This window comes from Trichoplax adhaerens, genomic scaffold (genome assembly GCF_000150275.1).
Source record: "Trichoplax adhaerens TRIADscaffold_14 genomic scaffold, whole genome shotgun sequence".
Classification (NCBI taxonomy): domain Eukaryota; kingdom Metazoa; phylum Placozoa; class Uniplacotomia; order Trichoplacea; family Trichoplacidae; genus Trichoplax; species Trichoplax adhaerens.
Window position 1 is genome coordinate 1,272,489 of NW_002060956.1, and position 72,089 is coordinate 1,344,577.

General features: G+C 32.9%; 8 protein-coding genes across 8 annotated transcripts; 5 read left to right on the forward strand and 3 right to left on the reverse strand.

Moving 5' to 3' along the window:
• Window positions 1–381: 381 nt before the first annotated feature.
• Window positions 382–4,428, forward strand: TRIADDRAFT_60257 (uncharacterized protein; the record flags this gene model as incomplete). Its single annotated transcript, XM_002116169.1, has 2 exons — window positions 382–2,221; window positions 4,205–4,428. The coding sequence occupies 2 exons, from the start codon at window positions 382–384 to the stop codon at window positions 4,426–4,428; spliced, it is 2,064 nt and encodes a 687-aa protein (XP_002116205.1).
• A 6,430-nt stretch (window positions 4,429–10,858) lies between these two features.
• On the forward strand, window positions 10,859–14,147 carry TRIADDRAFT_60258 (uncharacterized protein; the record flags this gene model as incomplete). Its single annotated transcript, XM_002116170.1, has 3 exons — window positions 10,859–12,554; window positions 13,491–13,745; window positions 13,981–14,147. The coding sequence occupies 3 exons, from the start codon at window positions 10,859–10,861 to the stop codon at window positions 14,145–14,147; spliced, it is 2,118 nt and encodes a 705-aa protein (XP_002116206.1).
• Window positions 14,148–15,239: 1,092 nt separating this feature from the next.
• On the reverse strand, window positions 15,240–22,920 carry TRIADDRAFT_60259 (uncharacterized protein; the record flags this gene model as incomplete). The annotated part of the gene is made up of 10 exons (XM_002116266.1): window positions 15,240–15,348; window positions 15,725–15,856; window positions 15,956–16,055; window positions 16,166–16,314; window positions 16,456–18,700; window positions 18,824–18,888; window positions 19,140–19,726; window positions 19,850–20,221; window positions 21,587–21,694; window positions 22,867–22,920. 10 exons carry the CDS (start codon window positions 22,918–22,920, stop codon window positions 15,240–15,242), a joined length of 3,921 nt encoding a protein of 1,306 aa, XP_002116302.1.
• A 4,425-nt stretch (window positions 22,921–27,345) lies between these two features.
• TRIADDRAFT_60260 (uncharacterized protein) lies at window positions 27,346–30,995 on the forward strand (the record flags this gene model as incomplete). The annotated part of the gene is made up of 7 exons (XM_002116171.1): window positions 27,346–27,546; window positions 28,174–28,644; window positions 29,096–29,215; window positions 29,811–29,915; window positions 30,206–30,412; window positions 30,522–30,767; window positions 30,894–30,995. 7 exons carry the CDS (start codon window positions 27,346–27,348, stop codon window positions 30,993–30,995), a joined length of 1,452 nt encoding a protein of 483 aa, XP_002116207.1.
• A 1,334-nt stretch (window positions 30,996–32,329) lies between these two features.
• Window positions 32,330–37,218, reverse strand: TRIADDRAFT_60261 (uncharacterized protein; the record flags this gene model as incomplete). The annotated part of the gene is made up of 16 exons (XM_002116267.1): window positions 32,330–32,407; window positions 32,494–32,714; window positions 32,834–32,871; window positions 32,985–33,065; window positions 33,239–33,291; window positions 33,375–33,435; window positions 33,556–33,713; window positions 33,859–33,949; window positions 34,016–34,087; window positions 34,201–34,378; window positions 34,495–34,760; window positions 34,913–34,977; window positions 35,201–35,257; window positions 35,339–35,505; window positions 35,664–35,775; window positions 37,129–37,218. 16 exons carry the CDS (start codon window positions 37,216–37,218, stop codon window positions 32,330–32,332), a joined length of 1,788 nt encoding a protein of 595 aa, XP_002116303.1.
• Window positions 37,219–39,051: 1,833 nt separating this feature from the next.
• On the forward strand, window positions 39,052–47,349 carry TRIADDRAFT_64258 (uncharacterized protein; the record flags this gene model as incomplete). Its single annotated transcript, XM_002116172.1, has 7 exons — window positions 39,052–39,169; window positions 42,801–42,985; window positions 44,110–44,264; window positions 44,460–44,588; window positions 46,587–46,716; window positions 46,863–47,016; window positions 47,159–47,349. 7 exons carry the CDS (start codon window positions 39,052–39,054, stop codon window positions 47,347–47,349), a joined length of 1,062 nt encoding a protein of 353 aa, XP_002116208.1.
• Window positions 47,350–50,176: 2,827 nt separating this feature from the next.
• On the reverse strand, window positions 50,177–52,360 carry TRIADDRAFT_60263 (uncharacterized protein; the record flags this gene model as incomplete). The annotated part of the gene is made up of 1 exon (XM_002116268.1): window positions 50,177–52,360. The coding sequence occupies one exon, from the start codon at window positions 52,358–52,360 to the stop codon at window positions 50,177–50,179; it is 2,184 nt and encodes a 727-aa protein (XP_002116304.1).
• Window positions 52,361–64,815: 12,455 nt separating this feature from the next.
• Window positions 64,816–68,569, forward strand: TRIADDRAFT_30624 (uncharacterized protein; the record flags this gene model as incomplete). The annotated part of the gene is made up of 11 exons (XM_002116173.1): window positions 64,816–64,995; window positions 65,284–65,409; window positions 65,551–65,655; window positions 65,817–65,867; window positions 65,990–66,046; window positions 66,236–66,328; window positions 66,853–66,991; window positions 67,238–67,365; window positions 67,679–67,735; window positions 68,037–68,108; window positions 68,189–68,569. Coding segments are annotated over 11 exons (1,389 nt in total), but the record flags the coding sequence as incomplete, so codon positions are not given.
• Between the last annotated feature and the right edge of the window lie 3,520 nt (window positions 68,570–72,089).

The following is a 72,089-nucleotide window of genomic DNA, read 5'->3' on the forward strand; positions in this document are numbered from 1 at the left end:
TTCAATCACAACCAGGTATTAACATCTAATTTTCCTTATCTTAAAGTACGGAGATTTCCTGCTAGTAAAGTCAAGACCATCTCTTGTCGCTAGGATCTCTAATTACATTAGTGATCACTTACAAAAGCTAATCTCGCTCTAAACACAAGGAAGAAAAGTAATTAAAAATTAAATTATTACGGTAATTGACTGGATGTTACTAAAATACAATTATTGTTATTATTGGTAATCAGCAAGGAGAGTTGTTTTTATTTCTACGAAAAAATTAATACAGTAGGATTAAGTCAAAAAGTAAATCAAAACAATTCCATAGAAAGTGATCCCTAGACCTACTGCTTGGCCAATCTTCTTCCCCTTGTATTCTGCATTCAATCGATCGTGATGGAAGAAATTGCTCCTATGTTGGAGAAATTCATCCAGGATGATTACATCAATCAAGCAATCCTGGACGCCAAAGAAGATTGTCTACATCATTGCCAAAGTGAAAATAACGCTCATGCCTATTACCAATTAGGACAATTTTATTATCAGGATTGGAGTGATAACCAACTTAGCGATTTAAGTAAAGCATTAAATTATTTCGAAAAAGCATCACAAGGTAACCATCCTATTGCTATGTATATGCTATATGTATTACTAGGTAACCATGAAGAAGAGGTTCAAAAATTATACGGTCATCTCAGTGAACAAGATTTAATGTTAAAACGTGGTAAATTATGCTTGAAAGCAGCTTCTCAAGGTAGGCGATCATGCAATGCCCATAAAGAAATAACCCATACTATTATTCATTCTATCTCATGGCGCGAGACTTATTTGAAGATATTAGAAGAATATAAGCAAACGATTGAAATAGAAGAGAAAAATCTACAAAGTGAGAACTTAGGCCAACTATATAATATGGTTGCTTATTTATTATGGATGACCAATGAAGAACGAGATTTACAAATTTTTACGCAAGCCATTAACTATTTTAAAAAATCGTCATGGCAATACCAGTATGCTGCTGGTTATTATAACTTAGCCGATTGGGCATTATCTGCTTATGCTAATATTATTGATGACGATTTCGATGAGGATATTACTGAGTGCATGAAATTGGCCGGTGAATTAGGCCATCCATTAGCCTTATATCATTTAGCCAATGAAAGTATTAATCCAGACAGTGATTCCAATCAACGCAACATGCGAATGAGCGATTACTTAACGCGTTCGTCTACAAGTCTTGGCTATGCCGAGACTTTAGTCTGTTTAGGTTGTCTACATTTACATGGTATTAATGATGGCCAATCGGATTTTAAATTAGCTAAACGCTATTTCCGACAAGCTTGCTTAGCACCTAGTTATGAAGAATCGCATTGGATTGGTAGTCATTGGGCCTATCATCAACTAGCTTATATCTTTGAAAAAGGTTTGGATGATACAAAACAATATTCCTTAGCCGGTAGCTTATATGCACAGGCTGGACTATTGAAAAATTATCATTCATTTTGTAAATTAGCCAAGTTAATTGAGAAAAAGAGATTAGAAAATGCCAATATAGCCCTTGCAATTCGATTATATCAGACTGCAGCTACCTATGATGAAGATACTGCAGGATACGCTAATTATCGCTTAGGTAAGATTTACCTCAACGATGCTGAACATGTTGATGCTAATAAATCCAAGCGTTGCTTTCGGCTAGCTTATAAATTTTATAAATCGGAAATTGAATTATGCGCTAATGCTGGCCACTATTATCGCTTGGGTTTAATGCATCATTTTGGCTATGGCATTGGATTAGATCAAACGAAAGCAAGTAAATTATATCAAAAATGTATCTACGAAGCACGCTTATCGCATAATATTTCTATCAGACATTATCGTCAAAAAGCAATCAACAAATTAAATATTCTCTTTGATGATGAAAATTATAGCCAACAATTAGCTCATCAAGCTCCTACGACAATGCAATCCATGATGGAAAAAGTTAGTCGTTTTGATGATCCATCATGGCAGGAAATGTTAGGGTTAGATCAAGCGGCTGTATTGGAAGAAAATCATGCCTTGAAAAAACGCATGTCCCAAATTGAGGAAACACTAGAATTGATGAAAAAGAGGTTAACATTAAATATCAGTGATCAACAACAACTACCCATTCATGAGCAGACTATTACAGAAGAACAATTTTCGTCTCCTCAATCTGACCAAAATGAGAATAATAGCCAACAAGTCGAAGATGACGGTAATTTCTCTATCTATCATTAAAAATAGTCTGTTTTACTTCATGATAAACTAGTGCCTACAACTTTATTCTATTTAACGTAGCTGAAGTGGATTGAGTAAAGGCTGCAATTATGAAAGAGAAAACTAGTTCTATTTCGTGATTTACATAAACATATTCAATTTAAAGCACTATGGTTAGGATAGGCATATAACATAGAAAATAGCCTACTGTACTGTAAGTCTGATCAATTTTTTGCTATGTCTTTAAAAAATGGAATGGATTGAGTGAAAGTGAAAATGTAAGAGAAAATTGAGGTGTGCTACTTTACGGATAGAATCGTTTAAGGCTAAATGGACAAGAATATCAACTAGACCTATTTAGCGACTTACATTAACGTATTCAATTTAACAAACGCATATATAGAGACACATAAACATGGTTAGGATAAGTATATAACATAAAAAATAGTATAGCGTACTGTAAATCTGATTAATGGGATAGATCGAGTGAAATTGAAATTATGAGAGCAATTTAAAATGTGCCTCTTGTTTAAGGCTAAGTAGACATACTTAGGAGTGGAACAGACGAATCGGAATACTTAACCCCATAGTTTCACCAGTTTGAAGAAACAGAGAACATGGATTAGAAATAGTTTACTATTCTTTTTATCCATTTAGTGTAAATAGATCACATCATTCTTACCAAGATGAAGTAATTAAAACTAAAATCATAAAAGAGATTAGTCATAAGTGATATACAATTTCTGGAATTGTTTAACGTTAAAATGTACATGCATCGATATAAAATAGACGCGTTGAAATGGTCTATTATACTTTTCATGAACTTAGTGTCTATTAATATATCATTTTTACCTAAGATTAAAGCGATTAAAAGTGGATTTATTAAAGATTGGCATACTATAGTATATGATTTCTAGAATTTATTAATGCAGAAATAGGCATTATTAGATATGGAATAGATGGGTCGAAAATGATCTAGTATACATTCATAAATTTAGTATCTGTTATTTATAACAACATCATTTTAATCAGAACTGGAACCTTAAAAGAGAAGATTGTGCATTCTATGTAATTTCTGGAATTGTTTAAAGTCGGAAAATGCACATGTATAGACATAGACTAGATGCACAGAAATAGTCTACTGTGCTTTTCGTCAATAAATAGATATGTATACGTGTAGATACCCAGACTGAAAACAGTCTGCTCTACTTTATATCAATTAAGTAATTATGACAATATCATTTAACGTAAGATTTGATTAATTACAACTGGAGGTATCATAAAGAAGATTTAGCAAAGTATGTTAATCTTGGAAATCTTTAAAGCAAAAAAATCACATGCAGAGATGTGTATTAATGGTACAGAAATAGTCTACTATTCATTGATTTATAGATATACTTGTTGTATATGATATAAACTGAAAACAGTCTGCTACATATTTAATCAATTTAGTGCCTACCATCATATCATTCCTAGGAAAAAATGGAGTAGCTTAATTAAAGTTAGATTCATAAAGAGAATATTAAGCCTATTAAATGATTACTAGAATTGCCTAAAGTTAAAATATGCTTTATAAGATATACGGTAGAATAGAGGCATCAACATTATCGACGAAGTTTCATCAGTTTAGTATCTAGGATCATATTTTTCTACAAAAGATTGGACTAATTAAAATGGAAACTATGAAATAGAAAATTAGGCATACTATGTGATTATAGAATTATTTATAGCTAGCATATACATGCAGAAATAAGGAATCAATGCATCGAAATAGTCTACTGTATTTTCATGAGTTTAGTCTCTAGAACTAGCATTAAGATTTGAACTCGTATAACGTACTGTCCAGTGGCAGGCTATTTGTTCCTTCTTTCCGAAAAGTGGGATAGCTTACCTGTTTCAATACTTTTACCCTACCTAATGACGAATTTGATCTTCTATTTTCCTCGATACTAATCCATTTTTGTATTTTTATCTACTATAGTTTACATAGATGGTGTCAAGCTACGAAAAAAGAAAGCCAGTCCTTCAACTCCCGTCAAAACAAATAATATACAACCATCTCGAGGCTCTCCTAATTTAGCCAATGAGAATCAACAGTTAAAGCAAGCTAATAACAGATTAACTCTTGAAGTTTCCGAGCTGAAAGAACAAGTTAAGAGATTATCAGTTATTATTAATAAGGCCTCAAAAGAAACTGACTTATAACGTTCAGAGACAAACTGGCTAGCGAACTCTTCTCAAGATTGTCTTGCATATCTTCGACTATGATCAACTTCAAAGTCCCAAATTATCGTATTCGCCATAAACTAATGAATAGACGATATTAATCTCAAAATAGTCAAGATATTGCTCCTAATGTAAATAAATTAACCATAAAAGTGAAAATCTATGTTTATAGTATCACTTGAGCTTGATACCCTATTTAAAAACAGACTGCACCGTTGCCGTCTAATTCCCTACAGGAATAGTATTTGTTGACGATAAAAAAGTGCTCGATAGCTTGCCAGGATCAATTTTCTCCTACATGATAGTCTTCATCTATCGAAATATCATCTGAATCTCGGTAGAAATGAACTTTACATAAATTACTTCTAAAAATATCAATGCTTTTCTACTTTTAATACGAATCATAAAGATAGCCTATAACAAGTCTTTCAATCAATTGTTGAAAGTTATAACTTAATCATTTTGAGAAGAACTTACCAGAAGCAAGGCAAAAGCAACCAGTTTCCCTTCAGCCATCGTTTTTGAGTAAAATAACTCGTGGTTATATAATATGAACGTCTTAGCGAGACTAAATAACAACGACTTACAGCTACATCGGATTCCAGTAATCAAGAAGCCTTTATTTGAGTTCGAGTGATCAACTACCAATCACCATCGATGGTATTGCAACAATCAAAGGCTAAAACCATATGATTGAAATAAAAGGGTGGACTGCTTAAAATAGATGGTATAAATTACTGAACATTTATAAGGGTTCTAAAAAGAACTCCAATTCATCATCGTTGATAACTTGCAAGACTGAAATTTATGATTGAAATGGACGGCCCATATTAAGAATTTTCTTCTCCAAATGCGTTTACAGTGCTCGTAAAATCAACCATCGAGAGCACTGTTGTAGGGCTTAAATCGAAGAAACTACCCTATCGAATAGAATAAAAAGCATCATTATAATTGATTACTCAAATTTTCTTAAATGTGTAATTCATTCCATATAAGTTAGGTAAAAGAATCTACACTTCCTTACTTTACTTCAAAATTTAAGCTAAAAATATTCAAAGCTGTCGTTCAATCACTTTCATAATTTATTTTATGCAATCTTATATACTAGTAGGCTGTAATTCTACCAATGAATTAAATTTAATAACGTACATTCATTCTTTCTTGGCATTGGTAAAATGTTCATGGAATAGCTTTACTTCATGTGAACTAACGTTAGCATTTCTCATCTGTTCCATGATAATTAATAAGCTATTTCTGTCGCGATGATTTATTCATATTCTATACGACGTAAATTTTACAACTTTTATAAACTCTTTCTTCCTCTACTTTATAATCATAACTTGCTATAATTCATTCTTTTGTTCGTAACTATCGTATAAATGAATGAGCACATTTTTACTTTATTTAACCCATATCACACTGTAAGTAAATTATAGGTATGGAGTTTAAGATTTACTAACTATAAAATTCGATGAATGTAAGATTTCATTCATTCCACAATTTCCAATCTACTGTAAACCTTTCATTTTAGAAACTCAACGGAGACTGTAAGCATTCCATTCAATCTGTTTATAATCTTCAATCAAGTAAAACTGATTAATATAATTACATCTTTTCTTAATCATTTTTAGCTATACCTACTCAATTTATGATATAAAAATATCTAGTAGGAAGTAATTTATCACTCTACAACATCCAATTTAATAATCATTTGCAGGGTGTATATCTTCATCCGTAGGTATCTAGCATGACAAAATATTTTAACTTTTCTTCTTTCATATCATGTTGGACGATTGATTAACATCCATGTTTCAATATCTAATCAAATATTGATTGGAAACTAATAGAATCCCTTCTCGACAAAGCTAAAGTCTTTTGACAATGTCGTTTACTATTTAAAGTTATCATTAAATAACCGCCAACGGAGAAAATGTCTCTTCGTCTCTTCTTTTAATAAAAATGAATCTTATGATGCTTTTACCTTGTTGCCAATTGCTCTAAGACGAAACATCATATAAGAAATATCTCGAGCTACTCGATTCTCTGTACCACTGGCAGTAGCTACAGAGCCAAATAAAAAATCTTTTCCTATTTTTAACTTATCTTTGAATGTAGGAAAATTACTGTCTCGATTTCTTCTTTCTACGTTATCATTAGAAACTAAACATTTTAGGATAGGTAATTAAGCATGTTGCCAATGGCTTTAGGTTGGATACCTTATCAAGAAAAATATTCAATCACTCCCACCTCTAGGCTACGATATAATTAACGATTACTTCAGAACAAAAATGAAATCGTTTGGAATTCTACATTGCTATTTTATGTTATCGATTAACGAGAAAAAGACTTTCTCATTTTCTTAATCTAATCTATTATTGAAAAGTATAACTGATAGTACTTTGCCCCGTTGTAATTGCCTAACATTGGAATACCTTATGAAGAAAATATTAAACTCTTATGAAGAAAAATACCAAGCTATTTAAAATACATTCTAACTCTCTCATTCCACTGACATCATTATAATTTTATAATGTTAATGAAATAATCCTATATTTTATTAATTAATCAATCCGCGTTCCTATCTGTAATCCTTCATATACAGTATTACTACTAAGCCGCCCTAAAAAATTTCTCATATTAAGCGATTTGTTTGATGCATATTTGAGATAGTTTATATAAGAAAGATCGCTATCATATGCAGCTTAGTCTCCATTTACCCCATGAATTGGAGTTCTACCACAATAGTAAAGTACTGTAATCGTAGATTGTAATAATTAATCTGTTAACCTCATAGTTGATAGTTGATAGGGTATGCATATTACTAAATGAATAATATATTAACACTAAAGTAATCGTCGATTTTAATAATTAATTAATCCGTTAACCTTATAGTTGATAAGGTAAATGTATTGCTAAATGAATGATATATAACGCTTTTGATGTGGATTGAAGCTGGCATATAGTATCCGGAAATATCAAAACTGTTTGTTTTTATATGCAGATTAATCCTAATTTAGGTTTATGGCTATATTTTTGGGGTTCTACCAAAATAGTAAAGTATCAACCGATATCAACAATCAACCAGTAAATTTGCTTTTCATTCTACTTTACAGTACAATTCAATTCTAAGTAAATTTCATATTGTGCTTAGAACATGAATAACCTCAACTTTACAGGAAAATATTGATGCAATGTAGCGAGAGCACGCCATGTAGCTATTGGTAATTGTGTCTAAACAAATACTGCATCCTTTCATCTCGTACAATCCACGTAAAAATTGCATGACCCTAATTCTTAGCAGTAAAAGCTCTCCAAGGCAACGTAACCTTTCTAATCAGCGAATCAATGGAACATTCTTTTGCTCATTGTTGGTCTATATATTCCCATGTGGATTGATCAAATAAAATATATATATATATACATTATGTCGCCAACTATTTCAGACTACAACGGAAACAAAAAAAATATATGTCAATAGATGGCGTCTACTAGCAATTATTCTTGTTCTGCCATGGCTTTTAGATTGCCTTGGTGAACTATTTCAAATTACCCATAAGACAAGAGTAATTTCACTTCATATTACCTACTGGGGATAGTAATTGCTTTGCCAGCTGTTAACTCTTATCAAACTGTTTGAACTATCAATTAGGTCAAAAATTATTTCAATTTTATTATATTATCTGGTCGTTCTTATTATTGCCTTTCCATAGCAAGATCAACCAGAAAATATTTTAGACCAAGCCCTCGATCATTATGTTAGACAATGAAATGCAAAAATGATCAGAATGTATCCTATCTATGAATGTTAGCTATTAATTTATTCTTTCATTAAATCGATCGCTAATTACTCTATATTTTAAATCGAAGGTAAAAGATTGAAATACAGAAAACATTTTAAACTAAGCCCTAGAATATTATATTTGACGATAAAATTAAAAATGATCAGAATTCATCCTGTCTATGGATGATAGCCGTTGATTTACTCCTCTAATAAATCTATCATTAATTACTCGACATTTTAAATCTAGGGAAAAAGATTTATACCCACAAAGTATCTTAGACCAAGCCCTCGAATATTATATTAAATAATGAAAGGCAAAAAACGACCGGAATTCATCAGTTCCATGGATGATAGCCATCAATTTATTTCTTCTTTAATTCGATCGCTAATTATTCTACATTTTAAATCTAAAGTAGAATGATTGAAATCAACCTTAATCACTACATATTATTCTTACTTTAGCTCACTGTAGAATAGAAATACTTTATACAACCATTGAATCTGAATATTGCAGTAATTTACTCTTTTCTTAACTCTTTAATTCGTTCTATTCCTTCAAATGTTTTCTTCCTGTACGATATTCATAAAATAATTTACTTTAAAGTGATCATTTTCATATTAGTTCTTAGAATCATTGTTAACTACAGCTATTAGCGATGAATCGATGAAACTCAATCCTGGTTTCTTCCCTTTGACCTATAATTCTCTTCATAGAAATAGATGGAAAGCGTAGATACCAGTGTTATGGATATTGTTCTGCTCTATTATCCATTCAAGGGAATTTAGTATAGCCACTAATTACTGTCATGAATAATTCATTTTTCTATCCATTGAAAAATAAAATAGAAGATTTAATCTGAGGTCATGTAGAGGGAGGGAGAGAAACAAATAAGAATAAAATCATTAAAACAGTACAGTTCTACTTCCATGCACCATTCTTGGACAATCAAGACTTAGACAGCGATCAAACCTAGTCGCTAATTTTTTCTGATTAAGGGATTGACTTTCGTCGTTATTAAACTGGATTAAGGGGAATCCAGTAACACACATTGAATATCAATTTGTTACTATATACCATAGACAGATTAATATCTCCTTAAATCGATAGAGTGATTGATTCATCTTAATCTCGCAGTACAGTCGATTTCAATGGCATAAAGTAGAACAAAACTAAAATAAGAATCCAGTCTTTCAAGCAATACAGCTCTTCTTGAGTTTACAACCATTGAATAATCAAGGCATAGGCTAATATCCGTACTAGCTGGCTAGTTTACAGACGAATCAACTCAATTTAATCCTTATTAAACTGACGGAAGGAAAATAAATTAATCCAATAACACGATTTGAATCCCATCTTGTAAAACTATACCAAATGTATTGTAAAATCATCTTAATACTATGGACAAACTGATCATTTAGGCCTATTAGTAAAGTTAATTGAAGACCATTGAGTAAAATAATAGCAAATAAGAATAAAAAATACAGATCTAATTGCATATATAATCTTTGAATAATGGAGACCTATGCCCATGTTATTCCTAGTCGAAGGTTTGAACTAATTAATAGATTCACTTATGTTATGTAATAAATAGGATGAAGGAAAGCTAATCAGTTCAATAACACTCGTTAAATTCCACATTGCAGCAATTATCGATGATAGACATATTGAAATTACCTTGAATCCATAGTTGGTCTAATTATTTATTCATATAAACCTGCTAGTAAAGTTAATTCATCTCTATTCTAATAAGAGAACAAAATCCACAACGATCAAATCGTGCATAGAGGATAACTCTATCTTGCATCGACTATTTTGAAATAATCAAGAGATCGACTAATTCTAGTCGCAAGTTTTCCCAACTGATCGACCGGAATAAACACTAGTTGAATACCATGTTGTAACAATATACCTTAGCCATATTAAAATTACCTTAAATCCATTAACAAGCTAATCATTTATTCATAGTAACAATCTAGGCAAACTGTCAATAGGCTTTGCATTGTCAATTTATTCATTATATTTACATCATTTTTAGACATCAATCATGCATTAGGTCTAATCAGTCTAGTGCTCGCTAATGAAATGCCTGTTATATTGAATCGATTGCACCTATTGATAATTTAATTTGGTTTGTCAATGCAATAGAATAGAATAAAAGTCACACAGTGCATAAATTATAAGCTAAAGGATGATGAACAAAGACGATATCCTCTAGACATTAACGACACCCACCTGATTTCTTCCATTGGCTGCGTATTACATAAAGGAAAAGAAAAGGGAGAAATAGGATAAGGATTAATTCTCTCCTTAATTTTAATACAAATCCCATGGTTATCAATCCTCCGTTGGCCTAAACAATCTTGTCCATCGCTATTAATCATTCTTACCGTAAATAGGTTGGGTCCATTTTTTTTTAAAGGGGAATTTATTACTTAGTCTAAGAAAATTATTCTCCTTCCTGAACGCTATTAGCTTGAAAGAAATACTAACGAAAGAAGAAGAAGAAGAAGTTATAGAAACTAGAGAAGAAGGAGCCGTAGAAGCTAAAGAAGATAAAAAGAAGAAACGTAAAAACCTTTTCTACATTTGTCTCAAGTTTAACATCTCCACTTAATACAATCATCACTATGGGAAATTCATTAACAGCAAAGCATGTCATCGAGAAATATTCTCTCAATAATATCATGGAGCACTTATATAATAAAACATTCAAATATCATCAGTTACAAGCCAATACAACGGATGATCCAAATTCACACTTTCAACTGGGATACATCTACCATCGTGGCTTAGGATCAATTCCACAAAATCTTGAAAAAGCTTTCTACCATTACCAAATTGCAGCCCATTATAATCATCCTACGGCTCAATATATCTTAGCTGAATTTTGTAAAATTCGTGATGGTGAAGAAGAAGATGAAGAAAGTGAACGAAGTGGAGTCTTAGCTACTGATAGTATCGAACTAATTCGATTAAAAGCTTCTATGTACATTAAATCGGCTGCTCGTGGTGAATTATATTCCAATGCGGCACGCGAATTATGGCAACTGTATAATAATTCAACCATGTGGTATAATATTGTCAACGAAATACGCAATACTTACATGGATATTATATGCGATAGCACTTACCATGTCAAAAGTGATGAAGTACAACGGCGTTCACTGGCTGAAATTTATAACCAATTAGGTTATTTAGCCGCCCATTTTAAATTAGATCGCATGGAAGATGATTATCAACATGCTCTACAATATTATAAGACAGCAGGTCGATTAGGCAGTGCATCCAGTTATTATAACATTGCTTGTATGTATCATGATGGCCATGGTGTAGTGGCGAATAAATCCACTGCTTTACACTATTATAAAAAAGCCAGTAAAAATGGTCATGCACTTTCGCAATTTATTGTCGCTGAATTATTACTCAGTACTATTGAAGCTGGTCAAGAAATGGAATCAGCTAGAGCTTGCTATTATTATTTACAATCGTCAAGGTATAGCTTTGCATCCACATTACTCAATTTAGGCTATATCTTCCTACATGGGATTGCTGGTATGAAACAAAGTTATACAGTTGCTTTGCAATATTTTGAAGAAGCAGCTGTTGCTGTTGATTTCTGCAATCGTAAAAGTAATCATTGGGCATTGCATGAAATTGCTTATATGCACGAGCATGGATTAGGTACTGAGACGAATTATAAACTTGCTGCTGCTTATTACGCTGAAGCAGCTCAATATAAGTACCATGAATCGGTCAATAAATTAGCTAAATTATTGGAGAAGAAAAAATTACCTGATGCAACGTTAGAAATGGCCATCCAGCTCTACCAAGCCACTTCAACGGAAGGTGAACATGCTGCAGCTTATGCTCATTATCGTTTAGGTAAAATTTACTGGAATAACTTGGTTAATGATTCACCGTTGAAAAATCGTGTTACAGCAAATAAATATTTTACTGCTGCTCTGCAATATTATAACGATGCTATTGTTAAAGCCCCTCTACCTGGCCATCTCTATCATTTGGCCATAATGTACGAAAATGGCTTAGGAGTTAAAAAAGATTTACAAATTGCAATACGATATTACAACAGAGCTGTCGATGAATCGGTCAAAACTTTCAATATATTCGACAAGCATTATGGCCATAAAGCTGAAGTAAAGCTACAAAAAGTCGATCAAAGTACACTTGACCAACGCCATCCTCGAATGGGCGATTTAAATACTCAATTACCCATCGTATCTCCAAACAAAGATGAAGGAAATCGATTTAACGGACTATCGCCTTCTTCCTCTCTCCATAGCGAATCGGTTGACAATCAAATCGGTAAAAAAATTAAGATATTCAGTTTCCAAATAACTGCATCACTGTCTATTCGATTCTCTTTCTATACATTTACTGTAATCTTTGAAATCATACACGTATGCTTAGCATAGATCTAACGTTCACCAGATTACTTATTAACCCTGGATTAAAGAATTTATGATAGATCCTTAGATCCACAAGGTTAACTTACAGTATGAGTAATATGCTAAACAGTCGGTTTGATCTCAGATTCTTTTCGTAAACTTTATATTAAATAACGGTAGCTAATGCGTATAAATACTTGATCATTACTTTAATTACCATTTCAACTTTTACTAGTAAAATTCCTGTGTATAGATTTTTTCGCTAAATTATCTATTGGGTATCTATTACAGAGTAGATCCTCATAACGACATGGATAACTAAAAGTACAATTAAAATATTGAACCTTCAATTAGAGCTCTTATTCTTTGATATCAAAGTGCGATACGGTAGTTAACACTTACACGTACATGCACATATAGACTACATGAACTACTGCTTGCAATCTTATAAATATAGTTACCGTATGAGTTTAGTTCGCGAATTACTCATTCGCTCCTATTACAAGAGGTAGATTCTCGATATGGTAAGGATTGATACAATTAGATCGTCGCATTCATCCTACTATACAATTGATCAACTTTCTTTCGGCAATTTTATATCTGAATATAAAGTTAACAGCACATCTCAAAGCTTATTTGCAAAAAAATGTAGTGTTGTGATATTGAGGAATGTTAACTTAGCGAAATAGCATTGATTTTAACTGATCAGATCTGCTCTACGTTTACGTTATTGCCATCTAAACTTCTCTTTTATAAATACCTGCCAATTTAGGATAGATTATTCCTTTATAATTTATTATAGAATAATAAAATTATTCTACTGAGCAATTTCATTTACGCTATATTAATGTAGATATGTTGCAGCACCACAAACAACTGCCGGAATTAAACTATAATTCAGATTCTGATGAAGACCTTTTAGGCGACGTTGATTCTGATAATGAATTAAAAGATATCCTAGAAAGCGAAGAATCGAAACTGGAAAAGCGATTATCACTTGTCCGTAAGACATTCCAGTTAATGAAATTTAAAGATTTGAGTCAAAATCATAATGGTCTTGATGAATTAGCTACAAAAGATGCCGAGATGCCAGCATTAGAAATTTCAAGTATGTTATTTAGACAATCATATTGAAGGCCTGAATCATTTTATTATAAAAGATAGCAAATATCTCCACAAATATTTACCATAGAAAATAATACATATCGCCACACTCATTTACCTTAACACTGCGATATGTCATTTCTTTATTTAAATAATGAACTTACCTTAAATAGATCGTAAATTTTACAACAATTTCTTCGTTATATACCCATTCCTAAAATTTACTTTTAATTTAATAGCTCCACAAGGAAAAGATAAGATTTCCTACAAAGATATCCAAATTCATCACGCGGTGAAGAAAATTATTCAATTAGAAAGTAGACTTGATAAATTAACTCAACAGTTTAACACCATGCAAGAGCTACTAACAGTAAATAAAGATAATAATAGTAATACTACTTTCTAAACTCGGCGGTAGTTTGAAAATGATATCATACTTGGCTTGATAAATTATACATCAACTATAGAGTGTTACTTTACTATACCACTCTATCACTTAGTAATTGTTAGCTTTTTAACCATTCTACAATAATACTCGGATCAAAATTCATGATCCATGTAGCTGGAGTGTTCTTTTGCGATAATGTTTGGTAATAATGCTTATCTCAAGTCAATATTTTAGATCAAGCTCAAATGGTTTATTTAATATATGTACAGTACTTATTTAAACATCAGGTTAAAAAGGAGTGGTATCACAGTATAGAACTATCACCTTTATTTATAATAGTATACTCTTAATTCATGACAATAATAACTGGTTAAAATAATACTCTATGTACGATTCCTTAACGATGGAAATCGGTAATCTGCAAAATAACTACAATTTCACAAAATATCAGATATTTATATTTTATCATCGTAACTGTAAGCAATCAAGGGCTAAATTATTATTACAAAATTATAATATCCTGTTAATACTCAAATAATATAAAATTCTAATATACATGAGCACCATACAGAGTGCTTTTTGTTGCATTTTATACTCATTGGCCTTACGATCGCCATTTATCCTAAAGCAGAATAATATTAACTTAAACTTTTTATGTAATATTGGTATTTTATGAACAGCTATAGAGCAATAAAGTTAATCTTGTTAATGCATACATCAAATAGAACTGATGTGCAAAGATCTTATAAGCTATACGTTATTTTTTTTAAAACTATTTGTTCGCAATTGTAGACGGCATGTCAAGTTATACTAAATTGATACACATTATACTAATCGTAATAATGCATTAAAATAAATTCATTGAGTACTGCAGAAAATTGCACTACAGCTATAGTATTCCGTTGAATTGCAGAATGTACAAATCGAATTGACATCATATTAATTAATTTATAATCTAACTAATGAAGATAAACATCAATATAATCATTTTACGAGCAGTCAGCAAGAAATAGACGTCTCACACTCATGTAAATTAAGTATAAAAAGTATTTGCAATAGAGAGGTTCTGGTGTTACTGTAAGAAGTTTATTAATACATTTATTATGACTCTTAGCCTAAATTAATCTCTACATCTGGTACTGAAACTTGATCCAAAGATACTAATTTCTTTAATTCCTCTAAGCTGGACACAAATTTGATCTTCCTGCCAAATTTAGGGCTAAACAAATAAACAGGAGAACATCAATCCGTCATTTCAATAATATCAAATATAGAATAATGTGCATAAAAATTGTGCGATCACTGGCGATGATTTCTTGAAACTATTAGCTCAGAAAGTAATGCAGATCTACGGATAACATTGTTAAGAAATACTAACCTAATAAAGAGCTTTGTAAGCCTAACGACTGTTTTCAGTTTAAACGATGGGCGAAGTATATATAAGCCTTGTAAATTCTTTCGCAATCTAACATTACAATAGTGGAATATCATGTGTTGTCGCATTTTATAGTCCAGAATCGATGTTGAAGTACAATGACACGATCTATGTCCATAAACAAGTACGATCTAACTGTTAAAAGCATATTTTGACTAACCTTCTGTCTATAGTTTTGTAACACTTTTTAAGCCACTTAAAGCTAGGGAATGAATCTTTAGACATTCCTCCATTGAAAAATATTATTCGATATTGTTGTACAACCAGGGTTTCCACTGTACTCATGACATATCTAAAATTACGAGAAATCCGAAATGCGATGTAAATAAAATCAATAGAAAATTAACTTCAAAGCTAAACGTAAAGTATATACGCGTACGTAACCACATACAAAAATAAATGGTCCAGGATATAGCTGTAATTAGGTTCTGATTTCTTAGGCATGTAACAACCCGAAAATACAATTAGAGCGCTACCGTCGTGCGTATAGCCTGAAATTTGATAAGTAAGCAATTAATAAAACTATCCTCATTTAGGAATTTATAAGACTGCATCACTATGTTATTACCAAATAATATCGTTTTTTCGTGATGCAACTAACCTCCGTGGCTGACCACCTTTCTGTAGGCTTCCACGATTCTAAGATCAAGTTCCTTTGATTCTCCTCCAATATTAACTAAGCGCCATGTACGAGTATCTGATAGTTCTTCCTCTGCTGTATATTCTTCAATAGCATCTGGGTCAATATTGCTACCATACATTTTACACGAAACAATAACACATTAGCCGTCGAAATGTCGTTAGCAAATCTACAATAAAGGTATTTACACACACAAAAAAGAGGTAAAATAAATTATAATCCTGATAAATAAGATACAGTAGCGGATATACCTAATAGATCGTGGCACTTTTAGTTTCCTTGGCTGCGACTTCGATTTAGGCAGAGTATCATCTTCAGTTGCTCCACTTGTGCTTTCCTGTTTGGTATTTTCCGGTATGCTTTCGGTTGAGGGTGGTATACTAGCAGTGCTATCATCGGCAGTTGCTGCTGGCGAAGTTAAAGATGTAGAAAGCGTCGCTGGGACTTTCAATACTGATTTACGTTTACCTTCTCTATTAAATGAAGATGGCCGAGCTACAGGAGATTGATTATTTTGACTGTTGCCAGCAACTGCCTCTGTGTTATCTTGCTCTTTAGTATCGGTTAGTTCACTTTCGATATTTTCACTACCTGTAACTTCAACTTCCCCCGATGATAAATTAGTATCTTTGGAATCAAGCGTGCTTATTTTATTATCCACAGGCTTATAGGCGTATTTATCGTTTTCCGTAGCGGTATTGCTATTACCAGAGTTTATCTGAATTAATCTAGAATCGCTAAGCGCATCAGTTATAGCACAAGCTGTTATTCTGCAAGCAACAGGCTCAGCAGTTGTAGTCATATTGTCAACTTTTTCAGTATCATGGTCCAGGTTGCATTGTTTATCTAATGGAGCATCATCTTTAATTCTATTATCTTGACTATCAGTTAAAATTTCTCTTTGTTTTAAACTATCAGATTCGTGTTCTACTTTACCAGCTATTTCTATGTTACTACTATTATCTAACTCAATAGTATTTACGTCTTCTACTATACTCTGACTAGTGTGATCGCATTCTGGCTCACTCTGATTAGAAACTGATGTCGCATCTATAGTACTATCATTTGTAGACGATTGTGGAATATTTGTAGGACTAGACGCTGCGATAATAATTGTAGAATTAATCTCATTGTCAACATTTTCAGTTACGGATTCCTCATGATTCGATTCAACTTCAATACCATCTTGATTTGCAACTAATGTAGCATCTAATAAGGAATCATTCAAACATGATTCTACAGCGATTTCAGAATTAGATGCTGCAATGATCGTTGCATTTACATCATGATTAACGCTTGGGTTTTCAGGTTCTTCTTGGGGTGTATCAAGCGTTTTTTCGACGATATTATTCATAAAAGCTGTAGATTGATCTTTACTATCTTGAATGCATGTTTCGTAATTGGATACTGATAAATTCGTAGTTTGTAATCCTTCATCTTTATCCATTATGCTACTATCAGCCATAACGACAGTGGATTGGAGCATGCTTTGATTTCCAGTAAAAGAGTTCTGATCGTAAGATTTGCTATTTGATTGCTCATCATTAATATATGAAGTTTCATTATCCGCGACCGAATCTCCAATAGCTGTGCAAAACTGTACATTAGATTCATCCTCCGCGAGACTAGATACAGTTGTTCGATCTGCAATATTTTGGCCTTGATTTGTCTTGTCTAAATTAAACATTCCCTCTCGTCTCGGAGATTCCTCAGGAATAGGTGAAAGTTCAGGTAAATAAATGGCATCAGTCTGCGGTATATCTTCAGGAGCAGATACGTCAATAGCCTTTGGTTTATATATGTTTGCTATGCTATTATCTGCGTTATGTGAGGATGATTCGCAAACGTCGTTAGAAGTTTCAGGAAAGGAAACGGTAGTTGTGACATTGTATGAAGGTGATTCTTCATCAATAGGAGATAAAGGAGTTGACTGACTATTTTCCGACGTGTCCACTACTTTTAACTCATGAGAAGCAACATTCTTCGTGTCAGTTTCCCCTAATGACCTGTAAGATAATATTTTTTTGTTCAATGTATTTTCTTGTTGATAATTTAAGTTTTCCAGTGGTTCATTCACATCATATGATGCAGTCACTTCACTGTCGCTATTATCAGAGATCTCTAAGGTACCCTCGGCTTGATTTTCATCGATAATAGTTGCCGAAGTCGGCGAACTTTCTGATTCCAAGTTTAGTTTAGAAACTTTTAACAATTTTACAGATTCTTCTGTAGTCGTTTCCAATTCGGGCGACGCAAGGTCTACGCATTCGTTGTTCACCTGATTCACAGTGTAGCTACCAGAATTTTGTGATTCATCATCATTATTATTAACAATAATATCTTCGTTATCTACTTCCTCTATGCTATCATGTGGATCAGGTGCAATTTTATCGGTGCTGTCAGCATTACTGGCAACACTAAAAGCATCACTATTAGAATTAGCAGTTGAAACATTTATAGGCTCAGCGTGCGGCGTGATATCAGCAATAAGTGCAGCTAAAGCAGAATTAAAAAGAGTAGTGCTACATTACAAACTATGAGTAACTTATACGCGATAGACAATTGCCCGATATGCGAATGTGCGACCATCCATACTAAAAAAATAAATTAAAAATTTACCATCACTTGTACAGATTTCACTATTCATGTTTTCCGTCTTGGTTTCATTCTCTAGCGATTTCAAGCTATAGTATACATTAGCGAGAGTAATAACATCACGATTAGAGATTGAAAATGATATCTAAGTCATATATATATATATATAGTTATCAAATGTAAAATAAGTGATTCCATGTAACCTTACGGCATTTAACAAACATATAAATTAGCTACCTTTCGCTAACTAACATTACTAAATAAATTACAATCGTCAAAGAATAAAAGTGTATTTTATAATTTGTCATAATTAGACAACAATGATTATTTAAATACTAACCCTGTATTTAAAAATTCCTTCACTAAGGGCATAATGACTTTTCGCGAATCTTTAACGTTAAGCTGTTTGAATATTTGCATACACGGATGAGGACAATCAACTGCTTCAATTTTCAAAGTTGGAGCACGAGATAGGAAAAGGCCAATTTTTGTCCCATTATCATTACATGCTTTCTCATAGACCAGTAATTGACGTTTAGCAATGTCAGATTCGAAGTAGAAGGACATAATGACAAAGCCAGCTAAATTCTTTTCATCGCCGAATGCCGACACATCGTTAACGAACTGATTACGTTCAATAAATTCTTCCATTGGGATAGTAACGGAACTGATACCCACAGATTGGTCCAAGGCAGCTATGGATTTATAATCTTTCCTTAATAAATCATACGTACTAAGATGGCTAACGTTAAATTTAGCTTCCTTCATCTTGTCATATAGTTCCAATCTACTAAAGGGTAATTCATCAAAGTCGACATAGGTTTCTAATTTATTGGCAATTTCTATATCTTTCTCAGTAGTCCGAGCAAAATTCACATCTAGATTTGCGGTATCGACAATTATCGCCGATAATAGGAGTAAACCAACCTAAAAAGTAAAATTTCGTACATGTTTAACTCGAAATGAAGTATTAAACGACGAAGATATTATTTAACATTTTCGTAGCATTTGCGTTAATTTTAATTTCGTAAGTTGTTATACTTCTGTTACCTCATTATCAATTAGAGAACAATCACCATCCATCAGCTGTTCAGCAATAAGCGTTGCGCAAGAACCCACCGGTTCAAGAATAATATCACATTCTGGAAATTGATCTTCATCCAAGTGATGGTCAACTATATCTGTAATACAATCTGCTAATTGTTCATGTTTATTGGATAAGCGATTGTGATCGACAATTGTTAAGCTAAGTTTATTAGCGTCATAAAGGGCTTGGAGATCGATTTCATCAGCAAATGTTAACAGATTCTCTTTCAATTTAATTGACTTGAATAGATATGAGATCTCCGCTCGTAATTGAAAATCTTTCCTAGGGATGTCAATAACTGGTATGACCCGCACGTTACTTTCTGTTAAGCTCCTCTATAATGGTAATATACAAAAATGTAGACATTTTTTTAAATTTGTGACTAACTTTTAATTTGCTGGGATAAAAATTTCTTCTTATGCCATATGCATGTGATACCATGTGGTTGCTAACTGCAACAGCTCAAATATATGACACCATTATACCGTAGTAACGATTACATAATTATGTCAAGAAAAATCTGGATTATGGGAAATTCCGAATTTATGAAAATTAGCATCATCCGTACTAGATTTTTTTTTACATTTTGCAAAATTACCAACCCTATATCTAACTTTAGATCACTTGCTATGCTCATATCTGGTAATATTAATAGCCCATTCAAGTAGTCTACCGACTCAAACCATAATTATTTAAGATTCATGCTGCACTATAGTAACATTCATCGTAACTGATACCAACAAACATTATACATCTATTGATGATAAATGTATACGACATTCAAGGGTTACCGGATATTATACTTTATGAAAATTCTAGCAATGTATCAATTACTACGTTTCTTTATCAAAGTTACCAGTCTCTAATATTCTGATAACCGACCAGTAATATATTAAACTAAATTTTCCCGATAAATTTATACGAATTTAGTGCTCTTAATCCTCTTATACTGTCTAAGTACATACTATAGTACAAATGATTAATTATCAATTCATCCTGCTACTTCAATATCATTACATAAACGATTGTAGTAGTTCATTCTGTAACGAATATATGAAGATACCCATGATTACATCTATTACGGTACATTATACTTCATATTATTTAGTAGAACATATAGTAGCTATTGCATCCTAACTACAATAATTATCGCAAGAATATAATCGTACGCAAATGTAGTATAATGTACGCAAGTTGCTATTACTGTAGTCGATTAAATGTGATAGCTTATCCAGCCACAAGAAACATAATTGGATATCAGTAAGAATCTTCATCTCACATTTATAAATGAAATATCTCTGATATATATGAATAATATATAGAATACGAGAGGATAAAAGTTATCGACGTCTTATACCATCTAATGCACTACTTCTGTTAAGCATAGGGTGTTGCATAATACACATGCAGACTAAATGCGCTTGCATATAATGAGCAACTATAATTCAAAAATTCTTTACTCTGGTTATGTAAAATAAGACTATAACATTACAGATCCGTTCTTAATTAACTAACGTATATGTATTGTAAGGCGATGAAATATTGATTGGCCGAAAGCATTATATTGTTTGTAAAGTGGAAATAAACAGTATTACTTATTGTTCATAGTTGACCATCAACACTATATTATTTGTACCATAAACAGTAGTTTCGCTATACTTTGTCATCAATGATTCAATTTATTTTTTCTAGTATCTTACCTGAGCTAGAAAATAGGCATACGTTATTGAACAAACTATGGAATCTAAATCTGCTGCTTCATTCCCCATAACTATATGAATATTTTCTTTGACTTCAACAAGGGATGACTAGAAAAAAAAGGATTAACATGTAAATTAATTTAAGATAGGCAAATTTCGCCACTTTAAAATTTTAAAATGAAAAATAGTTCTATAGTAATAAGTGAAGTTTCCAAAAGCATAAAATAAAATCTGTACACAGAGTAATTTTTTAGAGAGACTAATCTGTAATAAACTTAAAAAATAGATCACCCGTGTTTACAGTGGCACGACAACAATTAAGAAAAAAATTATAGGATACATCCTCTACAAATGTTCACACGATGAAGTACTAGTCAATTCATTACTCTCTATATTCTGAACGTTAATTTATCTACACTGTTGGCTCGTTTTTCGGCTTCATTGTCAAATAAATTCCTAAGTTTTTATAATATTAATGCAGTGCTTATTTAACAAAGACAACAACTACTTCCTATATGTACAGTACTAGGGTAAATTAATTATTTCCGCCATGAAATCAAACTTGAAGCAAGTTCGATCAAGATAAAACTTGCTATCCAAGTAATAGTGCAATTAACGCCGTTTCTCTATTAACGGTACATTAGATTTCATAGTCGAGATTACCAGTGTGATGGAATACGGTATCAATCCGGTTATCATCATGCAAACATTATAAAATAACTTAAAAATTAAAATTAATCCATGGTACTGTATCGCGGGCTATGATAACATTGTTCGCATTTAATCATCTTTTATCTTAAAATTGTTATTTCTCCCTTTCCCCTCCCCCCCCCTCAAAAATAAAAATAAAAGGAAGATGGATGATACGATCATACTGTGTCTTCTTGCTGGCATAAAATCAAGTAAGAATATCGATTAGAAATTGTAGATAAAAAAGTTGGCGTCATAACGTATGGAAATGCTCGTTTTATGGTAGCTTGTGAAGGGGTTCATTTTATTTCGATCGCTGCTACCTATGTACGAGTATAATTATTCAAACAATTCAACTACTGAGGTAATAATATTCTTATGATGATGAAAATAATATTAGATATCGGTATGGTCAAGTTGAAAAAATTAGTAAGCTTCTTCCGATCGTGTTAATCAATAATTCATTAATCGTCCTATCTTTGGCTATAGAAAGTATCATAGCTACGATAAGATCAATGTGTGTCGTTTATGATTAGTCTAGGAAAAATGAAGCCTACTTGAACATGTCCTATTGGAAGACTATCTTGCACCTTGGCTGTAGTATTAAAATCATCATGTACGGTTAGTACACAAGATCGTTCCATGTTAGCATCAATATTAGCATAACTAAACAATTGAGTATAGTATATCCACGATACGAATGACAGATTATTCCAAGTGACGATAATATGCAAAGACGTCAAGGTATGAATGTGGTTTCTTTAAAAAAGATCGCAGCACTTGATGAGTGAATAATGCAGGTATAAAACCAATGTTACGTGTATACTAGACCTGATAGCATTTTCAAGCATGTGTCGAGGATAACGAAGTCAAATGTATTCCTACATCGCTATTGCTAGCATTTATTTCCTGTCCACTCTTATAGAAGAAGAATCCCGCATGATCGTAAAAATAATAAGGGTAGCAAGCCTATACCTTGAACTACCTTCACATAACCTAAACTGAATCTTGGTCAACCCATAGGCCAATGATCAACATGGTTCTATCGACAGTTGGAAGGCATTTTGTCACTATCCTATCTATCCATGAAGAGTAAGCTATACGCGTACGTGTAGGTATCGATCGATGTTGAACAGCAGCCATTCATTTATGCATGACATGATGGGATGATTACTGGCTGCTTTGGACAGTACAGTCGTTGATTACCGTTGACAGCGAAAATTTGAAAATGATGAGCGTGTATTTACTTTCGAATACTTGTACACGGTATTAAGGGATTAATCTGATCTCCATGTCCAACTAGAATCCACTTTGTAAGTAGAACAATAGCGGTACAAACCGTCAAAATGAATCAAATACATTATTATATCGACGATGTCCACGTTGACTAAAAAAGAAGATTGAAAATTAGCGCGACCTACCATCAAGCTCGCCATGCATGACTATCAAAGTGGACGGTAGACCCATCCTTTGACAATCGATTGGGGATCAATTTTCATTGTAAAATGAAGATTTGCAAGAGGATCAAACCACTAAAGGTAGCATTGTATCTAATCAGCTTAGCGACGAGCATTAAATACACTCATTGATGAAGAAAAAAATAATTGTATCCAAGCATAGCAAACTATGTGGATTAAGCACATTGAATCAACCTATCTATCAATGAGGTCGTTTTCATGCGTCTGCATCCGCCTATCGCAATATTGGTGATAGAATGTAATGTTGAACATGAAGATTATTCAAGACATATCGGATAGAATATAACCTATCCGATAGTAGCTCAGTATCGATCATTGTAAAGCACTATTTTATCGAATTGGACTGAATTTAGAAAGCCTATCAGCTAGAATAGAAGCAATTTCAACATACGCCATGTCCACTGATTGAAGAGTAGACTAGCAATAGTACTATGATGTCGCATGCACTCTCATTGGCTTGTAGTACTATCGTCTCAGCGAGTATGGTGCCCTTAGGCTAACAGGACACACAACGTCTATTCTCAACCTTGTCTAAAAGAACGATAGATCCACCTTCAGATTTAGCTTGATAAAGATGTGTTAGCAACTTACATGGGTGTATTTTTTACTTGTTCTGAGATATCTTTCCATGATTTGATGTCAATTTGAAGCAAGGAGGGCAAAAAGGTGCAAGGTGTTGCAGGCAAATCAGCCTTTTGAAAATGTTCCACATCGAGATGGAAGCTACATACGCTGCCCTCGACACTCTACCATGGACGCTACAACATAACCCTTGCTGCTATACTGTACGCAGTAGTACTGCCGAAAAGCCGAGTACAGTATGGACGAATTGGTAGGCTGGTGCCATGGTATGTCATTTCCAGTGCTTGATGCTACAGTACTGTCGTACAAAGTATTGTAGAATGCAGACTGTACACGGTACAGTAGTGGTGGTCTGGTTCCGGAACGATACGGTAACGTAACGTAATGTTGCTTGCATTTTCTACGCAATACTGTTCCTACCCTACTGTATCATGCTCGACTTATGATATTCTACTGTAAGTGTACAACAGTGATCGATGGTGATGGTATGCTGGGTAGCAGCCTTGCAAAAGCGAGCCTACACTGCTGTTGCCAGACGTGCCACGATCGTACGTGATGTTGACAAAAAACGTGGTGACAATTTTTACTGGTCAATTTACTGTACCGGTAGACTGGAACGGGTACGCTTACTGATGGTGACTTCAACTGACCTGATTGGGCGGTACGATCGACCAGACGCGTCACCCTAGTCGATGGAGTTCGCTCCGTTACCGCACCACAGTACAGTGTACTGTACGCGAACAGAGGCACAGTACTGTACACTGTACTGTCAAATCAGTTCAAATAGCGGGTTGACGTTGTTTTCACGTCAAGCGTTTGCACGTCAACCTCAAGTCAATCGACGTGCAGTACTCGATGGAGTTCGCTCTGTTACCGTACCACAGTACAGTGTACTGTACGCGAACAGAGGCACAGTACTGTACACTGTATAGTTCAAATGACCAGCCAAATAGCGGGTTGACGTTGGTTTCACGTCAAGCGTTTGCACGTCAACCTCAAGTCAATCGACGTGCAGTACTCGATGGAGTTCGCTCTGTTACCGTACCACAGTACAGTGTACTGTACGCGAACAGAGGCACAGTACTGTACACTGTATAGTTCAAATGACCAGCCAAATAGCGGGTTGACGTTGGTTTCACGTCAACCGTTTGCACGTCAACCTCAAGTCAATCGACGTGCAGTGCCTTCATTCTTTTGCCTGTCACGCCACCATAATGGCTCCACTCTACTCTACGGTAGACGGCAGGATGGATCAGAGACTGCTGACCAAAATGAAACTTTTCAGCAAAGAAGATGAACATTACTGAACTACTCAAACAATTTTTAATTTCTACCACCATTGTATGAGTGGAGAATGGACACTGTGCTGTACTTGACAAAGTAGCAGTAAGGGATTGTCAACGTTCAAAAAAAACAACGTTTCTCTTGCCTCTTTTGATACAACAGCAACTCCTTGACCTGAAGTGAATATGATGGTGTCGTGCTGGAAAAGTAGTGAAATAAATGCAATGCTTCAAAATCATCTCCAAAAGATGGATGATACAGTGATATACTGTAGGACAGAATCTGCAAATGAATGAATTGATTACTAAGTTGTATTTCAGTTGTGCTACGCTAACAAAACACGGAGTGCAGCAGCACTCTATTCTTTGTACTAGTCCTGTATTGCAGGGCTTATGTTAATGCTCACACGACATAAAATCGTCTCCATAGCTCCAAAATGCCTTTTGCCAAGTATTCTACAACTAGGATCATAACTTATCATAGCTGAACCTCTATATCATGCCATATCAAACATCCCGGGCTGATGGACTCTGATCATGATGATAAAAGACACTACTTATATATTCATGCAACTGCAGTTAGAGGGTAAAGGTGTTCAAGCGCTCGAGCATGTAATTAGCAACTGTGTTGCTTGGCAATTTGGACTGGTAAAGATAATCTAATCAAGTGGTGTAACCACATTCTGAAATAACTATAGTCCTACCCTAGCATAATACAATAATATTCAGAGTCTGGTGCATAATGGATACATGTTTACCTCCATGGCTCCATCTACTGCAGTACTGTATGTTCGTCCCTTTCCCTTACCACAATGGATTAGGGTGGGACCCATCGAAAAAGGAAATTTTTTTCTCTCCTTTTTCAGATATTTCTGGCTGTAAGTCGTGCTGTGCTGTTGCCAAACATGCATTGCAATAACTTTAAGCTACGATATTGAACCCTACTATCTAGGTAAAGATGAAATTGCCCTTAATATCTATGAAAAGCTTTCTAATACATCAATCTAACCTTTTTCTCTACCCCTTCCACCCAAGTACAAGTTTCTGTAGCAGAGCAGACAGACATTGTACCCTTACTAATTACCTCTACAACGATTACTAAGTTGATCCATGGCCAATTAGTTACGTTCAAATTATAGCAATGATAACACAGCATACCGTGGATACTAATAGTATTATTACATAGCTCAATTACACCAGTTATCATAACTTTGATATTACTTAGCTAAAACAATCATACCCAAAGGCTCTTTATTGGCAACCATCGATTGAAATTGCAATAACAATTTGCAATTGTTTTCCACAAAATGCCCCCTCATAAATTAAACAAAACAGCGTTCATTCCATAGAGCAATGGAAATAATATAATCATGTCCTATTCAGACTTGATATTGTTTTAATTAATAAGCACGGCATCTCATTAAAGATGTTGTGCATAACGTGGATGAACAGTACTGTATACGAAGAATGTTATGGATATCAAATCTCTGCTTACCTTATTGTATTCTCCATCATATTCAGCTCATTTAAGCTAGGATATACTGTACGCTATGGACATAAGTGAAAAAGCTATATATAGTCAATTTTTATCCTTGATTGAGTAAGATACCTTACGACGTGCTAATTATTACTCGCGATAGCACTCAACTCACTGAACGGAAATACAATATTAAAAAAAAATAATAGTTAAACCACAATCAATCAGTTCTTTCCTTATAAAGTTCATATGTTGGGCCAGTTTTCAATCAGACATAGTAAATTTCGCCACGTCTATGGCCAACCTTATAGAAGAGACTTGTGCTATGATAGTATCCATGTCGCTAAGAATGCCTTCGACTCCTCATATTGTGCGGTAAACGGTAAATTTATTGCTGTAATATTAAGTAGTGGTGGAGGAGGCTCTTTTCTCGTCCTACAAAAGGAGAAGGTATGTTTACGAAGCATGATTTACCATTTCAGAATAGGCAATAATCAACTAATTTCTCTTGACTAAAGTAGCTCATACTTAAATCCTGTACATTAGAGATTTTCACTAGCACAGAATACAGTGCACTGAAATGCAATATTAAACTAAACGCATAATGTATAGGGTGAAAATAAAACAGTATCAAAATTTCCTCAGCGTGTATACGTCCATCAATCTATTATTGATGGATTGAATTATTGTAATATATGAAATCAAAAATCCCATTGCATTAGTGCGATATACATATATAGATCCACTAAAGAATAAAACGTATGATAACAACATACTCTATCTCACCATGATTCCAAAATAAGTTATTTCTCCAAGGTATAGGTCACGTTATAACAGCTACTCAAGAAATGTCCATTCTAACGTACAAATACGTTCAACACTAATTTCTATTTGCACTGTTTCGATTTTTAAATGACTTAATTGATTAACTCATTACAAAGTCCATCTACTGTACTTATCTATCATCAATCTTTTTACTTTACTGACCCTGTAAACTAAATAACTTTCCTTAATCTACCGTATTCTAATCACACCCTTATTTTAATCTTTCATATCGAAAATTTATTTATAACACAGACAGGTCGGGTGGGTATTAAATGCCCTCGAGTTGTTGGCCACAGAGGACCTGTTTTAGATATTGCATGGAATCCATTCAACGAAAACATTATAGCATCATGTAGCGAAGATCATAGCATCAGAATATGGTTTATACCGGACGATGGCATACCATTAAAGATTAAAAAGCAGGATGATGAAGAAGAAAGAGTAGAGGAATTAGACGAGTCAGTCATAATACTAAATGGTCATTCACGCCGTGTCAACATGGTAGTCTGGCATCCAACCGCTAATAATGTACTTGCAAGTAGTAGCTATGATTTAAGCGTAGTAATTTGGAATGTTGCCCAAGGTTCTATCTTAAATCGAATCGACTGCCATAAACTACCTATTTTTTGTATTGCATTCAACAACGATGGCAGCTTGCTAGCATCCACAAGTAAGGATAAAAAACTAAGAGTGATTGATCCAAAGACATCGGAAGTTAAAAACGTGAGTTTACTGTTTATTTTAGTGTCTTATCCAAATTTTCATTATAATTATGGAATAAGTTGTGTAGCTTGTTCAAAGCCAATTCACTGCTTATCAGAAAGTATAAAAAATTAAATAAAACTAATGAAAAGTACCCTTACTTTCTATTTCGACAATCTTTTTTATTTCCGCTAACATTTTAAATAACTGTTATTACTTTAACCCATATTTAATCGAAAGTTGCTTGAATTCACTCTACTCTATCATTTAGATCAGATATTGACTATTTTACCTTTCTTCCTAATAAATATCTTGGCCCATCAAATAAATAGTTACAACTGCTGTTTGATCTAATAATTCTATAGTGTTCAAAATTGTATTACTATTGATATAAATAATGCCATTATTCTGAGGATTAGCTAACTTAATTAACATCATATTACGTTTTTACTTGTTGGTATTATATTGCTAGGAAGGCATATGTCACTTCGGTTTAAAAGGTGCTCGCGTCATCTTTGCTGGAAAATTTAATAAAATCATAACTACTGGCTTTTCTAAACACAGTGAACGTCAATTTGCTGTCTGGGATCCGGTAATCATTAAACTTTTTTTACTTTATTTATGATAAACAAAATCGAATGCTGACCGTTTGCTCAAGGGTTGTAGCTGATCATCTTGATTTAGCTGTTTTTTCACTATGGTCTTGCATATTACTTACATGTATACGGTGCCACATCTAATTGCATATATATATATATATTTAGTAGAAGTTTCTCGTAAATGGAATTTAGCTCCATCTGTGACGTCAAGCTGTTACATGTATTGATGTTGATTATAATCCTAAATCATAGCACCGTTATTGAAGTAGAGAAATTTTAAAATTAATATGCACATGTACCAGTAATTACATCGCAAACAATATTTAACATAGTAATGACAGACTCACTAATTACATTTTTCTTGAAAAATTTGATTTTTAGCAGTTTCGCATCAATGTTGCTACGTAAATTAGTCAATTACTGCTCTATAAAATTCCTATGTGATCACAGTCTAGAATATATTTCTTTTAAGTATTACTCCTAATCTACTCTTTCCATACATCGAAATTTTCAATACTTATAAACTTAATTTGAAATAATTGATGTATCATATTTATCAATCTATAAAATTATCTAAATATGCCATAGGACAATCTGAAAGACCCAATTAAATTAGAAGGCATTGATAGTGGCACCGGAATATTATTTCCATTCTATGATCAGGATAGAAATATTTTATACCTAGCTGGAAAAGTAAGTGTAATATAACTTTACTATTTCATCGAATAATACATAATTAAATAAATATATAAGTAAAACTATTCAACTCAACATTAACAAGCAAATAGTGAAATAATTACTGTATGTGGCATCGGTATATTCTGCCTATAAAGGTTGTACTAATTAATAAAGCTAGGCTTATTATTCGTTTAGACCAACCTAAATCGTATCTAAATGTAATAGAAATCATTCCAAAATATAACAGTTATTTATCACTATTAAGTCATAACCAAATTTTCACCAATGATTTACGTTCGGTTTAGGGTGATGGAAATATCCGCTTTTATGAACTGTTTGATCAAAAGCCATACTGCTATTTCTTAAACCAATTTAAATCGCCATCGCCTCACCAGGGCTTAACTTGCTTACCAAATCGATACCTTGATGTACCCAAATGTGAAATTTTTCGATTTTATAAATTACATTCCCAAGGTTATCTCGAACCAGTGAGCATGATTGCTCCAAGAAAGGTAGCGCTTTAATATGCACTTTATCAAATCATAATATTTTAGCGTCTAAAGTATCTAAATTTAAGTTAACTTTATTTCTCCTCGGTAATATTATACTTTTCGACTCTAGTATGATAGCATCCAAACTGATCTCTATCCATTGACTAATGCTGGTATACCATCAATGGAAGCTATGGAATGGTTCGAAGGCGCTAGTAAGCCTCCAGTGTTGAAGTCAATAACCGAAGACGCTATAGCCGAGTACCGTAGTAGAGCAAAATCAATAACTAAAATGGCGTCGGCAGTAAATAAAAATAATGCCTTACTGGAAGAAGAAGCCAAAAAACGTGGCCTTGAAAATATGACAAAAGAACAAGTTGGTTTTATATCAAATACGGCAACATTCTGTTTAAATCTGCTATATGTAATGTATGATCGTTACTAACGTAACAGTATACCCGTGTGCACTAAAATTTTCTATATTTTATAACTTCACTTATAGCTAATCATAGCCTATAAGCTGCTGCAGCAAGAACTTGAAAATGTTAAGAAAGAATTAGCACTCAAAAATCAAGAAATTAAAAAACTAAAAGAGAAATCTTAGCGTCATCAAATTCAGGACACCTTCGATATCATATACCATCTATTAGCTACTACTGATAAGCCTAAGCTAGTTTTAACTTGTACTAGGAATATAAAGAAACATTATACGTAATTATAGAGCCAATGTAATAATCGCATTGTTACATAAAATTTAATTGCTCCATTTATTAGCTAGATTATTGGCTATGCAAATTGAAAGCTTATGTACATATGATCATGTACCTTTTATCGCATCAACAGTGTTTATCATCACAATAGCTTATCATACTCTATTGAATTAAGCCCAATTCGACAAAGTATACAACCACAATGAACCGCTTTTATTATAGCAATTTTGCTTTACGTATTTATCGATTACATAGATAGTAATGTGTTATTCTGGCATAACTATGCTAATAAAATTCTTTTTATATCTATCAAAACTGGGATATAAATCTACAATTATCAATAAAGTAACCATACCAGTAAGAAGTATATGATAAGTGCAATTTAGCTTCATTCTGATTTTGCAACTAAACCAGGAAGGATTCAATACCCTACCGTATATGCATATAATCTCATATGCAGTTCGGCACTAAAAATGTACTACATGCAATTTTAATCAACTCATATAGCCATCAGAACATTTATTGTTACATAATGCACCATTCACAAGTGCAACAAAAATACCAATAACGATGTCACCTTTATAAAGTAAAACTATCATAAGTTTTTTAAAAGCAACTAAAAATTCATGTATATATATAACACTAAATTAAAACCGTATCAAGCTACAGTATTTTACTTAATAATTTTCATTTAACGAATCATTAACTAATCACCTTTTAGAATCCGAATAATTCTAAGTCAATCACTTGACTGTCGTCCTATAAATAACTCAGTTACCAAGATATTCTGTATGGTTCGTGCAGAATTTGGCAAGAACATGAGTCTTCAAGTTATAGTAAACTACACATTTAACAGTACAGTTTCATACCTTAGTATCAGATACTACAATGATTTAATTAGATCTAAATCAGCATTAGACTAAATTGCTCTTGTATACTGTATATAAAAATGTGTACAGTACGAAATTAATTCATTAAAAATTAAGACAAAAATAGTAGAGCAACATCTGCATATATGAAGCTAAAATACTTCAATATAAGAAATGACCTCAATAATATATATAATTAAAGGTTGATGTAGCTACTCTAAGCTATATAATACAATGTATCCTATTTAGAAAGACATCATCAATTATCGCAGAACAAGCGCGACAAAATAGATTCTAAAGAAACGAACTCGTACAATATTTTAATACATACAGTTGTTATTTATGACAACAATAAGAAACTAATGCAGTTGCTCCGCAAGTTTAGATATTTCATAAGGTAGAAAATGTGCCATTTCACGTGATACAACCAATTCGTCCTTTCCATTGATGAAAGATAAAATAAAATGCTTAGTTTTCTATATACACTTAGACGCTCATCTAGATTCTAGTTTTAGTATTGTACCTCGAATACTTTTGGCATATCGGAATGTGCATCAGCGTACTGAACTATATACTCCAAACACTGCAAACTTTTTGATAAGAATTCCATCTGTGATTTTGTATCTTTAGCGATATATTTCTTCCACAGGCGAGCTAAATAGAATTTTGCTAATAAAATAGGTCTTAAATAATCATCATGAATAGTTTCTGGTAATTTTCCTGTCCGACGATCAACGAATGAACCTTATTTTTAAATAATAGATATTAACATTTACAAATATATTTTAGGAAATTTACATTTTAATAATATATATATACATAAATATAGGAAATTATATTAGCATGGCAACTTATATCCTCACCGATAAACTTATTAAAATGTTCGACGCTATTTTGAATCCTACACGTGTGACAACATTAGTAAAATCACGAAACCAAAAATTCAAAGTATTAGAATAAGAATATTCACAAACCAATTATTATAAATATATATGTCTTTGAAAATGAACTTACAAGCTATTAATTTTTTTAACAGTATGAACAGATGGAACATCCTCTCTATTTCCTATAGCAATTTTTAATGTTACCATTTCGCTAAAATATAATTTCGAAACATCAGTTAAACATAGTATTCAATAACATACATTCTGACGGAGTAGCATACCCTGATCGTAAGTAAAGCATTACAAAAATTAAAGCATTTGAGTAGACAACGAGAAATTCGTCATTAACTGCGATAACAACACTATTTTATTTTTCCAACATACTTAGTTGTTTCGCCAATTTCGAAGCATAACTGCTGGCAAACCGTTAAAAAGAACTAAACAACGAAATGTTCAAGATTAGTATACTGAACTAAATTTAAAATAAGTATGATATATCTAGCAATCATAGTTCGATAACCTGTGGATTTAACTCTTTTTCGATTGAGGTCAGGAGGTCTACACGGCGTTTATGCATTTTACTAAAATTCAATGCAAATGTTAAATAGATTCTAAATGTTCTGTGCGTGATGGTATTTTAACACAATATCTCTAGAACAGAAGTAGGTAGACTAGCTTTGATTGTAGATTAATTTATATACCATTGTCTTTCTAAGTCTTTTTCAAAGAAAGCCAAAATAAAGTAAAGTCTACTCTGTAGTTGTACAAGTTCAACATGATCGCTTGTATGTCCATCCAAAATAAAAAAGTCCTTAGCCTTTTCTGACCACCTTAATCCAGTCAAAAAAACCTTTCGAGCCTATTAGAAATATTATATACATTATTACCTAAAAAATTTTTTATTTATGTAATCTTCGTATCAAATCAAGTTCAGCATGCTACAAATATAATTGCTGATTATGATTATTTATCCATTTTTGTTAGTATGGAAGTATAAAATTTACTTCATCAAAGTCAGCAATTAAATGATCAGGAATGGATTCGTCATACGATGTTGTTTCCAAACCATCAAAATAAAGAATATTCTTTCGGTCACTGTAAATAATCCGAATATTTCATTACATTAAGATCGAAATTAAGAAATATACTAAATTTGATTACCGCGATGCTTCAGGATTGTCCGAGATATGTAATTCACGGACACTCTCAGCACCATGATTTTCCACTGCATTTCTGGTGACGATAAAGCCGGTTATAATATTATCAAGAAAGTAACGAATTTTTAATGCAGCTATTTAGCGGTAATTTATAACTTCTTATTGGCCATGGCTATGACTCATACTTACCGTGATTCCGTAAATAATTCTAAGGCATATTTAGCCCAAAGTCTTGCTACTTCAGCACGTTTTTTATAAACTTTTTCTCTTTCATCCAGTTCCGCTTGACTTTCCTCTCTGAGTTCCTCTTCAGTCATCCCTGAGTCAGGGACTCTACAGTCTTCACCGATTACCGCTGAAGCACATGCTACGATACAAGAATTGTGTATCGGTGTCTTAATGAAATATTTTGCTATATCACTGACTAAAATTTCGTAATACGTGTTTACTACACATTAGCAATGTTAGTTTTTATGCGTTTACCTAGGCAATGTCTAGCCAAATTCCAGTTACGCTTAGAGGTATAATAGTCAGATAACGTGGCGCAATTAATGGCCCAATCCAGAGAGTCAAAATCTTTGCTTTCGAGTTGGCGGCTCAGCGTTTTATGACAATATTCAGCTGCAAGGTTATCATTCTCTTGTTTAGTGTAAACTTGAGCCAAATAATAAAGTGCATGAGTATAACTGCTTTCAAATTTTTTGTGTCTGCTGACGTCATCAGCCCTTAATTCTGGCGGTAACAATAAACTATAAAATACCAACGCAGAAGATTGATTGAGTAATAGTTACACTGCATTGTTATTACTTGTAGGACAAAATTTTAAGCCACTGCATGGGCAATAGAATAGAATTATATTATTTCATACTGCACATAACATATTAAGATAAAGCTCTCTTACTCTTTCTCGTCGTAGGGACTATTACCGACGTCAGCAGTATAGTCTGAGTATAATTTATCGCATTCCTAGAATTAACAACAGCAGAGATAACCTTTGTAATGTTGCTGACAAAGTAAGTATAGAAACTTTATTATAAATAACCACATTCATCGACATAACCTTTTCTACTAGAAGCTACTTTAATTGCATTACTAATTTTTATCTTTATTACTATTGCACCAGATGTACCATAAGGATCCAAATATTGTCATAATAAAGAAATTCATGAAAATTCTTTCAATATCTTACCTCTAAGTACTGCTGAGATTTAGCAAAATCTGACCGACCACACCATAAAATACCCATCTGTAAGATTACAATTATAAATCTTTTGGCTAAGTACTTGCTTTATCGATTTTAAAACTTGATTGAATTGTAAACTATTACCTCAGAATTGGCTTTCATTACAACGAGACAAAAATCTGGTTCTAATCGATATGGTCGCAATGCTTCTAAACAAGCTTTAATATGCCTCTGTCCTGTGCTTCTATCTTCAGTAATCAAGTGAATAACTCCTATATGATAATCCAACACAGCAGCAATTTGCTTTGCATCTGTTATATCCAAAAAAATTAATTGCAAATCACTGTTAGACACTGCTATAACACTTTTAACGATAAGTCAGTCTTAGAAGTGATCATAAATTTAGATATTGGAAAATTTGCACAAAAGTTAAATTGGGTAAATAACAGTTCATCTACTGATTAAATACCAGGATAAGCTTCTTGATTGTCATCATAAAAGTCCTCGACTTCTTTACGTAATCGATACAATAACTCTAGAGCTTCGTACTTTGATTTAAATGGCTCTTCGGGAGCATCTACCTATAAAATGCAATGGTAAATTACGCTATTAATTTAGAAATAGTGATGAAATCCATTGTGAGAGCTGAGAATGATCAATGTATCTACTCTGAAGGTATCGTAAGATATACAGGTATAAGCGTAGCTAGTAAATTACGATTTATAGCAATTGATGTTTAGTCATTGATTGAATTTCACTATTTGTTATCAGTCACGCAGTAAGTGCTGTACTTCATCATAATTAACGGGAACTTTTCTCGTACAAAATAATTCGACGTTATGATTGCAAATGTATTGAGTAATATAGGATTAAATCAATCCATTCAATCAATGGATTCAGTAATATAGGAAAGCATTATAAACATATTTAGAATATCTGTAATTCAGAATCAATCCTGTAATATTCAGTGGTTATGTTGCTTACATACCTACTGCTACAGTAGCATCCTGCAAATATGCAGGAGATCATACTCCGGGGTTGCACGTAAGTTTTACGTGAAGTTTATAAATGCAGAATTCGAACTTGTCATGATGACACGTTTCATTGGAGTATTGATTGATTTTATGTACTACCATGTTTGATTTTTCACTTTTAAGTAGCTGGACGACACACTAATGCTATATGTTTTACAACAGCAGAATTTAGAAGTTTAAATTATAGAAGAATTTCAGAGTTGTCAGTTGTCAGCACCGGTTCCATGATAATCTAGTAATTTTGTATCTATTCTATCATGACAAATACCCAACACTCTGTTTAGGCCTTGGAGCATGCGAAACATAATTATACGTGTAGGTTTAACTTGTACGACTTGACTACTACTAATAAGTCCAGTCAATAACTAATTTCGAAGTACCTCATAAGTAATACTGTCTACTTGACGTATAATACTTACAATATATACTGCATTACGGCAAATGTGCGAAATAACATCAACCTTCAGAATATGTGGCGGCATGGTATATATATATATATACATACATATATATATACATGTACATACTGCAGTTATCAATGTATAGACTTGCAACATCCTTTGCAACTTGTAACTGATCCAATATACAAATCCAAAGCTAACCTATGTTGCCATACTGCATTGCCTTTGCTGATATATCAGGCTATACGAAGTATTGCCATACTGTGAAAAAACTGTATTAAATAGACATTGCATGATTGTGCAAGTGCAGCACCGCAACGCCTACTGAACTCTTGTTCTTAGTTATACTTTTCAAGCTTTCAACCATTGATTCGAATTAATGATATCATGGAAGCTTTGCTACAAAATTATTTATTACAGTATTACTCTTACAAACCAACAACAACGAGCATGTATACTGTACACATAGTACAGTAGGCCTAGTACATGAGCTTATTACCTTTTCATTTAGGTCTAAAATTTCTTTAAATGTTTCAAAACATGCAAACTGCCTCCAAGACTGCAAGCTATGGTACCTACTTTCGGCCATATCCGACATCGCTGGTGTTTTCCGGGTCCTTAAGTAATAATTGAATATATTACGTACGAGCATTACAGTATTTGTATCGAATTTATCAGGCTCATCGTCAGGCTTTATTACGGGTACCGTACCAAATCGTGTACTGCACGCATGATGTAGATGGACCGTACCGTACAGTACTGTACCTAAAATGACGGCAGTTGCGTAGAATACAGTACTGTACCGTAACGGCATCTGTATTCAGCTTTAGTCGAGTAACTTTAATCACTGTCATCCAGTGGTTAGCTAGGCTAGCTGGCTCGAACTAATTCAAATTGATCTTACTATCAAGTATTCAGATCGAATTGGACTTGGATTCCACTGTAGTAAGTAGAAGGAGTTGTCCAATCAACAGTAAACTAAACTACAATCGTCTTACAGGATGTACAGTATGAGAGTTTTATGAAGCATTTATCAACGTTTTTGCAGGTTCGAAATTGGACTGTATTCCGTTAGCGTGATACCACCCGTCTGTCCGTCACCAACTAAAGTACAGTACAATAGCACAGTATGTAGTACTGTACTTTAGTGTACTTTACACTGTAAGTACACTACAGTGTACAGTACTGTACACTATAACGTACAGTAGTAGGTACGGTAAAATAATGTACTGTACTGTAACGCAGTACCAGTATGGTACCAGTACTGCACTGTACTCTCCATTTGAAATTTGATGTTTTCTCCATGGGTATCGTAATGAACAGAGAACATGCGTACCAGTAACTAAGGGTTAAGGCGTCTACGGCTTCTGAAACTGTACAGTACTGTACCATACTGTACTATAAGTAATGTACCGTGAACAGGACATTTCACGTTACTCTATGATGCGTACAGTATTGTACGGCCATGATATGAAAATTGTTATTATTTGGCCAAGCAACCCAGCCTACTGTAAATTCTATGAGGTACTGGTTACTGCGCATATTTTGACTTTGATAAATGTGTGCGCTAAAAAACTGACTACGCCCTTCATTTGTTAGTAGGACAGACAACGAACAAGTTCTTTATTCTCAGAACTGACCCGTACCGAAGCTGAAGCAAGTTAGTACGATCGGATTGGGAGCTTTTTTTACGGCGTCGATAACTCTAAAACCGATCGTTCCTGTAGCGCTAAAGCAAACTGTTACATGTGGCAATCACAAAATCGATTGTTGATTCCTTTCCAACGATCTTGCCATAAGGAAAAGATTTAGTCCATCTTGTATTTTCGCCGTAATTTTGTTGGTTGTTCCACTTGACTGTACGCCCGCTTGACCAACATCGCTTGTTACCGTGCGCCTTTGTGACTCTATCGTACTGTACTGGTGAACTGGTTGTCGTCATTCACTAATCGCATAAACTGATACAAGATTTGTTGCCAGGCTATCCTGATTCGGCAAATAGTGGACTGGTGCGTTACAATTCATTTACGGTTTGTAAGAAGGCAATTAAGTAGTCTCGATCATACCTTCGTCTATCATCCGACTAATTTGTGGGAACGTTATTAATTGGATATAGATCTGAAACTATCTTCACAAAAATAAAGGGAAGAGAGTACGTAATCGTGAAAAAACTAACTTGGCTTATTCACGGTATTGTACGGTTGTTTCTGTTGGACAGCTTTCAGCGCGTCAATCGAATTTTTTCTACATTTCAACTTCATTTCCTTCTTACTGGCGAAAACCGTGGCTGATTCTTTTTACTCTAGCCACTTGAACGAATCGTAGAGTGACATAGTAGTTTTCTTTGAATCTTTAATCCGTTAGTACTTTTCCTTTCGTTGACGATTCTATAGTACAGTACATTATCTGCTAAAATTTAATAATGGCCTGTTGCTTGAGTGATGAGGCCAGAGAACAGAGACGAATTAATAGAGAGATAGAGAAGGAATTGAAAAAGCACAAGCGAGATGCTAAACGCGAATTAAAACTGTTACTTTTAGGTAAGTTCAAGCCTTCACCATTATGTCTAAATAACAATTTCCTTTCTACAATTTTGCACGTTCGTGTTTTCCCTTGTTTGCTCTTTCACTATTTTGCTATACTCGTAGAATAGTAATAATAATCAGTAATTACTGTAATGTCCGAAACTGAATTACCGTTCGAATTAATGCTATGAAATAAGTAAAGTTATGCTTATGCCTAGATGTTATAGACGGTACTTGCACTTGAACCTTTAATGATGCTTTTCAGTACTATTTAGCACTGCCACTGTTATCGCTATGGCGTACATTGACTGATCAGAAGACATCAATGTATTTCATAGTTCATGCCGTGTGTACTTACCAAAGTTGCTCCAGAGCGAATGTATTCGAACTATAGTCCCAAAAAGGGAGTCAAATTGGATACTGTACAATAGTCGTTTTGACGTAGTTCACGACACTATACAGTACAGTACTATGAGATCTGCTGGAGGACCTTACTGTACTCTACATAGTGTCTAAGGCCGGGTAAAAAAAAAGGTGTACAATGTACACAGCTTAAAAAATATCTCAGTGTTAAACACCACGGTAAACCGTATGGGGTATGGGCAATACGCGCAGCAAGCGTTCTTTGACTAAAATTTTGGACAAGAGTCTCTTCTCCGCTCACGGCAACGGGCACAAGACCACGCATTTATCGATTAAAAGTTCAGGGCACGTTCTGTTTGATTTAATGAGACATTAGACATTCTACTGTACAGCATATCGCCCGCATTCGTCTTTGATTACGCATTGTAAATAGTTGAATAGTACAGTAAATTCCCTGGATCATATGTAAAATTTCCTTTTTTTACTCGTGTCTGTAATTGGTATTTTACATTAATGGACAGTACTATAGCGTAGTCCAAAGTCTGTATCCTACCATAATGTAGTTTTAAATAAACTATAAAGACTACTGGACTACCTTCGTTTTTGGTGTACTGTATGTTAGCTTCAGTAATTTTTATTTTTATTAATTAACCCTGTGATGTTCGGACGTGCTTACTGCCGTATTACCCATTGATGATATTCTGTAATGTATCATTAGTACACCCGATGAATCCATATATCACACATCGTATAGTATGTAGAATAATGTCTTTGCATTATGGAAAGTAGGAATTTTTTTCAAAAGTTCATTCCCCGTAATAAAACGAAGAACTTCGAAACGTAGAGGAAAGACTTGACAACCAAAAACGGTTGAGGATGACATACGTACTGTACTCTGTACACATACACTGGCATTGTAATATCTGACGTTATGCGCGTTGATGTTCTTTGCTGATAGAATCATATTTCTTATCTTATTGATACCAGTATAGTATTAGACTAGTGAGCACATGTGAATTTTGCCCTTGATCCCATTATTGCACTCCCGTTATGAACTTTTATAACCCTTTTCTGAATATCACAAGCGTAAAAATTTGTTTTTTTACATTTACGCTTTTAGCATCGAGTGTTGGGTTGACTCGGTGCCGTGAATCTTTCTTGTACTGAATCGTATCGGTTAATGGGCTTCTACAGTACAGTCCAGTACGGAGCCATCTATTGTACTGAACCATGATTGAATGTACAGTATAAGTTTATGGTATCGATCTACGTACTTAGATAGTAGGCAGACCCAAGTTGACCGCACGCTGCACTTTGCACAATAGAATAGACAGTAAAATTGTGTAGACAACACTACAGAGTACAGACGCAACACGTACAGAATATTTTAATTTTAATTTTTTTACCTTTTTATCGTGTGAATTCAGTGGTGCAAATACTGCATACAGTACAGTAGAAAAAAATATCAAGGACTGTAAAAGAACGCTACTGTGTACAGTACGGTACGCTCACGTACAGTACTGTACTTGACAGTAAATGGCGCGGTTACTGTAATAAAAATCCACTTTGTCTTACTGTTAGGTATTGTATTACTGTACAGTACTTTTGGACGGCATTGTACAGTAGTAAGTAGATACAGTACTGTACTGTATGTACTGTACAGTACTGTACTGTATTTCTGTACCGTACCATTGATCTGATACTGTACTCTACAGTGTACAGTACTGTATGTAACATTATTTTTTAATGTTACGGAGAACGGTTATTGGTTGGTTCGAGGCAGTTACTGCACAGTACAGCAGTATTTTTTAACACTGTTCAAATTCAACTACCGTTCGCTTACAGTAGCCTAATCATATTTTGGGGCTAAACGTTTATATACGTTCCCTACCTGTACTGTAAACTTATGGCTTTATTGTTTCTATTAGTTCAATGTCATCGGATTCAACTAATAGTATAAAGTTTTGTTGATTTTTAATGACTATACTCTTCATTAAAACGAGTACGGTAGGGTCTCAAAAAGTAGGAAAGATGTTCCAATCATCTAAACTAAAGTGTTCTTACGAACTCCGCCGTTCACTCTGGCAATAACAACAACTCTATTTTTTTTATTTTTAATCCTTAAAACCGGAGTCTTCTTGGATTAAATACTCTAGATCAATAGAATATATTTACAGTTAACAAATGAAAAGCACTACATTTCTTACTCATTCATAAATCATGAGCTATCGCTTTATCGGTTACAATTTTTACGGTACTTTAGCATAGTACAGCTCTGCGTGTTGAGACCTTGCTGCTAGTCAATCACGCCTTATTACTGTACACTATACTGTATGACGCTATCGTTTCAATTTTTTCAATGACTGTTACGTATGATAAAGGAGCTGTAAACGTCAATCTAGATATACAAAATTTTGAAATAGTTTTGGTTGTTATCAAGAACGTTGCATTCAGTTACAATCAGCAATTAGATTCTTATTTATTAGTAACATAGTACAGTATAATTTGCTAATTTCTGCTTGTGTAGAGCGTTTTGTTACATATACTGTATTTGCAGTGAAGTATTCCTTGCATTAGGTTATCCAGAAAACAGGGACTACTAAAGAGAAAGAGAGGGACAAAAAACGGTCATTCACTATACTAATGATGTGGAGGCTGATTATTTTACTAGTTATTTCAACCGTATCACATGTCTACAGCGGTACACTATATTATCCACTATTCGCATCCAAATTAGCTACAAACTGCTGCTGCTAACTTGGTTTCGTACAGTATGGCTGGCTATACGTTTTCATTGATACCGTATAGTAGAGTGACCCTCAAAATGATCAGCCTCGACATTATTTCGTATCAAAGTGGCTTCCCGTCCCTCTCTTTCTCTTTTAGTTGTCCCTGTCCATAATATTCTATCGCTGCTTACTCGAAAATCCAACTGGTACAAGATTGTTACATTGTTTTCGTACCTGATCGAATATTTTAAGCATTTCACTCCCGTCGAATTAATGCGGTCCATATTGCAAAATCTTATGATGTAGTATAATAAAAGGATCTTAGCGTAGCACACTACAGCATTAAAAACTTCATCGTTTAAGCATAAGTAATACTGTATCTGTCTGACATATAAAGTGTCTCCGGAACAGATCCATCAAATATGTGAATAGGAATCTATAATCTAGCGTGAAAAACATATCGGATAGATACGAACTGCAAAAGTATTTTAAAGTAACAAGTAATACTGGTCTTTTATTAAAAATTTTATTAACTTATAACGTAATACTTTCAGGTACTGGTGAATCTGGCAAGAGTACTTTTATCAAACAAATGCGAATTATCCATGGTAAAGGTTATACAGATAATGATAGAGCCGAATTTACTCAACTCGTATTCCAGAATATTTTCACTGCGATTCAAGCACTAATAAAGGCGATGGAAACGCTTAATATCACATATGAGCATCAATCGAACAGGGTTAGTAGTAATAAATATACGCTAACATAATCAATACTTCTACATCCGCAATCGTCTAGGCCGGATTTAGTTTAGCTTTACTTCTTTTAACCTTATAACTGTCACTATATACTTTATGCATTGTGTAATAAGCAATAGTACAGGATATTTAGAGATTATTTAGGAAAGTTGAGCCTTCCTAAGCACTAAAGCACTAGTCACACATAACGGCAATTTTTCTTCTAGGTTGCACCCTTACTTACGAGATGAATAAAAAATTCATTTCATTTAGAACTTTATAAATGCCCTTACACATACTGTACATTTCTTAAATCTCTGCTATTGCTTATAGAATATCGTAGGGGTTTTACCCCGTTCGTAGTTGTTCGATTCTAGTGTTCACCTTCATGTAAATCTCAAAGGTAATTCGTAGTATGTAATGATAGTGCAATTTTATTCGTGCATCTTCTTGTGAGCTCTCTTATTAAATTCATTTACAAAAGTAATGCTTCAAAAGTGAACACATCTTAGTAAATTAATATAGCATCTTACAACACTTACGATTCTACTCATCAAATTGCGCCTTTCCGATGTATGCAGATCATGGAAAGCTTGCTTTGACAAGAATTTAATAACTCATTCTTTGTATATATTTTTATACTCTACTAAATAGGTTTACGAAAGCTAATATCGCACTGGTAAACTTAATACGTGTATAGTGTTTGATTCGAAGTTAGATTTTGCAGCTTTGATCTGCAACAAATGTAGCAATTCCATTTATCTTTAGTTAACGGAAATTTCCTTATCCATAGATATTTCAGACACTGTATCAGCGATAGATAGATCGTTTACTAGCGTCTTAAGTATTCTAAAAGGAGCCGAAAATATTAAATTACTCGAATAGACGCATTATTGTTATCCAGACCTTGACGTATTTAGATAGCTAGGAGTAGCTTTGATAATTGTAAAAGGTCTTAATACATTACGTTGCGGTTGTGGTTTTATTATTTATCCACAGCATACTAGTATTCTACAAATTTACCATGCTGTTTATACTACCCGATTTCGGTCTACCTTTCACCGTTAAGTGTATTATTTGTACACCTTTTACAAACTTAACTTTTCTTCATATATTATGCATATAGCAACGAGTAGATGTAGTGCGAACCGTCGATCCCGAAACTGTTGGTAGCCTTAGTAAAGAACATGTTGAAGCAATAGACAGCATTTGGAATGACAGCGGCGTGCAGGAATGCTATGATCGTCGCCGTGAATATCAGTTATCAGACTCTGCGAAATAGTAAGCAATCTTTTGTTACGCTTTTATTAGCTTGGTTCGAAAATAGTATGATTTTACGCCATGATTACTGTAGTACATCAATTAGGTACCGGATAGATAACATCAATGTTTGAATTTTGAAGACTTTTTATTAAAGTGTATTGGTTTAAGTACAATTGCCGATACCCGGAATTAAATTGATTATATTCCTTGCAGCTATCTTACAGATTTGCATAGATTAGCAGAACCAAATTATTTACCGACTCAACAAGATATTTTACGTGTTCGAGCGCCTACAACAGGAATTATTGAATATGATTTCAATTTGGATACCGTCATGTTTAGGTATGTGAATCTGTCGAATTTTGACCTATTTCTAGTTTTTTCAGAGTCAATTTAGTAATTAGTTTTGTGAAAACACTCTACAAGAATTCTTAGATGTATTTTTTGTTTTAAGTCTAAAAGAAAGTTGTACCTATCGCTCTTTTTACCCTCACATCCAGTAAAATTATGCAAATCTAGCCATGGTTTTAAGACTAAAACAAGGAGTTACATTCTGTTTAACTACTGTACTCTACCTATTGCATATAATATCAGCTTCATTAACAAATAAAGATTTTTATAGCTTAAGTCACATCCACCGGCTTATCATCATCATACCCTAAAATAAGGGCTTTTGCAGTGGATGATACTGTACCGTATTAAATTTATTTGACATCTTCAACTTCTTGTAATATTACACAACTACGAACTACTTAAGATACTGTAGGAATATGAAATTCGCATAGAAACTTATATCACATTATTAAGGTGATTCTACTGAATACTGTATTATTTCTATCTAATACCTTTATAATTTTTCCTTGTAATTTGGCTAATTCCGTATATCGATTTTATCCGAGTCATCTCTTGATACATAAATATATTGCCCGAAGTGTTGCGTGTCCTGTAATTTGCATCTATAAAGGGGGAGTACTTTGATATTGATATACTGTAATTACTGGTAATTACAGTATTTTGTTGGTTGCTATTGAGCATTTTGTTAAAGCAAAATTCCCATTTATTAACTATGACTCTATTCTATTCTTTATATATAACTAAACAATGTCAGAGCGACGTTGCCATTGTCTGCAACCCTATTACTCAGTTTTTCTTGACTACATCCACCTCACTAATCATATAAAAAAACGCTAGCTTGCAATATCATGTTGTACCAGATTCGCTAACGCCTATCGATAGTACGGTAGTTACTATTTACAGTACAGTAGTTATCGCTAGCCTGCTATTAATAACCCAATTTGGATCATATTTCGTCCATAAATTGCGGCTTAGATTCTGCCCCGGTATTTATTATTTTAGGGTGCAAATAATTAGCAAAAATGATGCTATGTTTCGAATTTAAAAATATTTGAATATCGAAATTCCAGTTAGTGTTTTATTGATATAATTAACTCTAGCTGACTGTATAGATGTAAATTTAAGTTTTCATCCTTATTAGTTTGATATAAGCGTGAATGTTATACTTAGGCGTATCGCAAAGACATCCATCTGATTATTTCTGACTGATATCATTTAGTGATGAAAGTATTTTGAATACGTTGATATTAGTAATACAGTTGAATGAGGAGACATATATCATGTAAGAATATGCGTATACGTGATTATTCTCACAAAATATAATCTAAATTATTAAAGCACTCTGAAGTTTCACCTATACACCAGCTACGGGTAGGTACACAAATCATCTACATATATGTATGTTTACATCTTTACAGCTAATTAATAAGGATGAATTTAGCGATATATAGTCGGTGTGAGTGTAGTTTCGATGGTATTCTGCATATCAGCAGTTGTAATAGCCTACAAATGCAATTTGTACCCTATTGAGCTTGTTATTTGAGGCTTATTAGCGAATACTTGTTATGGACAATTTAAGCAGTATGTGCTTTACACGCTAAAATTGACATAATCGGTAAAGAGAATGAATCTGATAAATTTGCCTTAAATAGGAACTAATCTAGTAACCTATAGTAGTTGATTTATCTTGTAAACTAGGAATGAGTAGTTAGTATCACATTAAGAAGAAATGTGTTTTTCTACATATTTATGTAACTGTCTGTATGTTTGAAATTCTTTATAGCTATATGGTAACATACTTTCGTCTGGCTTTCACAATTAATATTCTCTTTAATTTTATAACATTTTGATTCTGAATAAGTATTACAGCTACATTATGTGATTTACTGCTTGTATTAGTAACGGACTTTACCGTTACATAGTTAACGACGTAAAGGTTCACTGATGATGTCATTTAAAAGCTAATAATAAGATTACTTTATTTAGAATGGTGGATGTAGGTGGTCAGCGTTCAGAACGTCGTAAGTGGATCCATTGCTTCGAGAATGTCACCTCTATCATGTTTCTAGTTGCTCTTAGTGAATACGATCAAATTCTTGCGGAAGCTGATTCCCAGGTAGTTGTACTCACTCCGGTGACATCAATAACTACATTATGGATTATAATTTAAAATATTTGTAACAAAAGTTTTGAATAGGAGGGAAGTCTTATAATTTAGTTTTAGCAGCTATAACAGCTATCTTATTCATCTTTTACCTTAAGAACCGTATGGAAGAAAGTAAAGCCTTATTCAAGACAATCATTACCTATCCTTGGTTTCAAAACTCGTCTATTATATTATTCTTAAATAAGAAAGATATTCTGGAAGAGAAAGTACAAAAGTCAAACATTGCTGACTACTTTCCTGAATATGACGGTAGCTAAAATTAATAATTAGAATTGTCTATATTGTCATTTATGAATTCACAAAACATTTTATTAATGTCAATCCTATTCTAACTTAGTTAGAATAATTGTTAATTGATTGTAATTATATGGCTGTTCTTTTCGTGAATTAGGTCCACCAAGAGATGCACAGGCTGGTCGAGAATTTATACTTAAAATGTTTGTTGACCTGAACCCAGATAGCGAGAAGATCATCTATTCGCACTTTACCTGTGCTACGGACACCGAAAATATTCGCTTTGTATTTGCCGCTGTGAAAGACACTATACTTCAATTTAACTTAAGGGAATACAATCTTGTCTAGTTTCTACTTCCATTAGTCCACCCGCTTGCACCCGGCATATAACACTTGTATCGTGATAGTACTATTTGATACGAAAAACGACGCTTTAAGGCTAAATCAATCCTTTCTATAACTACTCGGATGGATTTCCCTGCTGTACAGTGTCCAAAATGTTGCTACTCAAAGTCTGTTTATACATACAGTAGAACCTTTTAGAAAAACGAACAAGTCATTATGCTGGCTTGTGCATATGTTGTGAGAAAAGTTTGAACTTCACTTAGTAAACGTTATATTAGAAAGCGGACGCTGTTGTTACGTAATGCTTTTAGATAAACTGTTACTGTCAGGTAAAGCTTGCTAGTAATAGCATTACTAATTCAAATTTTTTTCCATTGATGTAAAACACAATTGCCGGAACTTGCACACGTTTCCACTGTTGACAATTGGGACTTCTTTTTTGCAACCAGAAAATTTTCATTTGTTACTGACTTACAGATTCGTCTTGGTTGTATAGATTGGCGTTATTAATTGTATACTGTACAGCAGTAGCTGCATTGTACACACTTTTTAAGTATGTTCGTAATCGATAGAGTTTTTACGAATGCTTTTAATAGTAGTTTAAGTTAAAGGTGTTTGTTTCTGTAATAGATGAAGCGGTTTCGTCTTTTCGCTTTCTTTAATGAGTATATATAAGCCGTAAATTTTGTGTGCAATACCGTTAACTGCTTATCTTGATTGTACGCAATCTGCATGCAAGCGAACCTGGAAGGATGTTTGAGTTAGGCCTGTCACAATTTGTGTGTTGGCTTATCTTATTAGTCGTGTGTAGTAATACTGAGAGAGTAACACTGTAACCAGATTCAAAAATTTCTAGGTACCGTGTCTGATCACAAATAAAAATATTTATTGGGAAGTTTTGACGTTAAATATATAACGATGTATGTTGCTGGTTACGCTTGTAAGATACTGGTGAAATATTCAGTGATTATAACGGAATAGGTGCTCAGTATAAAATTATGATGGTATTCCTAATTGCATGAAGCTGTTAAAGTGGACGTTTGTATGACTGAATGCACAAACAATTAGCGGATACTAAGATATAGGATACTTCTGGGATGCTATTGTGTATTTTGCTTTGCAGTTATACATATTACTGATTGCCTTTTCAGTCTTTAAACGACACTTAACTCGTCCACTGCATATGTTATCATAATGGATGAACTCCTATAAACAGCAAAGTAATTGCTTAACTGGATATCAATTATCATAAATAGCTACGCTAAGTAACAATATGTGACGAATTTATCTATTCGTCTTATACCATCATAACTAACAGCAATATTTATAGCCAGAGTGCGTCAATATCGCCAGATCATTTGGCGAGCACTTGTTGAGTGTAGTAAACTGCGATATAAATCCAAAACGGCATACTTTTAGTGTCAAATACAAGATAGTACAGTATGTAATGGATTCGAATAGTACGATACGTCATTTTGATTGTTTACAACACGCGCTTGATCTCATAAATATTGGTAGTGTAAAAAGAAATGAATTACTAAAATATGCAATATGCCACGATATACGTAAAATACTAATTAACATGCAGTCAATATTCTGTACCAGATTCGTACATAATATAGGTAATATGCTCATTTAATACGGACAACCGAATAAATCCGGTCAATCAATTTGGAACTATAGCATAAAAATCTACAGGAAAGACGAATGCAGGCAGTATTCATATACCATAGCTATTACTTTACTCCAACATATCAAATACTTGGTTATACAGCATGTAATATGCATGGGATATGGATTGTGGCGATATTTGGGATATTATAGAATGTCATCATAACGAGTATATTTTAAATTTATTTAAAAAATTTGCTATTCTTAGCAACAAATATTCAAATATCTCCGAAAAAAGGCTGTAGGATAGTTTCCGGTATGAAATCACTCTATAAAAAAATCTATTTTTTAAATCGTTCGAATTTTTGCCATTCTTTTGTTCAAAGATGCGGAAAACGGCTACAAGATATCCTCAGATACATTTTAATTGAACTGTAGTAAAGTATTTACTTAATATGTCAGAAATGTTTATTCGGATGATAAGGGTTTTCTTACCGTAGCTATTCAAAAATGAATTAACATCGGGCCTGCTACTAATACACCTCCACTGAATATAGCAATGCCGTAAAATAAGATGGACAAGGTTAACAGAAATGATCCCTGTCTCTAGTCTTCTGTGTCATACTATACTGAAAGTATAAATTATGCGCCTCTTCTGAGTCATTGAGTTTACGAAAACTAAAATTTGAATAACTTTAAAATCAAGCAGAGATCTTGCACCTAAACGATTTATAAACCAACAATCTTATAAGCCAAAGAGGGAATAAAAAATATAATTTTTATCGTCTCTACTAAATTAATTAAATCTTTTTATTCGAATGAAATACCATAATTTATAATCGACAGACCGGTAATGAAGAAAATTCATAGTTTTGAATTTTAACAAGTAAAGTCTTGTGATAACTTAAATAATATATTAAGTTTTATAACAGGATAATAAATTATTAACCCTAAGCAGCTTCATATTAATATAACCATTGCTCTTATCTGTTATCTTAGTACGTGGATAGACTGTATTATTCATTTAAAAATCAGCTGTAATCCGAGTAGATAATTCAGAATCTTATCGACTAAATGAGATCGCATTTAAATAAATGTATTCAATTATACTGAATAACAGGAAAGTTAAGCGGCTGACCTCTATCGCATAAATGATATTTACAAACGTAGTTTGCGAACATTATCCTAATGTACTGTATATATGAAAATCTCTTATCTGTCAATTGGGATGAATATTTAATTGTTCATATCGCTTCTTCGCTTTTTTACTATAGTAAAGATCAAATATATTTTTTGATTGTTGTGATTGATTAATAGCATTTTTATAGTAATTACTAGCAGTTACTTTATCGATATCAGTACCATAACCATACTGATGCATGATGCCTAAATGATAGAGTTGTGCCGGTCTTGCAGTCTCTAGAATTTGCTGATAGAAATTACAAGCTTGCTTAAAATAGATTTTAGCTAATTCTTGATCATAAAAATCAATATTTTGATTATTTCTGTATAATTTACCCAGGCGATAATTTGCGTAGCCCTGCACACAACTAGTGGAAGCTGCTGCAAATTTATATAATTGTACAGCATTAGTTAAACGATCATTAATATCAGCTTTCCCCTTTTCGATTAGTTTAGCTAAACAACAACATGACTGTAAATTGCCTAGACGTGCAGCTTGAGCATAGCATTGAAGCGATGTTTGATAGTTGACTTCAACGCCTAGGCCATGTTCATACATATAACCAAGCATATCGTATGCTTCAGAACGATTATCCTTGCCAGTAATAGCAAAATCATAATCATTTGCGGTAGCACTTAGTAAACAATATAAATAAGCCCGATGGAAATCTTGTTTAACTCCGCCCCAACCGTGAAAGTAGTAAAATGTTATATAAGATAATGTAGCCGCATAACCGTACTGCAAGGAACGGATAAAATAGTACGAACTTTTAATTAAATTTTCTTGATAATGAGTATAGTACAACCCCATTAAAAATTGTGACAAGTGATGGCCATGTTCAGCTGCTGAGCAGCGATAGTTGATAATAATCATTTCACACTCTTCTTGATCAAGACTGATTCCGGTAGTATAGCCTTGGGAATACATTTCAGCGATATTATAGTAGCCGCTTGGATTACCCAATGCTGCCGCTTTATTAAAATATAATAGTGCTTTCTTGTTATCTACTTCTATGTTGGTAATATTAAGAAAAAGAGTTAAAAATCCCAGTTGATTATATGTGTCTGCTAATTGATGTTGAGTTAATTGATTGGATCGATTTCCATGATTAATAGTTTCAAGCAATTGTGAATGCAATCGGTGGATAGCTTCACGCCATAATGGCCAAATATCATAGCCTATACTAAGCTGATGATAAGCATCAGTGTAACCTTTACCGGTAGCAGCAGCTTTCACATACATCTTGACCTTTAATTCAATCAATTGTATATTATCAATCACCTTAACATAGCGATGCGATAAATTGCTATTATCGGTCAAAGTTAGTAAGGACGATGTTGTAGCTGCTATATTAGAATGCCCACCAAGGCAAGAAAAATTATACAAATTATTTGCACAATCATCGCTTGATTGTGGCATACTGTGATCACCAATTGTTTCAACGCTTGCAGTTTCAGTCATAGTTGCAGCTGATTGCAGTATTTCTGGCGACGGACATTTTGTTACCACTTGCGTGGGGCGTTTAGTGCAATAATCATTACGGCTTGATAAACGATGGCATCGCTTTTGACTAGAATATAACTGATATAGCATAAATTGAGCTCCAGGATGATTTTTATTGACTGCGCTTCGATAACATTTAAACGCTTTATTGGCATCCATACCAATTGAACTAAGGCCATAGTGATAAATATAACCTAATTGATAGTATGCATGTGGATTATCGTTTTCTTTAACCTGTTGTTTATAGATATCGATAGCTTTATCGTAGATCCATTTAACAAAATCATTAGAGACAAATTGATCGATAATCCTACCGATGTCTTGATTAACTTGAAGTTGATGATAATGACTATCTTGACTATGATTTAAATGAAGAAATTGCAATGTTGGATCATTATCATTTTGAACTGATTGTAAACTATGTGGAAAACAGCTATCAATATGAGGATTACTTAAGAAAAGTTCGATTAGCTGTTCCAAAGGTAAATTATTTCCATTGGCTAATTGGAATAGTTTACTTAGAGCTTCATGAATTGAGCTATCAATTTGACCATGGCGAACCTCTCTCAACCATCTTAATTGAAAAGCTAACGGATGGCTGCCTTGATTAGGTTGTCCGATATAAATATCTACGAATAACTCTTGTTGAGATGATATTCTTGGCGATAATACTGGAATATCATTAAATTGATTATAACGGCAGCGGATTAGTCTCATCTCGAATATGCCATTAATTAATATCGATCCATCAGATTAGAAAGTATACAAGATGGGTATCATAAACGCAATTAATGCGACATAGAAAAGAAGTAGTTGTTAAATTACTTATGATTATTTGCCGCATAAAAAACTTGAATAGTAGTCGGTGAATTCTGTCGAATGATAATTACCTCCCTTATCTTCTCCAACTTAGGTATAACAACAGCTTTGACTAATTATTTAATATTATTTCCAATATTTTTAAGTGAAATCCTCTTTCTTTTAATCAACAGTGAATCCACTTCTTTCGTTCTTGGTAGAGAATAAAATCTCTCCTTCTAACCAGAATAAATAATAATTTAGTTGCCCAAAGATGTAGTTATTCTTTACTTTGATTCTATTTCCTTTTATGTTGTTAGTAAGTAACTTCTTTCTTCTCTTTTGCTGATATCAAACTTCATGTAGCGAGATACGGTAGTCCATTACAAATTGACTTTATCTATTTGCTTGGGATTGAGCATTAAGCGTTAATGTAATCTAAAACGGTATCCATTACCATGTTAACAAAGATCGATCATTGCATCAATGATTGGAGTTAAATGTTTAAAATTGGTGCACGATAATGATTCATTAATACTGAAGAAAGATATCAGAGTCAAAATTGTCCTAAGGCTTAGTTACGATGGCGATTATTATTTTATAATGCCACTTGCATCGATCCAAATACTGTTGTAAACTACAGATTGAAAGAGCAGCAAAAAATAACTCGAGTTTATTGTAAAGATACAGTATCAAGCCTTCAATATATTTTACAATTTAATATATAGGCCAGTATGCAGTACAGTAGTCGTAGTTCAAACAAATAGTAAGTTAGAATATGGAAAGATAGGGCAGAGAATGGGTGGGGAAGAATTTATTATACAGTGGTATAAAAATTAAATTACTTAAATAAAGACTCATCAAAAGACGATCATTCAAGAAATTAAAGATGTAGAGGAATAATAAAGATAGCACCGCTGCGATGACGAAAAAGATCTATTTATTATATATTATTAATAATGATCAAAGTTGACAAAGATTGATTTTCTTTTCATATTTAAATGAGGCTAAAGAAAGAATAAAATCTTCTTTAGTAAAATCTAACCAGACCGAAGTCAAGAAGGGGGTTTATTCTTTTTTGACGTAGTACATATTTGTTATTGTAATAGGGTAGGCAAAGATAGAACAAAAAGAAAAAATAAATTTAATGACATTCCAAAAAACAGGGAACGATCATATCTTTAAATTGATTTTTCTATCAATAAATATTACACGTAGAATTACAGTAATATCCATTTCCGTCATATTTAATCTTAATGTAATGGACTATCGTTACTAAAGCGATGATTACTGACTAAGCCGTAGCCAATGGTTTAACATAGAATAGTCTACGGCCCCGCCGACTAACTTATCATAAAAGATACCGCAGTGATAGGAGATCGGACGAAGATGATAGTACAGTATATCAAATACGGTAGATAGCCATTTCCTGGCATAACAAGACAACTAGGACTTATTTAACCTGTGCTGGTAGTATTTCATTGACAATTTCTTCTATTGTGGATATTATTTCCTTGGTCGACTAAGACAATAATGAAAATGCTAATTTCTAGATTATGTAGTGAAGAGTGTAGCCATAGCCGGTGATGTCTTACGTCTATGCATTCTTTCTATTCAGTCGTTATATTATTAAATATCAAAGCTTCCAGACAGAAAACATGCCAAAGGAATTTATCTATTGTATTATTTTTTAAAAGACCAAAGCGATCAATACTATGCCATATATTAACCCTAATCCTTATTAACGTGCAAGATATCCTGTCAAAATTGAACATTTTAAATCGCATATCTTTATTTTATAAAGACCACTTCACAGTAATTATTTATAATAACTGCCGATATTATGCCTCTAGCCATGCTATTGACATGATCATAAATTTTTATCTTTGCTTTAGGATCAAAATACTGTAGTAGAAGATCATTTACTATCTACAAGTTATAATACACGGGCATCATAATATTTGTGTATTGATTGCATTAGATAGCATTTGAGAACTTGCAAATCTTTCGTAGCTTTGTGCACCATCATGTACTACTCTGATATAGGTCAGCTAACTTAAGGGCAAGTCTAGAGTTCACAGATATCTTGGCCATGACGCCGTTCGCCGGTCTAATGTCTGTCCAGTATTTACTGTCATATAGAGAATACAGTAATTGTCTACCCACCGCTATCCTTACCGATCAGCATAGTAAATTTCATACAGTTCTATCGGTTGTCGATACTGTAGTAAGTAATAGAAGGAAGAATTTTTGAAATAAGGTAGACGCAAAAGCTCTATATGCAGAATATCTTCCGTGTGCCATATGCTGAATAAAATCGGTTATCAAGTAAAGTGATATTCGCTAACTTAGCACTATCATTCGACCTTCGCATAGCGAATTATTGAAACGTTATTTATTATTAATATAGTAGTAGATTACAGAAAGGAAAGTGCCAAAAACAGATAAAATGCAAGCGCAGAATAATATACCATATAATTTTCCTGCATCGTCTGTCTAAGAAGTATCATTATCATATTGATGGTCGCTAACTTGGCATTAGAATTTTATTATAATCAGTCCAGCGAACTATTTCAAATTTATTAATTGTTAATATTACAGTAGATTACTGAATGAAGAGTATTTGAAGCTGATGGATTCCAAGAGCTGAACAATATATAATTTACAATACTCCATATTTCTCATATCGTCTGTCTAATAAAATTCGCCATTATGCAAATAGATTTTTATTAATTTAGCATTGTCGTTTGTCTGTCATCATAGTGAATTGTTGTAATTTTACTAATTGTCAGTATTGAAGTCGATTGTGAAATAGAGAGCATCTACGTAAAAAAAGGTAAAAGGCAAGAACTCAACAATGCATGATATACAGTATATTCTTCGAATCATCTGTCTTAGACTGCTTGTTGCCAAGTTAGCATTATCATTGCTTGACAGCATATTACATTATAGTATTTGTAACCTTATTAATCGGCGACATTGAAGCAGATTAAAAAATAAGTGAGTAAGAATAGTAAGAAAAAAGATACCAAAAATACGCCATATACACTTTATATTGCCGCTTTGTCCGTCTAAGATTCGTCTAAGATTCGTTATAAGAAGAATTGATGATTATTAACTAAGTACTGTTATTGCTAACCGAATAGTAAGCTATTGTAATTTTATTAGTTGTCGATATTAAAGTACATTAGAAAATGATTATCTGAAACTAGAAAATGCAATAGCTGAATAAAAAGAAGATATATGTATAACGCATATTATGATACATACACGAAATTGTAAACTCAGCAGTAGGTAATAAGATTTAGCTTACTTAGTTTATAATAAAAGAAGATGAATATCCGCGTTATAAAAAATAACACGGCATATCAAAGAAACATGAACTAAAAATCTACAAATATATATATTGTTATATATAAACATACCATGGTTTGTTCCTTTCAGTCTAACAGTGTGTATGAGAATTTAGCTCAATTAGAAATCAATAACAAAAGTAAGCGTTATCTCGCGTGAAAAAGCATAATGTAAAGAAGTAAAACTAAATAATATGTGCTTGTATAGTAATACTAAAGCAAATATAAGAAAAGAAAATTATGTATAAACATGGCAGACTAAAGAATCTTCTGTATATAACAAAAACAAGAACTAATAGATGTATAAAATACATACAAAGTATAGACTGATATATACTCCCTTAAATATAATAATTAGAATTTAGATTAGCTGATTTAGTAATCTTCACAACCATTTTGTCTGCAGTTAAATGATATACCGTAGAATATACAATCTAAGATTCCTAGTTCAGTTAGTAAAAATAAATATAAGGAACCTGCATATATGCATATCAGTAATATGTCAGATCATCGATTCGTAAATTATCTGATCGACTTTAAATAGACCGGATATATTACTTATATATAACATATACTGTGTTATTTTAGTCCTTAGACTGATAATGCATACTGTATTTTGCATATACATTTACTGTTGCATATAGGCGTATAGATACTGTGCAAACAAAAGCAATACTAATAATCACTAGTATAGCATTATACATCCTAGGATATTTTGCCTATAAGTATACAGTTTATAATAGTGCTATAACTTTTATCACCACGATAGCAGACTATATAGGCGTTATGTAAAGAGAATTCAAATCTCAATTTCTATTCACTGATGAAGACAATACGTGTATGGATAGAAAACTTTACAAAAATAATCTTTCTTTTATTTAGATTAAAAAAGTATTTTACTCAATATTGTACAAATGATGAAATTAATTAACATCCATAAGAGATATGATATAATACAAAAAATATAAATTGCCAGAAGCGATACTATACTAATTATCCGCTTTAACTAAGAGCAGGATATACTGATCATTCGTCGAGTATTACTTGCCTTGAAATTGAGACTATATCCATAATAGGAATTTTTAAGTAAATAAAATAGGATATTATAAATGATAAGGAGGGGTAAATAATGAAGAGGGAAATAAAAGTAATAATGTAGCTTGTGTAGGTGTGAGCAAGTGAAGGCAAGAAAAGGATTCTTAACAACAACTAATTATAGCTGTAGAATTAAATGATTACCTCTATATCACTATAGTAATAGTGATAAATAGGTAGCCAAAAATCTATTACTCTATAGCCGGCAGCAAACCATTATCGCTTTATAGAGATATCCACCTATTTATACGTGTACGCAGATTAACATGTACCCTAGACATCCTTATATAGAAATATACAGTATAATAAGCAAAGTAACTAATTCCGATGATACAATAAATAGGCAATTTTATCTACAAATATAGATAGATACGGTCATTTAGATTCATAAAGATTAACGATTAGCTACTAGTGCTTAATATTTACACTACAAATCAGTCTGTAAAGTAAACGAAAACTGAATAATGATAGTGCTACACTTTACTTTACTGAGCAGATTTAAGTTACTAAATAACTATCCTGGAATATAATTTCCTCTCGGTGTGGCAACAAAGCTATCTATAATTAATTTATTCTATTCGTTTTAAAGTTTACAATACTAACAAGCAGTTTTACGCCATCGAACCGATTTTTGTAACTTTACAAAAGTAAAAATAAAATATAATTAGATATTCTCTTGGCACTGACTGGTTTAGTAAATACTTGAATTCTACTATAAACTGGTTAAATTCATTTTTCAATATGAATAATTAATTACCGTAACGATGAAGTAGAATATGTTGCATAGCACTATTAAGCTAAGTATTGTAAGACGGCATAATATTTTTTTGTTTTTTTATTATCTGTTTTAGTCCGAATTATCCCGTAGCAGACGTGATTTCTTATTTATTATTAAAATACAGACAATACGCAAAATTTTGAAAGATCATGAACATACTCTTTCTGAAATGCGTCCTCATAATGCTGCGTTAATAAATTTATTGTTAAATTCATGATATATTTTACCTATGCTTGTACAGGAAATTGATTCTCTTTATAGACGCAATTTGGTCAATCAATTAAATTATTGAAATTTATAAGAATATATGCGTCGCCAAAACTCTGTATATGCGTATAATCTATTTTCGTTGCTAATCATGTCAATTTAATAATAGGTTACTTCGTTCACCTACGAAATAAAAAAAGTGGAATATTTAATAAATTTTAAATTATTGTTCATGAGAAATAAACTGAAAATTATCTGCCACCAACCGTTCTCTAGAATCGAAAAATCAATTTGGCCACTTCAGTTACGAAATATTTTAAATCATTAAAATTTTAACCGAATATCTTTCGCAGCAGACTATCCTATATTATTTATTACCCATCGTCACTTACTTCATAAAAAAATCAATACTCAATAGACATAATATCAAGATATTTTTGCTTATTTAAGAATTTTACCACGGACAACCGTATCATACTGCCGAATAGAAGTCTTTGTTGCGATTGCTTTTATTCGATCAAACAATATCAAATTAAATCAATTATATTACAGTATATGAGTTGTAGATATTTCTCTTGTAATAAAGGTCAGACATTGTTCAATAACCTCTGTCATAAGAGATTATCATTTGAGTTATTTTGGAAACGATATGATTATCCATCATGGAGACATGAAAGCTGCCAAAGACTTCATCTTTTTTTATAATCTTTAGCTAGAAAAATTAAAGAGTTAGGCATGAATTACAAAAAATCATTGCCATATCTAAAAAACTTCTAAGAGCGTTTTAACTAAATAAAGCTAGTTTTCGCTTCTTATATTGCCCAACTAAAAAGCTATTGATTATTTGATCATTATTGTATGCATCACTGCTGTGAATTATCAGACATAGACATTCTAGTTAATAAGATTATTAATGTAACTCGCATCATATTGACATAATAAACACAAATAATAATTTAATCTTTATAATAATGCAATTCATAGGTTATGTGGAATCGTAGACAACATACTTAATAGTTTCCGTCCTGAAGTTTTTGTTATTTAACAAAAGTAGTTAATTTTTTGTGTTTGGAGCAAAAAGAATATGCAGTACGAAACTAGAAACTCAAGAGTAGTAGAACTTAAATTAGGATGTTGCCAGGTTTTAGCTAAAGGAAATTAAGACGTGCTTTTTTGCAATGAAATAAATTTAATATTTAAAGAAATCAATTGATTCTGAGTAAACTTATTTTTAAACAATAATTCAAAACTATATGTTTAGTTCCCTTTATTTATTATCTCATACTACACTCAAACTTTTAAAGTTATATTGGTAGTAACAACAGAATTTTTAATATAATTTCCAATTTTTAGTCTTTTTCGCGGTTTGTAAAGTAGTAGTAACGGATTTATATCGAAATTTAAATCATAGAATAACTAAGATTGATCAAAACTACAGATTAAGTAATTAGTTAATAACTTCTTGCATACATATAACACTCGTAATTGCCTTATATTCTCTAGGATTAGTAGTTTACAGTGTCGTACAAAAATATAACTTTGAAATCGCTTCCATTTCATTAAGAATCATATCATTATATTCATAAGAGTCACTTAAATACCAAAAATAGATCTAAATTCCGAACAATAATGCCAAAATAAAATCTTTATATGCATAAACCATGGTTGTATTTGATCGAATCTAATGCAAAAAATAAATTCTACCGATGCGTATTTTCTATTACTACGGTCGAAATATTTACATATTGTACTTCAATGCATTGCCTGTACATCATATCAATAATCATAGCTTCTAATTTTAATCTTTATTCATTCTAATTCTCAATCACCTTTAAAAATATCTGGAAGGCCTTTATAAATATCGGTCCTCGGCATTAGCTACAATTCCTACCCATCATTTCTGAACATGTGAAATAAAAGTATCTCACAATTATTCTATGCAATCTAGTCCAACTCTCACAAAATAGTTGTCTCAGGCAGACTTTTATTGCATAGTTAAGAATCGTAGAGTAATAGTTAACAAGAACGAGAATCTAATCTAAAGTATCCTGAGCTTCAAAAAAAGTGAAGTCTAGCCTCCAAGCTTATCTATGTAGTTCTTAAATACATTTCGTTTAATCTATTTTCGGTAATAAATTTTTTTACGATGAGACTTGATTCATTAAACAGAAAACTTTTCCTCAAATAGATCATCAATATGTTTTACATTACGAACCAATCCGCTAGGAAAATCATTACTCTTCGATCAATGTCCGTATTTCATAATTATAGGATATCAAGTCTCATAAACCAATATAGCATAGCTAGCTGGCTGCCTAATATTACTAATCAACAATTTCTAATATAATGTGGTAATTAGCAATCATCTAATATCAGGATCACGATAATATCTATTCTTAGGGACCTAATTATATCAAGTATAGCTATCAAAACACTATCAAATATGGGGTGCATCACAACAACATGGTATAGGGCCTATATTATAATAGTATAGGCAGCGTAACAAATTACAGGATTATCAAGACTAATTATTAATGGCATATCAGATTATCTTGACGAATGAGCTATTTTTGGTCTAAGTTATGCATGACATCGAATAGCAATTTTATTACTTTTAAATCTGCTCGTAATCCTTACATTAATATGATTCATTGTAAAGTTAAGTTCTGCAATAATATTAAATCATCGCCTTATATTATCGGGTCTATCGCACAAGAAAAAGCAATATGAATGGGTATAAAATTAATATTTTAAATAGATATCGTCATTATTTTAACTATTTCCCTTTCATGTAGACAGTTTGAAAGAAATATGGACTGGAAACGTAAGAGCAACGGCATCTTAAATGCTAACAACCTATTATAATTGCTTAAAATTTATACCTGATTTTACTCTTACAAAGAGTAATATTAGCTTGTAATAAGTAAAGTCGTATAAATCGCAATTTTTAATATTCTAGCTGAGTATATTTGAAATGGACGATTATAATCTGAATACCGAATAATTACCGAAGATGCCCTATCAAAGATTCTTAATCGGTATAAAATATCTAAATTTAATCATATGAGGATGAACTGAACTAAGGTAGCATAGATAATTGACAAGTATATTCCTTCATGAATCTTAACATACTGTTCTTACTTTTAGTAACAAATGACATAGAACATATCTAGAACCCGCGAAATAATGACAAATAAGAACAGCAAGTCGTCTCTAGTAAGTATAGACTAGCCTTTACGGTAATATATGGTATATAAAATATCCAATTAGCAATCGCAACGTATACTCTTCGTTCTTAACGACGAAATTAAGGAGCTTACAAATTAGCTTGATAGATCAGATGTATACGTATATAACAATTATTTTGCATGTATATTATATCGATTTATAAGCGATAGATTGTAGTAACTGTTAATCTATAATGGTAAAAAAATTTTAACGGAATTTAAGCTGGGCTTAGATTTTTCGTGTAATCATTTAACTAATCATAGTCCGTAGTATTATGACCGAAAAACTAAAAAATGATAATCGTAGCCAATATCTTATACTATAAACAGGAAACCATTGCCGGCACCTTAAGTTAGCAATATTCTCCAGTTAAATTTAAATATTATCAAAGTAACATGCGATAATGTAATTGCTATTAGATTACAAACTCCAATATCTGATCGTTAAGAATTATTTATTACGCGAATCAATGAAGAATCAAATTAAATAATTCCTATTTCAAGGGAATGATATTAACGGGACTTCATAGTTAATGGTTATGGCGTATTTTCTTTGATAATAATGAACATAAATTCTACTAAACTATCATTCAGCACTGTAGTCGTATCATTATGATGTCTCTATTGGGTTCCCTATGACTTCCAGAGGACAATTTTCAGACACTCCATTTCTTTCGCTCTAGCTATCGATAATACAGTTCCGTATTAAAGGTCGCCTTATTGCAGAATAATTTCTAGATTGTACCTTGTACAGTTGCATAAACTATTTGTTTCCAATTTTTCTATTTATCTATATTATCAAGTGCAATATTTACGTCATATAAAGATCGATTTCTACTTAAATATCATTGATTCTAGATTATCCGCTCTTCTAATATGTAGTAGAAAGTTAAAATTATTGATGTTATGATTCTAGTCATGTGGAAAAGAAAATAAATCGTTTAGTGAGTTTTAGTCAGAAAAGTCAACAGTGGGTATAAATTAACCGTACTGTAATCATTGGCAGCATTATTTTCTTACGCAAAATCCATTCCAAAGTTCAAGATGATAAAAATAAATTAATAAATATTACGAATTATGATAATATCACATTTATGGAATGTGAATGGAAATTGCAATTCAACTTTAGCCTTACTAAATATTGATTTAATTTTACTTATTCTCACTTCAATCGCAAATCAAATAAATCGATTTAGCTAAAAGATTTACCCCTGCTTTTAAGTCTGAAGGTATGGATAACTCAATATCTCTAAATTGATGATTATCTTAGTCTTTCAATATAGACAGTTAAAAAAAACTCTAATCTTGCAAATATTCTTAGAAAGGTTTCAAATAAATTTTTTAGCAACTGATCGAAGCATTATGGTGCTACATTTTGTACAAAAAGCATACATCATTTTCTACATTAAGTAGCAACTATCGCTACTCTATTTTTTTTATATTTTCTTTTAATGGGTCTTACCTACAGTATTACTGTAGTTTAAATAACTTAATGGATAATGGTTTATTTACAACTGATACTTTTATGCAAAGTATATTCGTTAAAGCTACTGCTACGTCCATAAATGGACGTAAGAAACAGATTATATAGAGTAAATTTATAGTAAACCAAAAATTTATTTGCATCGATACTTTGGAATTGATCATATCGTGTCCTAAATCATTTAATATAGTTGATTAGCTTTGATGAAATGGATATTTGAGAGAGTAAGCTTGCAATCAATGTCAAGCATTCGCTTACAAATAAACATTTGTGTAAAACAGCTATTACCGCCAACATATTTCATGGCTGCAAAATAGTCAGCTATGTTTAATGCTCTACCCTACTACTGTCAGCTATGTTTACATAAATAACTATTGATGAGTGCTACATTTACAATATCATTTTAGCAATGGCTATATTTGAATTCAGATACGTTTAATTCCGCATTGTTGGCTAAATACGGTAGCAATGAAGAAGATAGGTACTGCAAATAGATAATAACGTATGCTGAGCATTAGCGAGCATAGCATCAATTAGACAGAAATCTCATTCGAACGGCAAGCTATGCGAGTTAGGCAAGTTATAACTATTACCCTCATAGCATAAGCAGCTAAAGGAAATTTCTTCTAGACAATTTAGTACAGTAAGATAGTTTTAAAATCAACACGTAACGGAAGAGAGATCGTGAGCTCTATGGCTGTAGCTGAAAACGTGGACCAAGCTATACATATAGTAATTTATCGTTAGTTTATTGACATCAAAATTTACCGATAGTCTGTAAGACTAGAGATGTTTCAATACGCTGTGTACAGGTAAAACAGAATTTGATGCTTCGCTAAACCGAGCAGCAATTTAGATTAAGCTTAGGTGTGCTAGATAAATCTAGCAAGATTCAACAATTTAGTGCTACCTCCTGAACAATAGACTATCGACAACTGGCATATTAAGCTTCTTTAGAGAATTAAATAGAAAGAAAGATTGTTTGTACAGAATTAATCAGAGCAATGTACCTTACTAATTTTAACTGCAACATCAATAGCAATCATCGATTTAATGCAGTTTGCATAATTATTAATTTACCATTTAGCTATTGGTGCTACAAGTTACTTACTTGACTAGGGTTATGGTTTGTTGAAATAGTGAGAGCTATAACGGAGATAATTTTATGGTTTGGAAAAAAGTAAATTTACAGCTACCAACCCAAAACGAATTGCTTTTACATCATCGATATAATAATGTTGAAGTAATCTCAAGTTTTATTGATTTTCCATCTAAAGTTTAATCACCTATATAATTACTTTTAAAGGATAATAAGCCTACCAGCAAACGTCTAAATCCTAAGATGCCGAGAAATACTAGCTCTAGACATAGATCAAAACCAAGCAAAGGTAAAGACCTGTAATGAGGCTATCATCTCACAGTATAAGTCAATTATGTGATAATAAATGATTTTAAGTGTAATATTTATAATCAATTGGAAATGTTTCAAGTACTTTCCGATTTCATGACATCAAAATTGAGCTGTATTAGGGATTGAAAATGCTAGCACCTAAATTTTCAAGATTAATTATTTTGAGCACGTACAACTCCAGTTTAATGATATGCACATCAAGACAGGGAGATTAATTCTAGACCTACATTAAATGATATGCATCGATTCTGCATACTACAAAGATAAATCTTATCAGAGGATACAGAAGTATTTTACTTACCTCCATAGGTGCTAAGTATCTAAAGTTTCAAAACAATTTTTACTCAATTATAGAGCTAAATATGGAACTGAATCGAGATATGTAGCAAATGTTGTGCTATATAATTACTGTAAAAGTAGTTCAGTAACCCATGTACAATGAAAGAAATATCGTCTTCGTATCGCTTGACATTGATAAGTTATCTATAAATTAATATATTCAAGATTAAAAAATATATAATTAAGGTAATCTTCTCTGTCAGTTACTCTAAAATGCTCTCTATCATTAACTGCATACTTTGTTGTGGATACTGTTGCGTAAAAATTTAAAACTAGAGTGACATAACTAATGATTTAGTCAGAATGCATCAATATCATTTAAATCTCCAATAACATCAGTTTATTATTTATTTTAAATTCTTCTGATAAAATTTACTTACTATTTAAGTGTTAAATAGGCTTAATGAATTGATATAACGAACCTTAATTCATCTGCGATGCTTGATTGGGATATTATGCAAATAAAAACTTAGGTGAAGCCGTTCAAATTGTATCATCCACTGGCAAGCATACGTTCTCCCTAAATCATCGTGCTTTGATGAAGATTCTATTGACCAAGGAATTAAAAAACGTTCATGTTGTTTTGATATCTGTAGCTGGTGCATTTCGTGGAGGCAAATCTTTTCTTCTAAATTTCATTTTACATTATCTAATTACTAATGTAAGTTGATAAGAGTAAATTTGTGCTAAGCTGGAAGTAATTTAATCATACGATTGTAATTGCTGTTGCAATTGTTACCCAATATCAGTACTAGAAAATTAGATTAACTTGATTTTAACCGCACTAGATCAATTACAGTATTTTTCTGAAATGTTGGTGATGTGATCTCCTATATTAGCTAATCTTTTTCGTAGCAAACGTATAAAATATAAAATACAATATTGTTATAATAACGTACGAGCTTTATTAAATCGTCATCAGCAGTTGTTAACGATATTTATTTTACAGGAAATTGCTACTTCTTGTTCTGATACATCCGACGGATTTGCTTGGTCGGTTGGTTCCAATCGTCATACTACCGGCATTTGGCTTTGGAATAAACCAATTATGTATAAATTATCCAATGGGCAACAGGTTAGTTAGCTATACCATTAATCTTCATCTAAAATTAAAAACTCGTTATTGTGATAAAAATAAAATACAGTATTCTAATCATAAATTTATTTTAATTCTCTATTAACATTGACTAATTTTCATACTTTAATTGCCTTACAGATAGCAATATTGCTAATGGATACTCAAGGTGTCTTTGATTCTAAAAGTATAATCAAAGAATGTGCTACTATTTTTGCTTTAAGCACTTTATTAAGTTCCGTACAGGTAGGAAAATTGTATGACATTAATAAACAGCTTACGAATATCGTTAATGAAATGAGCACAAATAAAAATCTATTTTAATCTTTCCTGGATATAACGCAAGTATTCATTCAAGTGCCTCTATCATATTGTTTTTCTTGCATTTGTTACGAAATTGTGTTTAGATCTATAACTTACCTGGCAATATTCAAGATGACGATTTACAATTTTTGCAGGTCGGTCATAAGGAAGTATATTTGTTGCTTTCCTCTATACAGTAAAATAGATATCTTTATGATATTGTGAAATGAAAGTATTGGATAACATTAATTAAGTGAACCAGAATGTATTGCTACAGGTGTTTACGGAATATGGACGATTAGCGTTAAAAGAAACCAATCAAACACCTTTTCAAGTATGCCACTTATGAATAGGTTTCATTTCTATACGTACACGTATATCATGATCGGTCTTTAAGAGATTTTTAAACGATATCATGGCAATATTAACTGTAATCGTGATCATTATTTGAAGTAGTTTGATAATGTAATTTTGCTGCCTACATATATCGCGAAACATTATTAGCGAAATTTATTATTATTAGACCTTGCATATCTTGGTGAGAGATTGGTCATATCCATATGAATACGCTTATGGCAAGGATGGAGGCCAGAAATTGCTCGAAGACTGCATGAAGGTATAGTTACGATTTCAACGATGATTTGAACGTCACTACTTTTTTGCTACTTATTTAGGAAACATTTATGATTGAGATCATTGCCACAATTACTTATTTATGTATCAGCAAGGGGACACGTTGAATTCTTTTCTGACATCAAACTAGATTGCTATCAGCTACCGTATTTTTGCAAGCAGGTTTCTAAATTTAAAAAATAACTGATGATCTGCTCTTACACTGCAATAATCCACTTATAATTACTATGAGTATATAAGTATTGCACATTGAGTTATCAGTTGTAGAAAGAAAATTTTATAAACTTAACGTATCTGAGATCTGCTTAGTTTAGCTACACAGACAAAGGAAGCTTTCAATATGAAAAAAGTTATTTCATAGTTTAAAGTTGGATGATAATAAACCTGTAAGACATACTACGAGTTATGATAGATACGTCTATGCTAAGAATTATGTAGAGGCACTTGATTAGATGAAATAAGTTGTAAACGATGATAAAGGTAAAGATGGTTTTTAATTATCGGTAGGTGAATAGAAATTTAGCTGAGGAAAAAAAGCAATTAAGAATTCATCTTCAGTCTTGCTACGAGAAAATTACATGCTTTCTATTGCCTCATCCTGGTTTTAAGGTCGCCACTGATCCCAAATTTAGAGGAGAGTTATCAGGTTTACAGATACAGTAGATTTAATTCTTCTTATAAATAAATAAACTAGTCCAGATATCTGAGAATATTTTATCTATGCATTAATGTCTAGATAATGTTCGTAACTACATTATAAAATGTGCAAAATAGATAAAATTTTCACTGGTTTTCGCTTCTACTTAAATATTTATGCTATGATTGATTTTTATGACATGTCAAACGTTCTAATTAAATGAGAAAAGTTATACATTATTGTTTACTATTGCAGATATCGAGCCAGAGTTTGTTAATTATGTGCAAGAGCTACTTAAATATTTGATCGATGAAGAGAATTTAACGCCTAAGAAAGTTAACGGCCGCCTCATTACATGTAGAGATCTTTTTCATTACTTTAAGGTCAGTAATACTAAGTTAAGTATTGATAATATGGTTTACATCTATTTAGGAGTTACTATATGTCGACTGATTGAATAAATAAATGAATTCATTTAATACGACATCCACCATACACAATAAACATCATCATCTTAAAAAAAAAATTGAATTATAATGCTTTACTTACTATTGAATTAAGTCAGTTATGATTGATAATAATGAATTGAATAAATTAGAAAATATAACAATATCATAGTTTCGATGATGGATACTCGTATAACACCTAGGATATGCCTGTTTGTCTTTCTAATAATGGTATAATTGTTTGGTTTAGGTATTTATGGACATCTATGCTGACGATCAGATACCATCACCGAAAACGATTTTTCTGGTTGGTATCTTCAATTGCGATGCTACTTATTAACGAATCTCATAAGAGAATATTAGTTACTTCTATGAACGTTGCTCAATGAGTCAATTTATACATAATATTAATTGAATTAAATATACTACCATTACTACACAACGATACCTATTACAATGCTGCTAATTTTAAAGTTGTTTCAATAATTTAATCTATTCGCATTAGAATTAATAGCAACATGGATTCTCTATATTGTATAAAACCATTCCATTTGTTTGTATAGGCTTATTTGGGAAGTGACTGTTAAAATGTTTTTCTTTGACTCTAGGCTACCGCTGAAGCTAATCATATTTCTGCAGTGATGACTGCCAGAGATTATTACAATAAGGAAATAGAAAAGGTAAAGGATATTTTAGACGCGATTAATATTAGCATGACGCTATCGAGTAATCCATAATTTAAATTGATAATATCATCAAGATTTGTGGGCCGACGAGATCTTACGTTTCTCCGGATGCTTTATTGAAAGAGCATCGGCGTATAGTTGAAAGTGCAATTCAATGTTATAAAAAAATACCCAAGATTGGAGAACAGGAGCTTGGTCACTCTTATCTTAACAACTTGAAAGATCAGTTGCAAAAAGAACTGAAAATGATCATGAAAAGGAATGAAGTCAAAGGAAGGAGGCTGTTGACTTCCTTTCAACCCATGACTATCTTATTCATTATTATTTTTGTAATCATAGCCGTCCAAGCTACCGGAATTATTCGGCTGTTACTTCATCATATCTTTTCCTCGGAAAGCCTGTTGATCATTATCTTTGTTCTCGTACTTGTGTTTGTTTTAAAATCCTCAGGTTAAATAAATTTTTATCTACTGTTGGCGTGATGTATCTTCTTTATTACAGCCAGGTATTGTAGGCAGACTATTTCCTAGAAAGGGCAAACAATTCGCTTGATTAAAATACCCTTACCTATCTTACTGTGGCCATCGGTAGCTAGTGGTTGCAGTAAGCAGGAAGTAGACCAGAAAAAGATTGGTACTTCACCTTCGTCTCAACCTGGCTCTCCATCAAAAATTTGTAATTCTTCCCTTCCCGGCTTTAACCTAGCTCTATCCCCAGGAAAACAAATTCGTACTTCTCCCCGGCTTAATCTAGCTCTCCCAATAAAAAAAATTGTACTTCTCTCCCCTGGCTTAACTAAGCCATGGACTACTAGAAAAACACCGGCATTTTTTCTAGTAGTCCATGGCCCAGCTCTCCACCCCGAAGAAATGAACTTATGCTCATCCGCCATAACCTTGCTCTGCCTCCCTGCAGTAAGATAGTGTAACACGATCACCGCAACGTCAATCACGAGATGCTTCAATAGCAATACACAACGTAATAACACTATGACACCAGTGTAACATCAACACATACTGTACTGTAGGACGATAGCACGACGCGGCAAAACGATCGACCAATCGGCTTGGTGTACAAATACACTCGTAGTCCATCGATCGTGCTACTGCAATCGTGTTTCGTGCGTGACACAGACTTTGTAACACGGTTGCATTAGCACGATCGATGGACTACTAAACAAGGTCTTTTCTGGTAGTCCATCGCACCAAAATGTCTACAATCTAGATACTATCAACGCTATGTTACAGATGGATTGTACATTGTGCAGTATGAATTCTAATTATTATACATATCGATAGTGTTATACATTAATTAATTCTATTTCTGACTGCGCCGTTATGCTTTAATGCTATAAATGTTGCCATGAATCCTTCCAGTGCGTCGTAATCAAATTGATTACATACGCAGCTGTCACAACTATCCTTGCGCAGCAAGAAACAACACAGTACTTAACTAGAGAAAATTTCATTTTAATCCGTAAGACTACTTGCCTAGCCTACGGTACAGTAACTGAAATCTTTGCGAAGTACGCACACTACCCACAATACAAATATGCAATATAACTCTCGTCACTTTTTATTGATGAACTATTCCACTTATATGCTCTATTAGTCATAGTAAACATGTTGACTGCGCCATTAGTATTTTGACAATAATATATCACGATTCATATACGATCATTTGAAGTAATTAACAATTTCATACAGAATTTTATCTCGACTACGAGCTCTGTCAAATTTTCATATTTCAAATACCTACTGGAAACATTGACTATTCCGTTATAATATCATAAGGATTTACTTTATCACTCATAACAATAATTCCTAAAGTAGAGCTTATCATCTATATAAGTTATTTTCATGACTGCCACAGCAGCAAAGTATATTGAAGCGTTCAGACAGTGCAAATACAGGAAGTATCACGAGTGAGATATTCAACTGGTACTGTGCAGTGCGCAGTATATACTGTATGTTAGCGGCCATGTATGAGAAACTATATGTATATGCATCCACCTTATTATTTCAAATTATATAATGATGGATGAGATTAATATCCGAAACTTTTCAAGATGAGCCTGAAAACGCTTTACCATTAATTACATTTTTTGGGTATTAGTTAATAATGCTTTTGCAGTCACGAGAGAGGTATTTCATTTTTTACAGTACGGTGCATCAATCAGGTAATGATTTTGCTGCCTTCCTTTAGTGAAAAGGATGCGAAACTGTTACGTTTAGAAATCCATTTTACTTCAAGTTTTCATTTTAGTTTGAACTGAAACTGCAATTTTCATGTGCATAGAGCGGCCGAGTATGAGAGCAGAGTGAGTCGAGTCAATCGAGTGCATAGAGGTGCCAAGTTCTTCTTCCTCTATGGTTGAATGAGACTTGTTGTGCCTGTTTACAGTACTGTATTACAGACAGTTTACAGTACACTACTGTACTGTGGGTACAGTATGTGCCATAGAGTTAGAAGAAAACAATTTAGTTAGTCTCTCTGGAATGGGCTTCAGGGTGTAGCGTCTGCAGCGCATCAAGTACTGTACAGTACAGTGTACAGTACAGTACAATACTGTACGGTGTGTTTTTTTTTTAAGTGTTTTCTATGCCGTTTCCGTATTAACTATAGAACAAGAATAAAGATCTTTTTCTGTATGATTATTCTATTTATTTATTTAAATCATTTATTATATACAACAGGGGAAATAACTCGCGAACTTTTTCCTCTTTTAACGAGGCAGTCCAGTAGTTGTTAACGTACTGTGCAGTAGTGGAGACAAAATCTCTATAATGCAAGTAACAAGCATAACACTTTGATTGTGATGTACGGTCGTGTGTAACAACTTTGTATTCATTGTGCAACGTGTCACTTAATTTGTTCACTCTATCGTACCGCTTGCAGCAAAACCATGTACACTATTGTACAGTACTGTACTGTACTGTATAATGTACAGTAGACGTGGGCACAGTCAGGGACTGCTATGGAGAAATTTCGAATTTTCTCTTGAATTAAATGATGTAATGTACTGTACTGTACAGTATAGTACTGTAAAATGGAATGGCACAGTTGGCTCCAGTCTAGTCTCAGCTTCATGCAAAGCACAGCTAAAAATACTGAAAATACTACACTACAGTACAGTACAGTACAGTACTGTACTGTACTGTACTGTACTGTACACTGTACTGTACACTGTACAGTGCATCACCGTACCGTAGCTTGAAGCGCGTCCTTTTTTTCTTGACATCTTTTTTACTGTTTTAGCTGTTGTACAGTAAAGCATTATTATTATTTTTTTTTTTACCTCTATGACCTCTACAGTACTGTACTGTACAGTGTACAGTACTTGCACTTGCAGTCTCCATCCCTCTCCGGCTCTCCCGCTCTTCTCTTTCTTTACTACAGTACAGTATCTACAGACGACTACAGTACTGTGTTTCTTTGCCTTCGTACTATACAGTACAGTACGGTACAGTACAGAACGTGCTATTTTCCGTCACCGTTTGAGCCTTCTACAGTGTACAGTACAATACAGCATGAAAAACCAGTCAGATTTTTACTGTAAAAGTGTAGTGTACAGTACACTGTACAGTACAAGACATACTGTACAGTGTACAGTACAGTACAGTACTGTACAGTACTGTACAGAATCTTCCAGTGCTCACGACTGTAGCCTACAGTACATACTGTACAGTACACTGTTCAGTACAGTACTGGGCTGTTAGGTGCAGCAGAAAGGTAGGGGCAGTCGTACTGTAGATTACAGTACTAATACTGTAAAAGAAAGAAGTTCGACAGGAAACGCACACTGTGGACAGTAGTCAAGTATCAATAGGTTTTTATACCACTGATCATTGCGTGATAGTGGTATACAGTGCAAACTACAGCGCTAGCAGTGAATTAATAACACCAAAGTGTACTCATCTAATTTCTCTTTCAGACTAGTGCCACACTATTTGCATCTCGAGTGACATTTGTAGG